Source organism: Engystomops pustulosus, chromosome 1, assembly GCF_040894005.1.
Source record: "Engystomops pustulosus chromosome 1, aEngPut4.maternal, whole genome shotgun sequence".
In the NCBI taxonomy this organism is placed as follows: Eukaryota; Metazoa; Chordata; class Amphibia; order Anura; family Leptodactylidae; genus Engystomops; species Engystomops pustulosus.
The window spans coordinates 94,789,953-94,861,156 of record NC_092411.1 but is presented as its reverse complement, the minus strand read 5'-3'; the positions used below and the strand labels follow the sequence as shown (position 1 = coordinate 94,861,156).

At 41.2% G+C, this 71,204-nt stretch overlaps 4 protein-coding genes across 12 annotated transcripts in view; 2 read left to right on the top strand and 2 right to left on the bottom strand.

Annotated features, from left to right (window-relative positions):
• Nucleotides 1–4,637, bottom strand: part of DDX54 (DEAD-box helicase 54) — a 14,888-nt gene extending 10,251 nt beyond the window's left edge. The window contains exons 1-5 of the mRNA XM_072148212.1: nucleotides 4,414–4,637; nucleotides 2,142–2,256; nucleotides 1,139–1,209; nucleotides 863–1,051; nucleotides 706–755 (exon numbers count right to left, since the gene is read on the bottom strand). Coding sequence (XP_072004313.1) covers nucleotides 706–755; nucleotides 863–1,051; nucleotides 1,139–1,209; nucleotides 2,142–2,256; nucleotides 4,414–4,536 — 548 coding nt within the window. The 5' untranslated portion in view covers nucleotides 4,537–4,637. The remainder of the gene's footprint in view (nucleotides 1–705; nucleotides 756–862; nucleotides 1,052–1,138; nucleotides 1,210–2,141; nucleotides 2,257–4,413) is intronic.
• On the top strand, nucleotides 4,247–10,935 carry RITA1 (RBPJ interacting and tubulin associated 1). 3 transcript variants are annotated; one of them, XM_072148305.1, is made up of 3 exons: nucleotides 4,247–4,350; nucleotides 6,894–7,203; nucleotides 9,623–10,935. In XM_072148305.1, the coding sequence occupies exons 2-3, from the start codon at nucleotides 6,926–6,928 to the stop codon at nucleotides 10,047–10,049; spliced, it is 705 nt and encodes a 234-aa protein (XP_072004406.1). In that variant the 5' UTR covers nucleotides 4,247–4,350; nucleotides 6,894–6,925; the 3' UTR covers nucleotides 10,050–10,935. The 3 variants fall into 3 exon arrangements, with proteins under 3 accessions (XP_072004406.1, XP_072004396.1, XP_072004413.1); XM_072148295.1 differs by lacking the exon at nucleotides 4,247–4,350 and adding an exon at nucleotides 4,608–4,868; XM_072148312.1 differs by lacking the exon at nucleotides 4,247–4,350 and adding an exon at nucleotides 4,837–4,895.
• A 6,149-nt stretch (nucleotides 10,936–17,084) lies between these two features.
• Nucleotides 17,085–24,235, bottom strand: IQCD (IQ motif containing D). 4 transcript variants are annotated; one of them, XM_072148173.1, is made up of 5 exons: nucleotides 24,120–24,235; nucleotides 21,383–22,203; nucleotides 20,263–20,496; nucleotides 20,075–20,146; nucleotides 17,085–17,416 (listed from the first exon to the last, which is right to left on the bottom strand). In XM_072148173.1, exons 2-5 carry the CDS (start codon nucleotides 22,115–22,117, stop codon nucleotides 17,123–17,125), a joined length of 1,335 nt encoding a protein of 444 aa, XP_072004274.1. In that variant the 5' UTR covers nucleotides 22,118–22,203; nucleotides 24,120–24,235; the 3' UTR covers nucleotides 17,085–17,122. The 4 variants fall into 4 exon arrangements, with proteins under 4 accessions (XP_072004274.1, XP_072004283.1, XP_072004292.1 ...); XM_072148182.1 differs by having other exon boundaries at nucleotides 24,094–24,216; XM_072148191.1 differs by having other exon boundaries at nucleotides 24,114–24,216.
• A 52-nt stretch (nucleotides 24,236–24,287) lies between these two features.
• TPCN1 (two pore segment channel 1) lies at nucleotides 24,288–70,843 on the top strand. Of its 4 annotated transcripts, none has more exons than XM_072148151.1 (28): nucleotides 24,288–24,396; nucleotides 26,008–26,264; nucleotides 27,199–27,308; nucleotides 29,949–30,125; nucleotides 32,211–32,324; nucleotides 32,740–32,870; nucleotides 33,273–33,361; nucleotides 35,064–35,098; nucleotides 35,228–35,286; nucleotides 35,367–35,466; nucleotides 36,794–36,910; nucleotides 40,600–40,724; nucleotides 44,495–44,543; nucleotides 44,704–44,767; nucleotides 45,421–45,465; nucleotides 47,069–47,125; nucleotides 52,419–52,472; nucleotides 56,772–56,844; nucleotides 58,488–58,595; nucleotides 58,672–58,743; nucleotides 58,824–58,913; nucleotides 60,151–60,266; nucleotides 60,564–60,610; nucleotides 60,714–60,782; nucleotides 60,862–60,946; nucleotides 62,455–62,582; nucleotides 68,330–68,410; nucleotides 70,230–70,843. In XM_072148151.1, exons 2-28 carry the CDS (start codon nucleotides 26,159–26,161, stop codon nucleotides 70,326–70,328), a joined length of 2,400 nt encoding a protein of 799 aa, XP_072004252.1. In that variant the 5' UTR covers nucleotides 24,288–24,396; nucleotides 26,008–26,158; the 3' UTR covers nucleotides 70,329–70,843. The 4 variants fall into 4 exon arrangements, with proteins under 4 accessions (XP_072004252.1, XP_072004241.1, XP_072004232.1 ...); XM_072148140.1 differs by having other exon boundaries at nucleotides 24,344–24,464; XM_072148131.1 differs by having other exon boundaries at nucleotides 24,363–24,521.
• The last annotated feature ends 361 nt before the right edge of the window (nucleotides 70,844–71,204 follow it).

Sequence of the window (71,204 nt, the reverse complement as noted above, 5' to 3'; positions counted from 1 at the left end):
ATTGCTCGTAGACAGTAAAAGATCACATGACTCTTCATCTGTAGCCATTTTATGGTCATGAATGTCTGATGAGGTAAAAGACAGGAGGCTTCATTTATCCAGAAACTGTAAACATTTGTAAATTACCTAATATCCTGCCCACCACACATTACAAAACCATGATGTAAAGTTGCCAAGCACTTTAAGGCAAATATATGTGAAACCAATTAGTCATTTTCTTTCAATTATTCTATTAAAAAATGTGGAATTAAAAAAAATAAATAAATTAGATCGCAGTAGTCATTCAATAGCTGTCAAACTTCACTTCTTCTGCAGACAGCTATTTCTCCTGACCTTCTTTATGTATACAATCTCTGTTCAGATAAGTGTTCTGCATGGGGAGAAAGGAGTAAAATACTACCAAATGCTTCTGGTGATTGTCTAATCTCATCCTTGATCAAAAAGATTGGGCATGTAAAATTCAATAACCCTCCTTAACATCATGGACCAGCCATATTATGGCACTCACCCCAGTTCTTTAGTAGTGTGTTCCTAGTTTGTACCACATTTATTACTGTGCCTCGACACAATTGTGTCGCAAGAACATGAAGCGCAAGAAAGCAGATCGGATCCACTAAGAGCGCGCGCCACTATTGAATTATCTGGCACAATGTGCACAAAGGCAGTTTCACCATTTGTCTTTTATTGATGCAAATGCTAACTTACCTGTCTCCTCCCAAGATAAGGGCAGTCTTTAAGCCAGTAAATTTCCCAAGCTAGAAGAAGAGAAAGGGACTATTATATCATAAATCAAGAAGCATCATAATATGCCACAAACAGAAATAAAGGCAGGATAGAAGTAAGTTCTGCCAAAGTGATGTACCTCCTTAGTAAATTTAAGAGTCTGCAGGGCAAGCTCTCTGGTAGGTGACAAGATGAGCCCACGAACTCCAGTTTGCGCACTGTGAGCCTTGAGCTTTTCGAACATTGGAATCAGGAAACAGGCAGTCTTCCCACTGCCCGTCCTAGCCATAGCAACCACATCTTTGTTATCCAGAATGACTGGAATTACCTAAAAACAGAATAAAGCAACTTATTAAACTTAGGCACTGTAGGATTTTAGTGGTAAAATATTATAGAAATAGATGGTTTCACTCACTTTCCTCTGAATAGGCGTTGGCACCTTGTATCCTTTCTTCATCACTCCTTTAAAGACAGGATAACTAAGACCTGTACAATGTGAGAATGGAAGTAAGGATAAAGGCTATTACAATCATGATGTTGTAGAGGTTTATGCACAGTCGTAATAGCCAGTGAATTGGATGAAGGGATATGTGGTTAGGTACACTTTCTGTACATGTCCTGTCAATATACTGTACATGATCTAGACAAGAATACCTATTTAACCATGGTGTCTATACAACATTCAAAGCCTGATGCAGGTGTTATCTTATCTCTTGTGTTTTCCTATTCTCTTTTTACACTTTTATATAGCTTTAGAAACATTCCTTGGACATGCTGCAGTTTTGCAGTGCTTTTCCCCTTTACTACCTCTGTAAGGTATTGCCAGGCACATGGCTCTCAGGATATGCTGGTTTTTAGTTTCTGTAATTTGCAGCTTGTCTTTTTGTTTGTTTTGAAGAATCAGGTTCTTAAAGTACCACTACTATCACAAATGTGAACCCCACAACTGTGAACATTTTATCTACGTTTACACAGGAAGATTGATAGTATAAAGGTGATCATGGTCACCTCTATACTATCAATCTACTTATCAATCTAATTTATACTTATATGAATAATGGCCCAACTCACAGATTACAACAGAATGTGTATGGAGACTGCCTGAATTACTACTGAAAGTGGATGCTTGAGAGAGACCGGAACAATGGACTTCAACAGGTCTTATTGTTTTGTTCTTAGGATAGATTTTGTGATGCCATAAGTGTCTCTCTCCTTCCTCTAAACACATGCACTAAGTGACAAGTATGCATCTATATGGGGGATTACAGAAAGCACCTAATGGTATATGACCACTCTAAATCTTTTAATAGGACAGCAGCCTTACCCAGCATGCTTATGGGCTGCAGAGCCACTGGCCCTGGCTACAGATACTTATTGTTAAGATTTTAAAGCAAATTCTATCACTTCTTAAAACGTACCCATAGACTGAAAGCCTCCTGACTTCTTTTTCTTCTTGTTTTGTGCTCGGACCAGCTGCCTAGTATCCAGCTCTGTGTCTGAGCCAACATCTGCAGTTGGGAATGATGGGAGATGCTGCAAAAGTAGAAATAGTTGTACATTTTATAACCGTCTAATGCAACATCATTTTAACACATACAATCCCCTTTCAATTGCAGAACCCCCTGCAATGAATGGTGCTCTATTCATAAATAATGATAATAATAATGGGGATCAGAGCTCATGGACACAGACCAGTGCTGGGGCATTCCTAGAAATACAAGAAGCCTTCATGTATCTGTCCAACATAAGATAAAATTATGGCATCCACCATCACATGCCATATTTTACTTATTATCTCCTACAAGTATGGATCAGCAATGCACAGGGTTCCTGCACATACAGTAGCTCTGTAGTGTATATGAGATATTCCTCTAAATGCTCTACAGTCACACAGTATAGACTGAGGTGTATCACATGCATTTATCCGATTCATAGTGGTGGCAAAATATCCCTAAACTTGGTCACTAGCTATCTTGGCAAAGCATCTCCTAGTTGCAGGAACAATGAATGTCCTCCAGGATATCAAACTAATAATATCTATAGCAAGTAGAAAGCCCCTTATCAATTCAGTTTATTTTATGTTTCCACTCAAAGAATGTGGCTTCTAGCAACTAATATCTAATATAGTTTGCACAAGCCTTGTGGTTGCAACTAGACCTTAGTGTAAAAATCAGATGAAATTCAGTACATTTAGCAATGTGTGAATGCAGCCATAAAGAGAAGAAAGGTGTCTAATGTCTGTATAAAGCATCAGGGTTTACAACTTTATTTGAAAGGGCTTTTCTGGATTAAGTACAATTAGCAAGTTAAAGGGGTTTTTCCAAAAAACAAGTTAGGAACTTGTTGATCAGAAGGGGTCTCATGACATATCGTGAAAATTGGGGGGTCAGTTGTACCTCCGATGGACCCCTCGTTCCCAGAGATGAGCAGAGAAGTGGCCATGCTGCTCCATTCGTCTCTATGGAGCTGCAGATATTGTCTAGCACCGTACTCAGCTCATCTCTCCTGTGGAGAAGGCCTAACTTGTTTTATGGGAAAACCCCTATAAAGGAAATCTACCATTTGTTTTTATGCATTGCGAACCAAACATACATTTAAAAAGCTATAGCGACACTGATGCAGAAACATATCTTGTATAATCGCTGAACTGGTTTTGCTCAAAAATTTAATTATGTAATTCAGGACCTTGGGAAAGCTGGCTGCTGTACATAAACTCATTACTTCCATATTTACTGGAGCTTCCTGAACTTTCCAGACAGGACTAATCAACCTGAACTGGATGACCCATACACAACAACTGGGGGATAGTATAGTGATTGATTACTTCTGCCTGTCATAGACAACACAGGGATGGCGTATTCTCAGCTTATGCTGGTCAGGACAAGGCTGGAGCAGTGCATAATTAGGGGGAAAGAGAGCGCCGGGCCACACGCACCGCTTTGTCTGCGTTTGAAAATGCAAACGCAGACAAGGCCACACCAACCGGGGCGGGCCGCGACCTGATTGCATCATAGAAAAGCCGATGCGAGCGGGCTGCGGCCCGCCCCGGTAGGCACGGCTTTGTTTGCGTTCTCAAACGCAGACAAAGCGGTGCGTGTGGCACCGTCCTCAGGAGCAACAGAGCCTCATTATCAAAACTTTCAAAATTGTTTTTTCAGCAAAACCACTCAGTTCAGTGATTAAACAAGATATATTTCTGCATCAATGTAGCTACAGCATTCTGAAGGTAAGTTTGGTTCATTATGCATAAAAGCAAATGGTAGATTTCCTTTAAAGTTTCAGGTCGGTAAAGATTTCCCATATGTCCACCAACAATATAACACACCAACATGGCTGCTTTCTTCCACAAACCAGCCCCACAGCTGATCATGTTACCTGCCAGTATTGCAGATGAGTTGTATAATGTATCATATTTAGTTGAAATATCATACACTGCCAATGGTCAGGAGAGGGGATGTTTTGGGAAGAAAGCAGCCCTGTTTTTCTACCTCTACCTACATAGGAAATATTTCCCAAACTTCCAGGTGTCCCCTCTGACAAGTTGTCAGCATGTAATGGCACTGACCATCTGGCTGGAATATCTTCCTACTCTGCTGTGATTAGATGCAGCCCGCACTCCTAACAGAGGTCAGGGATATGTTGACATATTACTGAGAGATGTGATCAGACATGTGACCCCCGGTCTCTCACCACTTCATCCTCCTCGGGCACTCCAGCGCCGACATCAAACTCGCCCGTGTCGCTACCGTCTGCCCCTCCGTCCTGGTGCTGCTGCTTACGGCCCCGGGCTCCCTTACGCTTTTTCTGAGCCATGTTCCCTCAACTCCGGTACAGCAGCCCCTCACACACGTGTCCCCTCGCACCCGGAAGTGTCAGTGCGTCACTTCCTGGATCACACCATTACCAGCACGGGCGTGGGAGGTTGTTGTGCTGTCAATGTTAATTCTGCCATAAGCGAAACTTTCTGTTTCCGAAACGGCCGCCGCATGTAGAATAGAGTATGGACCCGGAGCTCGGGTGACGTAGAAGCCGGTTCTGTGGTCCAAAGACTGGGGTCAGGAGGCAGGAAGCGTTTTCTGGCACATGGGACAGTCTGACTGCTGTAGTTGTTGTAGTATTGCCATGGGAGCTGGGCTGTAGTGAAGGTGAGTGCTGTCTGTCAGGGGGAGCAGGTAAGGAGGCATTAGTACATGGAGGGAGGGATAGTCCCTAATATACATAGGGAGCAGCCATTCATACCACACAGATCACTGTGACTGCAGTCTGCATACAGTCTGCATACAGAGAACATGGCAGCGGTGCCAGATATGGGGTACAGTGACTGGCCAGCCATGCCTACAGACCTGCATCAGGACCAGGCTTTCTTTCTTCAGGGAAGCTAACTATTTACTAGCAATTAATAACCTGCAAACATAAATATATTCAAAAATGAATATACTGCAAGAATAAATATATCAGCAGTAAATCACCACACATAAATATATACCAGCAGTAAAGGCACTGCACACCTGGGCTGCCTTCAGACAGGCACAGATGTTACTTACTGTTGACTTTGGGTTGCAGCTGTTTACTTCTATGTCTGTGTTGGCCTGCTCCATCCTTCCTTCCTGGTACTCTTCTCATTGTTGACAGATTTCAGTCAATATAATGTCCACTAGATAGCAGCTAAGTGCTTCTCAGAATGACCATATTTTACACTGTGACCCCTGAATATATTATAATATATACTTCTGTACAGTTTCCCTGTCATTTATTCATATTTAAAAGGACTTTCACCACCTCACACATGTGGAGATCAGCATACTGTTATGTAGAGGTAGCTACAGATTCAGGAGCACTTTCTTTTTAGCCCCCACGGCTGTAGAATAACAGTAAATAATTATTGAACCCGCATGATAAACGCCATTAAAAAAAAATGTTATAAACCCTCCAAAAATTATGATTTTTACCTATTCAATCCCACAAAAAATGCAATAAAAAGTGATAAAAAAAACATGTACTCCAGAATGATACATGTCCCGCAAAAAAACAAGCCATCAACCAGCTCCATAGCCAAAAAAGGAAAAATATCATGTCACTTGGAAGACGGCAATGCAGAAATTATAGATTTTTCCCACATTAGGGCTAAATGAACGTATAGGGGAACAATATGACCATTCTAAATTTCACCTCCATTTTGATTCAATTACTATGAAGATCTCAAGGTTAACAATCTTCCTAAAAGCTGTTTCTGATAGTTTGAGGGGTGCAGATTTGAAAATGGGTTGGTTATATAGGGGGCTTTGATAATAAATTTGTAAAATTTCATTCAAAACTGTATTTGTAAGCCGCGTGACGTCAAAATAAATTATCCAGACATTTTAAAAATTATGAAAATGTAGACATATGGGAAATGTTATTCAGCAACTTATTAAAAACAATTTCCGAATCGCTTTGATAAGTAACATTTGATAATGTGTGTGCTTTTTAGACACACATAGCATTGATTGCTGTTAAGGGCCAGGAGTCCGGACAGCTTCCCTAGGGTGGCACCCTAGGCGAGCACCTACCCCTTGTCCTGGCCCTGACCTATACAGAAACCTGATAATTTGCTATGGCTATATTCTGTCTATAGGGTGCGTCCATCATCCAAAATTCATTTGGAGTACAACAGCCCCTCGTTCTTAAATCTGTGAGGGTCCAGATGTGTAGTGACTGGACATCCCTTTTAGATATCGATGGTTACGCACTTCTGCAATGTGAATGGGAGCACAACTGCAGTGACTTGGGTCAGCCACTACACAAGGAGTGGAGCTGTTCCATTATATGTTAATTAGCTGCAGTGCTGATCTATTTAGTACTGGGAACCCAAAGCCTTTGGTTAACAAGTGGGCTTTGCCAGTCCATTCTGCTTCAGAGGGTGCATTTGCATTGTGTTTAGAACCCTATTGCAAACACATTGCATCCCGAAACATGTTACCAGGCGCTTATGTTTCTGTTTTCTCATTATGATCATTGACTAAAAACGCAAAAAACATACTTGTTTATAACATGCATGTGTTTTAGCACACGTTTGCTTCCCAATGTGTTTCCAAATGTAATGTCATTATGGTAATGGGGAGATGTACATAATATGTATGTTTTTAATTAAAGTTATTTTGCTAATAAAAACTCATTCTATATATTTGTAGATTCCAGGGCTCATGTTGTTATTGATGCAGTCATGTCACTGGACCTCTCCATTACTGGGCAACGTACATCATTGCCACCAAGAAAAAGTAGAAGTGCCTACAGATTTAAAGCCTCTAAGTCCTATGTTGATGAGACCCTTTTTGATACTGCGGGGGGTAAAGTAGACCCGGCTTTGCAGTGGACTGTAGGAACACCCATCCAAGGGTCATGTTCAGCGTCTCCAAGAGAGAACAATTTTACAGCAAGAAGTGCCCCCGCTAGGACTGCCTGCTCTCCGGCAGGGACTCCTCGGAAGAAAACACAGTATAAGTAAGTAATACTTCTGACTAGCTTTTATTATACACTAAATAATTCAGATTGTGCTTGTATTTAATGGGAGTTGTCTTTGTATGAAAGCAAATTTCATATACTTTTTTGGGTTTAACAGGGGATATATCTGGCTGCAATGGCACACAATTGCATAAAACCTCTCTTGCTCTGGAGACCCTAGCCCAGTGGTGGCAAACCTATGGCACGGGTGCCAAGGGTGGCACTCGAAGCCATTTTTGTTAGCACCTGGCACAGGAATGGAGGCCTCCTTCTGCCATCTGTGGTAGTTAAGGACATGCCACACTCACTGTTATTTTAACTTTTACTTTAGGAGTACTGGCAAGCTGTGGAAAGAGCTGGATTATCATTGGAGCTCTTGCTCTGGCCCGATAATTATTCCAATTCAGAGGACCATGGAGGGGAAGGTACAACAATATTCAGAATTTCTCCTTTATACTGTATTGGTGTCCTCAGGACACTCATACTTTACTTCTTAAATAGCCGTGTTGGCACTTATGTGTTGGCTATAAGTAAGTGGGCTTTTGTTGTAGTTTGTACACTCGCCTCTAGAAAGTTTGCCATAACTGCACTAGCCTCTATAAGGGCACTTCTAGACAACTGTGGTCTGTCTGTAAATCATGGACTGTACAGTGCCATGTTTCACAGACTGACCTTACTGTCATGTATGCTGAAGAGAGTCCCTTCTTCCCCTTGGCACAACAGTGCCAGACTGTAATCATGCATACAGTTCCACACTGCTGTTTTGCAGGGAAGAAGGAGGTCTGTGCAAATATGACTGATGCAAGGAAGGTATTTTCGTTAGTTATGGACCAACAACGGTTTTGTGCGTCTGTCCTTAATCACAGGTTTTCAGAGAAGAGCTGATCACTCATGGTTCCAGCAAAATGCAAAGCTAAGCATATGGTTTTGTCTTCACTAGGAATTTCCCTTAGTTTTCATTTTATTTATACCGTATTTTTCGGACTATAAGGTGCACCATCAATAAATGCCTGCTAAAACATCTAGGTTCATATATAAGGTGCACCTGATTGTAAGGATGAATGACCAGCAGGTGGCAGACCTGTGCACTGTTCAAGGCAGCTTTTGTCTGTAAGTACAGTTCATAAAATAAGGCGCACTAGACAATAAGGCGCACCTTTGATTTCTGAGAAAATCAAATCCTTTTTTTGTGCGTCTTATAGTCCGAAATAAAAAGGTTTGTATTTTTCTGCAGAAAATACATGAACAAATGACATTGCATTAATATAGTGAATTTGCTATGCTTTTTAATTTAGTAGGCCTGGCTATTTCAGCTACACTAATTGGCTGCCCTGGACTTTTGTAATTACTGTTATTATGAAATAGTAACATTTATGTCCAGAAGTAGCTTAGCCGGATAGTTTCAGGCCCCTTCCACACTAACTTTGCAGAATTTCATCAGAGTCTTATCAGGGTGAGATCAGTGTTTGGTCAGTGAAAAACAGACATTTTTCATCAAAGTTCAATCCGTTTTCTGTGGCAGTGTGTTCAGTGTCTTAGTTTATCACACGCGTTTTATCAGTTTCACGTGAGAATGCATGTGAGAAAAAGACTGATGACTGTCTTTTCTGTGGCAGTTGACCAGTGAAAAACTCATTGCATTTTCATATGTGCAATGTGTTTTTAATGCGTCTCCATAGACCTGCATGGGACAATGTGTGCATGAAAAAGAAAAAGGTGACTTCAATGCAATTTCTACATCAAAAACGTGCTTTAAAGGCTCGTTTGAAAGGAGCCTCAGACTTCATGTTTTGTATTGGTTTAGTGTAACACACATAAAAATTGTCTAACCTTGCTTACAGCACTCCCTGGGAATCATAGAATTCAGACTAGAAAAATATTTGAGCACAGCAATAGGTCATTAAAGGGTTTGCCAGTTTAGCATTTCAGGTGCTCAAAATGAAGCAGGTTTTATGATGCAAGGATTCCCTGACTGCTAGCTGAACTACAGCACTGTTACAGTTGTTACAGTGTTGGCGCTGCTGTTGGCCAGCAGTCATAAATTCCGGGTATCTGGCCAGCACACGGATCCGTTTCTAAAGTCTGGGTGCGCTTCTGTGTAGCCGATGGCTATGATTTGTTAACAGCGGGGATAGAGGAAAAATCCCAACTGCATCAGAAGAAGAGCAGCCTTCCTGTAAAGTATTATACATAGGTGAAAATCTGTCATAATCTTTAATGGTTTATGTAAACTCCAAGTGCACTTTTGCATGCAGCAGACATCTATATGTTTGTCTTATTTGAAAATGCCCACAGGGAGTTTATAGTCTACAAACAGTGATAAATATTAGCCCCACTATATTGCTTATTAGGCATAAATTCAGAAGGATTTTCTTTTTATAATATTTAAATATTGATGCCTATTTTTTCTTCTGTCCAGGGTGAAAAGCCGCTCTCCTTCTTATTGTGATGAGTCCCTTTTTGGACCCAAAATAGAAGATTGCAGTTGGGAAGCACCATGGGTAAAGAAAGAAGATACAATCCGTATTCGCCCCCTTCTATGGAGCCCACCACCAATATTGCGGCCTCAAAGCTCCAAAACAGACAAAAACCAGGTTCCAATACGAGCTGTTCACCCCCCTGATGACAGAAATGGTGCTGTAGGGTTGTATAAGGGGAAAGGTAGCTTTTGGAAGCCTCCAGAAAGTGACTCTGATTCTGGCGGATGCCCTTCTGTGCGTGATTCACCAGCCAGTACCAGAACTCTCTTGAACTCCACAAGAAAGGACACGGCTCGATCATCAAGCTGCTCAGGAAGGCTGACTCCAAGGAGAAGCATCTTAACGGACAAGCCACCATGGAAATAATTTGTAGCCAGTCATTGAAAGGCTTGTATGCTCACAACAAGAAATTACATTCATGATGTTAATTATAAAAAATCAGGACAAGTTACGTTTTTCCTTCTGCCAAAAGGACAGGACCTGATGGTCTCTATTTGAGGTCAGCAGGAGTCTGTTATTCACTGTTTGGATCTATGTTACACTGGATCCCACACAGTGCCAGGATTTCTGTGTTTAAGGCCCCTTGTACATTAACATTTTTAAACGGTCGTGTATGAACCATTCTAATACGGGTAGAAAACAGCAGCATTCACTTCACTGGCCAATATGGTCATTCATTTGAATAATATGTGTTGCGTCTGGGTGAGCACATGGCCATGTGCAAGGTGTAAGGCTGTCTTTACATTTTGTGACACATTCAGCTTGTACACCAATAAACATTATTGTATACACAATAAACATGTCCATAGATATATACTGGCAGACGGAGGCTTCCTTTTTGCTGTCTGCTCAGTATATTTCACATTCAGCAGGAAGCTCTAGATTAAAAAGCGCATCAGTCTGTGCTGTTTCATCCTGCTCCCTCCTGGATAAAGCAACAATGTGGAGGACAAAAGAGTCAATGGGGGACAGATGTCACTGTATTGCATCCACCCCTGGCCTCTGCTGATCATACGCTGTGGATAAATGGGCAATTACATCTCTAGGGAGACACCCTGAACATCGGCAATAGTGAATCACTGTCTTTTGACAATTTTTACTCCTCCCCTGCTTTAAATAAGAAGGAGCTGTGAATGCAGCCTTACAGAAGACTTGACATCCCCTTTTATAAAAAAAAAAAAAAAAAAAAAGCTCAAGTCATGTAAATATGAGCAGAGAAGAGTCATATTTTGCCTGAGGTTAGTCAAGTTGAAAGGTTGCGGGGCGGGGGGGGGGGGGCTGGGTGCTCACCTTGCCATATTCTTGGTTCCATAGTATCTATGCGGGTAGACCTGAGGGGTCTAGTAGTTGATAGGGGCAACATTTTCTGACACCGGTAAAATAACATCCCCCTCAGGTAAGGTATGAAATATATTTTTTACATTTATGCTTATGTTAAAACTTGCCTATGATTTGTTACGCTGGAAAAACTGGAGGTTCAACTTTGTTCCAGATGTCCCTTTTTTGGGCTTCTGTCAAAATGTGATTTTTAGTTCAGTGTTGTAATGGAATACAGTAAAAGCCAGTGGCAGGTTCTCTTCAAAGTTAAAACATTTTTCATTTTTATTAATATTTATTAAATGCGCCCTTGTCCTAATTTTGTCCTAACTAATTTCGTCTGCAGTGTGACCAGTGACTCCGAAAGCAGTTCTAATGTCCATACACAGCAGATAGATAAGGAGAGGAGCCTACAGCTTAATTCCTTGCCTAATTGGAGAATATATAGCTGATAATTCAGTTCTGTAAGGAGTTCAATCGAAAAAGTTTCTGCTGCCTATGTCAGTAGAAATGAAAGTTTATTTAGACACAGTAATAAGTACATGAGAAAGAGAAATACACAGGACTGTGGTGGCGAAGCTATAGCACGGGTGCCAGAGGGGGCATTTAGAGCCCCCTCTATTTGGGCACCCAGACCATTGCCAAACACAGTTTGCCAGACAGGACTCAAGACATCCTTCTGCAGTCCCAGGCAGCTCAGTGAATGCCTCATTTATCACTGTTTTAGTGTCACTTCTTTGTGGGTCTAAGACTGCATGAGGAGGTGTGGACAGGGCTGGGTTCACTTTGGAGCTCCTGTCCCAGGCAAGGGACTTTTCCTGTTCAGGCAGAGCCTAGAAGGGTTAATAAAATGATAAAATGAATTTCCTTTCCTTATTTCAATGCATTGGTGTCCTCAGGACGCTTATACGATTTTAAAGCTGCGGCAGAATGGTTAGTAATAAGGTACTGCTTGAATTGCTGTGTTGGCTTTTTTGTGAGAAATCAGTGGGTTTTGGTTGGAGCTCGGACACTCGGTCTCTCAAACATTCATCATTACTGACATAGGGCAACTAAGCATTATATTCCTTAATAAATCTATAAAAACATTTGGTATTCTGTAATTAGAAAATGGTTTTTAATGTTTATTACTTAAAATACCTTCCCAATACCTTTAGATAGTGAATAGTGAATTTCACAGTTCCCGCATATAACACGACACAGACAGGTTCAAAATTACCTTCTTGACACAGAAGCAAATAAAATGGTCAATGTTGTTAAATTATGCATTTATTCATACCTAATGGATATATACGGTAAATAATTGCTTTTATGGAATTGTCAATGATTGCCGCAATCAGCAGGAGGACCTCTATGTACAAGGTTTGTCATTTTGGCTTTACAAGTGTAAGGGCCAGTAATTTTATTTGGAAATGTGCAGAAGCTTAAGTTACAATTCTGTGTTTTTGATAAATGATAGTGCAGGTCTGGCAGACCATTTGAATGTATTCCATGTGACACTACATGTCTCCTATAAAGGACATGCCTTGCCAGATGTGGTTTCCCTGGATGTTTTTTTTTTTTAGGGAAAAGAGGCTAAACTCAGTTCAAAAATGGATTCTTATGTGGAGACAACCCTTTTACCAAACTGTGGGCAGTGCCTTATGCCGTTGCTGTGAGTGTTTTTTTTTCAGCCAATATGGTAGACTGCTGTGTGTATTCTGCTATTAATTGTATCCTGCTGCATCTGCCTTTATTACATTTCTTTGCCAATTGGGTTTTTGGGTGACATAAATGTCTGCATTTCCTTTTCTGTAATTATGTTTGCATTATATGGTTATGTTTTATGATAAGTTTTAATAAATTATCAGTAAATCACAAATGATTGTGACTCATTTTTTTTACCCGCAATATATAGGTAATGGTAAACTACACCCTGTGACCCGTTCCCATGAATTGTATAGCTTTTTCTATCTTAATTTAAGGTTAAACTACCAGCACTATTAGTCCTTTCTAGAATTCCCTCTCTTTTTTGTGAAATCTCAACCATTTACCATAAATAAAACTTTCTCCCTCAATAGAGGCTGCAGGGGTAGTCTCACTTCAAACGCCCCCATTTTCAGTTACCATATATAGTACATAGAAACCACACCAATTCTAGGCTTTTTGTTGCCACACACTGATCCCATGTATAAAACTTCCACTTGATTATCCTGTACTGAATATATAGGGGGGATGTATGAAGTGTTGCCACATCATCTTCCCCTGCAGGTCGTGCCAGATATACCAAGAGGCTCTATTTCCGACCCACTTGACATGAAGTTACTTGTTAAATCCCCCACCAAGTCCCCTGGAATTAATTATAGTAGATACTGAAACCCCTAATTAATTGTAGGGCTCCCTACCCTATCATACGTGGTGTTTACATTGCGTTTTGAAACACAATACAACAGCTGAGGTAGCAGAGCCGCCATCTCTCAAAGGGGTAGCCCAGGTAGCCAACTCTCATAGGGGAAGCCTACTAGCCATCTCCCACAGGGGTAGCCATCGCTCCACAGGGGTATTGCAGGTAGTCATCTCTCACAGGGGTTGCCATCTCTCACAGGGTAGTCATCTCTCAAAGGGTTAGCCTTTTACCCATCTCTCACAGTGCTAGCTATCTCTCACAGGGGTAGCCATTTCTCACAGGGGCATTCCAGGGAGCCATCTCTCACAGTGGTAGCCAAGTAGTCATCTCTCACAGGGGTTGCCATCTCTCACAGGGTAGTCATCTCTCAAAGGGATAGCCCAGGTAGCCATCTCTCACAGGGATATCCTAGGTAGCCATCTCTCACGGGGGTATCTCTGGTAGCCATCTTTTTCAGGGGTAGCCCAGGTAGCCATCTCTCACAAGGGTAGGCCAGTATCCATCTTTCACAGAGGTAGCCATCTGTCACAGTGGTAGCCATCTCTCACAAGGGTAGTTCCGGAGGCCATCTTTTACAGGGGTATCCATTTCTCACAGGGGTAGCCCAGGTATCCATCTTTTGCAGGGGTAGCCATCTCTCACAGGGGTAGCCCAGTAACCATCTCTCACAGAGGTAGCTATCTCTCACAGGGGTAGCCATCTCTCACAGGGGTAGCCCAGTAACCATCTCTCACAGGGGTAGCCATATCTCACAGTGAAAGCCCAGGTAGCCATCTTTTACAGGGGTAGCCCAGGTAGTCATCTCTCACAGGGGTAGACATTTCTCACAGGGGTATTCCAGGGAGCCATCTCTCACAGGGGTAGCCCAGTAACCATCTCTAACAGAGGTAGCTATCTCTCACAGGGTTAGCCCAGGTATCCATCTTTTGCAGGGGTAGCCATCTCTAACAGGGGTAGCCCAGGTAGCCATCTTTTACAGGGGTAGACATCTCTCACAGAGGTAGCCCAGTAACCATCTCTCACAGGGGTAGCCATCTCTCACAGAGGTAGCTATCACTCACACGGGTAGACAAGGTAGCCATCTCTCACAGGGGTAGCCATCTCTCACAGGGGTAGCCCAGGTAGCCATCTTTTACAGGGGTAGCCATCTCCCACAGGAGTAGCACAGGTAGTCATCTCTCACAGGGGTAGACATTTCTCACAGGGGTATTTCAGGGAGCCATCTCTCACAGGGGTAGCCCAGGTAGCCATCTCTCACAAGGGTAGCCCAGTATTCAACTCTCACAGGGGTAGCCCAGGTTGCCATCTTTTACAGTGGTAGTCATCTCTCACATGGGAATCCCAGGTTGCCATCTTTTACAGGGGTAGCCCCGTACCTATCTCTCACAGGGGTAGCCCAGGTTGCCATTTTTTACAGGGGTAGTCATCTCTCACACTGGAATCCCAGGTTGCCATCTTTTACATGGGTAGCCCCGTACCCATCTCTCACAGGGGTAGCCATCTCTCACAGGGTAGTCATCTCTCACAGGGGTATCCCTGGTACCCATCTTATACAGGGGTAGCCATCTCTCTCAGGGGTATCCCAGATAGCCATCTCTCTCAGGGGTAGCCCAGGAAGCCATCTCTCACAGGGGTAGCCTAAGTAGCCATCTCTCACAGGGGTAGTCATCTCTCACAGGGGTATGCCAGGTAGCCATCTGTCATAGAAGGTACAACATCAATCATCTATCATATGGGGTACCCCATCATACAGCATATCTCAGTGCAGCCCAGTGAGATAGGTAATGGGACTGTGAGTGACTGTCATTATGCCACTCTGTGTCTTTCCATGTTGCTGCCACCTGTGGGCTCCTGCTTCTGCTGCCGCCACCTCCACACTCTATCATTGTGCCACTCTGTGGGCTCTTGCTGCTGCTGACGCCACCTCCACACTCTATCATTGTGCCACTCTGTGGGCTCCTGCTGCTGCTGCCGCCGACACCTCCATGCTTTATCATTCTGCCACTCTGTGGCCTACCATCTTTCTGCCACCTACATAATTTGTCATTGTGGCACTCTGCGGCCTACTCATGCTGCTGCCAATTCACCGCTGTCTCCATGGAACACCCTGTGATTTCCATAATGCTGTTTTCATCCTTCACTGCTCTATGACGTTGCCACTGTGTTTGGTTTTCCCCTTCATTTCATCTGTCAGAAGGAATGAAAAGCCTCAGGATTGATAGCCAAAAGCAGGAGTGGACACAGAACACAGATTACATGCAAATATCCCATTTACTGGTCATCTCTGTTTTGGATCCACTCCTGTTTGTTTTTGGCTTTAGCAATACTGATGATGGATTATTGACTGATTGAAAGCGGACACTGACAGATAAAATGAAGGGCAAAATGATCAGTGACGTCCGTGCAGAATTACTGCCAACACCCTCTGCACTCTTTTGGGGGGGTTCTACATGTATCCGCGTTTAACAGAACAGGTTCTGTCATCATCTATGGAATCATCTGATGTAAGTGTGAAAAGAGTGCACTCATTGATGTTATAGTGGAATCTTGGCCCTCAGCTCAGTCCTTTCGAGCTGGCACAGACGTTACCTTGTCAGGCTGCGTTCCCGCTTCGCTTGTTTGAGGAAGTTGGCCTATGTAAGTGCACATGAAATTGAAGAGTGAAGCGATTCTAAGAGCGGCGGCTGTCATGTGCATGTCATACTAAAACACATTGGGGGTCATTTACTAAGGGGCCGATTCGCATTTTCCCGACGTGTTACCCGAATATTTCTGATTTGCGCCGATTTCCCCTGATTTGCCCCAGGATTTTGGCGCACGCGACCAGATTGTGCCGCATCGCCGCTGGCATGCACGCAACGGAAATCAGGGGGCGTGGCCGAACGAAAACCCGATGGATTCGGAAAAACTGCCGCATTTTTAAAAAAAATGTGTCGCGAAAATTGCACTTACCTTCACTCAGCCCGGCTCGGTGTATTCCAGTGTGTTCCGATGCTCTTCAGCGCAGCAGCGCCACCTGGTGGACGGCGGAGGAACTACCTTAGTGAAGTAAGGGTAAGTAAATCTGCCCCATTGTTTGAAGACCAAACCACGCTCCCTATGCATATTTAAGCATGACACAACATTCTACAACACCCTACAGGCTCTCTGCAGCCAGGAAATACCTGTTTTTTAACGTGATTCGTCATGATTCGATCCGGGTCGAATTACATTTTTTTAAAAAATTTGTCGAATCGTGTCAAACCGAATTTCAACAAATTTGCCTATCTCTACTTATGAGGTAGTTAGTGGACCCGGTAGTACTTGGAACATGGCCATTCTTGTCTGACACACTCCTCCCAGCACCAGCTTCTTACAAGCCAAATTTGTGGCTCATTGGAGAGGAGATTGGCTCAGACACGAACGGCAGTGGTCCAAGTACCAAAGGCATGTCCTGGGCGCACCAAATGCCTCAATATAATACAGTTTAAAATGGGAATTCCCTTGAAATGGCTTAATGGACAACAATTATAAAGAGATGTTGCAAAAGGGAGTGCATTTCTCTACAACATGCTGCCAGCAGATTATAACCCCAGGCAAAGGTGGTAAGTGATGTATATATAATAATAAAGGCATTATAAAAGTAGAACTGTAATTGAGTAAGGTTATATAAAAGGACATTATAAATTGAAAACTTTTATTGCAAGCAAAAATAAATTTGGTGCAGTGAATATGCTTCCATTTATTTTTGTACATCTTATTTTTTGCTCTTTTTGCCTTTCCCACCTGCTCCCTTTCCCTTCTTCTTCTTTTTCTTCTTGGACTTCATTGACTGACGAACTCGATAGCCTTTCCAGTGGGCCTGGATAATTGTTGCTGCACGGTTCATGTTGGCTAGCTCTTTTTCTTCCTCTTCCTTCCTCAACTGGGCCTGTCGTCTTTCCTCCATGATCTGAACATATTCCACCTCTAGGACTGCCAACTTCTCTTGCAGCTCTGCCAGCTGAGCCTTCTCTTCTACATACATCCCGTCAAGTTCCTCCAGCTCTGCCTATAGTTTAGACAGGTACAACTTTATTTATATGCAGTTCTGTTGTAGATAATGTAGCTACTAGGTTAATTATTTCTTTATGACAAAGCAATAGTTAATTTTTAGGAAATCTACCATCAACTCAGGCATGATAAACCAGGGAAACTTACTTATAGATCCAGACAGTGTGCCCTGTAATTTTTTTTATATTTATTAACCATGGCCTTTCATTTAAAATCGACTTTTTAAATTATGCTAATGAACCTGGGGGGCTATGGGTGTGTTACAGATGCCCTCTGTGCTCTGCATTCATAAGCCGTTGTTACACTACAGCATGCCAGCAGCCAGCACACTTTGGGAGGGGGAAGTGCTCCTTCAGAATGTAACAGCTGTGAATCTGCAGTACAGAGGGGCTCTAGCCTTTCAGGCTCATTAGCATAATTTTAAAAGTTGATTGTATAAGGAATGAGGCCATACAATTATAAGAAGGTTACCACATTCACAGTCCTTGGATCTATGAGTAAGTGCCTCTGTCTTCTCATGCTTGATTTTGATGTTAGACTTTCTTTAAAGGGATTAGCCACTGGAGTGTTATATGTGGTTAAAGAGCAGAAATCAGTTAATATGCCTCTCAGTAATTTCATATAACAGGTTACTGATAAAAAAAAAAAAAATTTGTACGTTTTATAGACATGTCTCCAAAAGTAAAAGATCTCAATATGATTCCGTAATACCTATAAAGTGCATTTATACAAATCAGGGTGCATGGGGTAACAAACAATGAAATTGTGTCTTTGCTTTCAGCTATCCCTATATTCCTCTCATGTCCCTTTACAAGTCAGTAGAGGGAAGTACAGTACACAGCAATAAGTGTTAGTCTATCTATCCTTTCTAAAATGAATTTTTAGATGATTCCTCAAGACGCCGATAGAGTTTTATACAGATACAGAAAGTCCGCAACATACAAGATTCTCTGCCGTGTCTATGTACAGCAGGGCCGGGCAGGCGTGTTGACATCATCACAACACGCCTGCCGGCTACTGCTGCACGCAGACAAAGACGCAGAAGAGGAGGTAGGACTGCTGCGGGGGAACAAGGAAAGGTGAGTAACTACAGGGAAATGATAAGAGGGGGGCACAATAAGAGGGGAAGCAGAGAAGAGGGGGCACAATACGAGGGCACAATAAGAAAAGGAGCAAAAAAGGAGGGCACAATGAGAGAGGAGGTGGAGCAAGAGGGATGTCCAGAATGAGAGGGGAGCAATGGATGCACAATGAGAAAAGAAGGGGGAATGAGGCATTGTACATCATGGAAACACTTATAGACCAAATATAGACTGGAACATATACAGTATATGGTCCAAAATAGTGTAGTACAACATACCATACAATCAAATAATAGTTGTATTGGCGTGTGTAACATAGAATAACATAGAGATCTACACCCTGTAATGGAAACATAGTTCTTGAAAGAACATTATTCAATAAATGGCACAAAAGAAATGGAGTTATCTAGACCCTTTGGTTTCATGCAAATCAGGAATAGAGTCTTATCAGGGTTGATCTTTGAGGTCCTATGTCTCAGTCTCAGTCCTATGGTATTATAACTGTTCAAATGCTGCTATTGATATATCATCATATTATCAATATGTCCATTGCTCTCTCTAGCCCAGGAAGAGATTTGTGTATGTGGGGGCTACGGATCTCCCCTGAGGTGGCAGAAGAAACACCCATCAAACAGGAAATAAATATGGTCCAGATAAAATCCAGCAGATCCATATCAATTGGTTATTATTCAAGAGATGGTTGCCTTTTGTAGATAAGAAATACTGAATCCCAAATTGGGCCTTGTCATGTAGAATGGAACAATATAAAAACTCCACATCAAGACTTGATACAAACGTGTCTGGTATAAATAAAAGTACATGTCTTTATGGGTAACATGAGGAACAGGGGCTTTTGATGTACTTAGCTGAACCAGATGCACTGAAGTGTCAGGTTGCAAAAGCAACTGATGCCTGAAGATTACATTCTTTATTTAATGAAAATCATCCTGCTTGCTGACATTCTACAGGAAGATTCATTGCTTGCTTACTCTTAATAAAACATGGTCCCTGATCATGTGATCATGTCCAGTTTTCACAAATTAATCTTATTGTTTGCATGATGAAAAGTTATACAATTTTCCAATATACTCCCTGTATCAATTCCTCGTAGTATTCTAAATCTCTGCTTCCTGACATTCAACAAGAGGTCTCATTGTTTACTTCCTATGGATAAAAACCAGTCCTTAATCAAGTGACAAGGAAACTTCCTACTGAATGACAGTAATATCTAAAAAACCATGATGAATTAATGCAGGAAGGATATTGGAAAATTGGACAACTTTTCATCATACAAACAGTAACATTTATTTGTGAAAACTGGACAATCCCTTTAACGGAATAGGAGACAAAAGTGTATTGGCTCTTCTGTTTCTGGCTCCGTCCAGAGAGACTGATCAGTGCAAGATTCAGGTGTCAGACAACCACCAATCACATACAGATGAATTCTGCTGAAGAAACCGTAATTCATCACTATGAAAAATGCATAAGTGGCCAGACACAGCTTTCAAGCGTGAAAAACAGTGTATCTCTTTGATTCTGCACTTGACTGTAACTGAGGAGTTAAAACTGCATACCTGTTTTTCTCCCATGTCACTGTCATATTTCTGTATCCAGTTCTCAATCTCAGTTTCAACTTTATATTTCTTCTGTAAAATTGTAGATGGAAATAAAATGTTAATTTGTACTAAACATAAAAGGACACATACTATACACTGTAAGTTTGTGTAATGAATTGTAATTGTAATGTATCTTGGACATGCACCTTTCTAAGACTTAGTTCTATCTCCCGGTTCTCTGCAATCGTTGCATTGAGTTGTGATCTCAGTTGCTGTAGCTCCTGTTGAAGTTTCGCAATTTTCCCTTCACTGGCTCGGCAGTCTGACTTCTGCTGGTTTTCAGTCTCCTGCACTGTACGTTTCACCTGGTTTTCTGAAAATGTTTCCAACTGATGCAGGTTTATCTTAAGCTGACGGATAATCTCATTTTTCTTGGCGATCTAGAGACATCAGAACACCTTTTGTTAAACATCACATTGCTTATTATAGAGTTACAGTTTGTATATGAGGTTCTCCATGTGTGTTTCACTATAGAATTTACATAAAGACACATAGATGGAAATAGATACACTGTAATGAATTGTATGGCTATAACCATAGGGGTTTTTCCATTAATGACCCTTCTCAATTGGCAGAATGGGGGACTGTAACTCCCCCTTATGTGCCCTGTACGGCATAATGTCATCATCGGCTGTAAATTGTAAGTCAGCCATACAAGACAGCTATGTGAGTTGTTGGACCCTCCACGATCGGACACTGATCTTTTTCCACTCATGTTCTTTTGTTTCCAAGGTCCAGTGCTGGTCTCAAAACACAGGAAACCACCATGTTTCCAATCAATGGCCACAGCAGTGGCCTGACTTCCTCTCTGTAACCCATGAGTGACTGTTTTATTGTTTCCTGTGTGGCAGGAAGGACCAAAATGTTAAGATCCAAGGGACCCGAGATCTTTATGTGGATTTGCAGGAAACATAACCACTTAGGCATGTTAAATGTCTACAGCAGCTACTCATAGTGTTATGAATTAAAGGGAGATGACCAGCTATTCTGACCATATAAATCAGCGGAATTCCTTTTTTTAATTACTACCTAAACAATGGCAACTGTGAAACGAAAATTCAGTTTTATTAACTTTGTAATTAATAGAAAATATAGTCTAGGTTTGGTATCTCCGATATACTAAATGGAATATCAATATAAGGAATCTCAAATAAGAATTTATTGTACTTATTGTTTACACATTATCTTATTCCAGCCTTTTTGTACAAGGAAGTACCATAGCAAATATCCTACAGGTTAACTTTATAGTAAAAGGCAATGTCGTACCTCATTGTCCCGATCCAAAACAGCTGCATTAAGTTCTTCTTCCAAAGCCAACAAAACACCTCTGTTTTTGTGGTCTCGTAATGTAATCTCCTGTAGATATCGCATCCTCTCGTTCTTCTCTAATGGACTTGTGAGAAGCATCTCAAAAAGAAATGCTCTCAACTCTGACAGAAAGTGGATCAATGTCTGCGAGGCCTGATCCCGTACATTTCCTTCAGATCGTAATGCTTGACAGGCTGTTGGATTGGTCAAAAATAACCTCAAAGTATTCCTAACAGAGCTTTCTACACCCTGACGAAGGGCCTCCAAGTGTACCTGAGCTCTTGCTGCCATATTTAGTGTTTCCTGTTGGAAGCTGGATTCATCCTCTCCACTTTTCACACGCTGAAGGTGTCTTTGCATGTTATCCTGAAGCCTCATGTGCTCCCTTAGTGCTCCTGTCAGTACAGAACCAAATACCACACTGTATCTATCTAAATTTTCAATGGCATGTTGAAATAGACTGACCAGCTCTAGCTTTTTGATGGTCTCGTCCAGCACTGCCACTACTCTTTGTGTTTCTATGGAGGTGAGCTTCTTGCGGCCTGGTTCCAGCATCTTCATACTGTCAATACTTGGAAGCATCTTCATAGGACTGAGCTTCAAGGGTCTGCCAACACTTCCTGGTGGAGACTGCAAGGGTTGAGGCGAGGCCAGCATGGCTGGTGGTGTCCTGGAGAGGACATCTGAGGCCATGTTTCAAGCTGTTCAGCAAACTTCTGTCTTTTCCACCTGGATGAATTACTCATGCATATACAGTATATTTGCCTAATAGTGGCAACCTGGAATCAATACAAACATTGGAAAATGATTAGGAAACAAAGTAAGTCCATTACAATACACATTTGTACTATTATACATATAAGAACATTTATACTCCATCTCTGCTAACTATATCAACCTCTCCTCTAAAATGTTACAACAAATGTTGGAGGTGAGGTTTGTTGGGTATAGAGTGTTACACTTGAACAGTTTGCCAAAACAAATGTCCCTTAAAAGGGATTGTCTGGTATAACTTTTATGAATTTACCTTTGGGGATTTGCGCCACTGTGACAGCTATTTAGAAGTCGGATCTGACTGATTTGGACTGAGCGCTTGATTTAATATTCAAATTGTGTTGCATGCAATGCACTTACATACACCGGGAAGAAGATGGTGAACTCCGGCGGACCTGAGTGGGGAAGCGACAAATGCGATCTTTGTGAATAGCGGAACACTGCATTGTCGTCGGACAATGCACTTCAGATGAACTCCGTCGGCCGGATAAGTAAATGTGCCCCAATGTTGTAAAACACAGTGAATCTATCTTATTTGGGCATGACCAGGGTCAGTCTGCAGCCTCTGGATGTGAAAAGGAATGTTTTGATTCACCAATAAGCAGATATTGTCAACACATAGTTATTAGGGATCCATCTAAAATGAGCTGATTAGAAAGGGTCTTGAGTGGAAAGGATATCAATATCCCAAACCTCGATATTTCCTAAAGCAGGGATGTCAAAATCTTTTAGATGGAGGGCCACGTCAGCCCAATGGTTGCATGTTAAAGGAAATCAAGCAAATCAAGTATCAAAATCAAGTGTGATAAACCAGGTACACTTATTCATAGATCCAGACACTGAAACTGTGGTAATCTTCTTATATTTGTTAAATCATGGCCTCCTTCTTTCTAAAAGCAACTTTAAAATTATGCTAATGAACCTAAAGGGTCGTTCCCAGAGCCCCACCAAGCTATAAATTCACAAGCTGTGGGAGGGGGAAGTACAGAGGGAGCATAGGGGAGGCTAAAACAGTCTAACAGCTTGTGAAACTAAAGCTCTGGTAGCCAATCCATAGCCCTTCTGGAGCATTAGCATAATTTTCAACACTTGAAGATCTCTGTTTGCTACCAGTGAAATGAAACATTCCTTTTCACATCCAAAGTCTGCAGACTGACCCTAGTCAAGCCGAATGGTAGAGGTGTACAGTGTGTTACAAATGTGCCCCACCTTTAAAAAAGCATTTGCGCCAGTTTACTGCCTGACTTTGCACTGAAAATAATGTGCAAACTGCTTGCACATGTATTTATGAAGTGTCTGCGCCAGTTTTGTGTCTCCGCTGCACAATGTCCGTCATGGCACAAGATTCTGCACATAAAGGGGCGTTCTGGTGCAGAGTCAAACCGTGTGCCACAGTTATTACTACGACTCGAGAGAATTGTGTCACACGCTCTATGTTAAAGGTGCACCTAAAAAAGTTGGTGCCCCATATTGGAGCAGTGCAGGAGGTCTAAGATTCATGAAGACCATGCGCCAGTGCTCAATAATCTGGTGCCCCCTGCACATTACTGAGGCAAACTGCTCACAGCGTAATTTTGGCCAATGTCTAGAGAACATGATCATGGAATAAAAAGAATAAAAAGCACATAGGCTTTCTTTTCATAAAGGTGAATATTATCAATATATTATATTTCATAGTGAATATTAGCGATATGTAATATAACTGTAAGGTCTGTAATGTTCACCTGGAGATCAGTCCTATCATTACATTTTTCCTACAAATACCAATTATTCCAGCACATGGCAGTCCAGGCCTATGGACACCGCTGCTAGCCCCCTCCCCCATTCTAGGATTTGTATAATTATTCCATTATTCCAGGACTATGGACACCCCCCATGCTAGGTTTCCCGATCACCCGTATATAGAAAGTATAACCTGCACCTTCCGGGGGCCGCTGCACTGCTTTCCTTTCAGCACTGACTACCTGTGTACCTTTTCTGTGTACAATTTCTATGGAAACAAACCATGTGACTTCGCAATGTTCCCGACCAATGGCTCGCTGCTCTTTAGTGCGCAAGCGCAGAAGCTCAGCTTTCATTAGAAACAACATATGGCCGTGACTCGTAAAAAAATAGGCAGGGCTGCAAAGGAATGCTGCGCATGCGTATATGACTACACATAACTTGTAGTGTGTAGCGCGCATGTGCGGAAGGATCCGGTAAGCCAGTGGGTGCTGAAGTGATGGTGTGTTAATCCGATGTCTGTTTGCAGTAGGAGAAGCGCGCGGTACGAGCTCCCCGCGTCACGTGATGCTAACGTGAAGCGGAGAAGTAGAGGGGTGAGGTAGGAAGCTAATGTGTGATAGTACCCCATGCCGGAGGAGAGCTGTATACGCCAGGGGAGGCTCTGGCTGCTGCTTATGTCTCCATGGACGACTGGAACATTTGAAATTTGAACTTCCCATCTCATAAATGTTGGATAAGTTTGTATAGAGGAGGCTTCCCTGTTCTGTGCATCTCTTCGGACTTGGCTGCAGTGTATAAGGTAGTCAGAGACACGCCCCCTGCCTCATCATAGGGCCAGGCTGCTGTTAAACCATCCCTGACACCAAATATTTGCTGAGAGGAACCAGCCTTAATAGAGCGGATCCTAGAGGATTGTTTTTATCCAAGAAGCTGAGGTCATAGCGGTAGTTAAGATTTGTAACCCCGACTGTCCTGTAAGTTATAAGCTAAGGGGAAAGCTCAATGTAGGGTGAATATAGATGAAAGGGTAATGCCAGGAGCACAAGACTGTAGTGGGTCCATGAAATCTGGTTAGCACACGGTCTGTTATTCTTGGTCTGACCACAGTGCAGAGGATGGGACTCCATGCATCATAGTGTTATATGATACAAGGGGTCCCTGCTTCTCAGTTGTAATCATGATTATAGTTTGGTGCTCAATACATTATATATCACTCTGGACTGTGGTCGCTTCGTGATTTACAGTCTGTTGTACCGTGCGCCTTAAAGGGAACCAGGAGACCAATTTTTAGCACCTCCCAGTCCTGACAGAACATACACCGCCAAAGAGTTTTTGTAAAAAAAAAAAAAATAGATTTTACAGATGTAACAGGTACGTTATATAGAAACTTTCAATGCTATGTGCTCTGTGACTAGGCACTTGTCCCCTGGGAGTGGCCATAGAGGAGCAGGGGTTATCGCTAGAAGAATAGAAATGACATGTTTATCTAAGGAGATGTAGATCTGGTGAAGAAGACCTGGTGGACCTGGATCATTTGTCACATAATCTCAGATTTGACATTATGGGGCACATTTACTTACCTGTTCCTGTCGCGATCCCCGAGGTGCGTTGTCCGACAAAGATGAAGCCTGACGCGATTCACCAACAATTGTGTGCCCGAGATCCTGCATCTGTTCAGCTTCTTCTTCCCGGTGTATGTGAATGCATATCTGGCGACATAATTTGCAATGTTAAATCCTGTGCATGGTCCGAATCCGTCAGATTGTCTGACGGCCCGTCCCTCGATTTGTGTCGCTTGAAAGCCGGCACTGATGTGGTAAAATCCGATCGCGTGCCCCAAAAACCCCTGTTAAATGCGGCGCAACACGGAAATCATCGGGAAACCCGACAAATATGCGGTCCGCAGACCCTTAGAAAATGAGCCCCAATGTGTAAGAAACCATTTATAAAAAGTCGGTGACCTCTTTCCAGGGCCCCAGTGCTGACCAGAAGTGATATTCTAAAATTGACCTGAAGCACCACTATAATACAAGGGAATGATTGGCTGTTATTGATACATCTTCAACTTTTTCTGTTATCTGCAGAGCCTGTGTTACTAGCGCTGTGGCCGAAAGATCTGGCGCTCCTCTTCTCTAGGCTCCTTCCATCATGTGAGACTGATTCTGCGTCTGGTTCTCCATTGTATTCCTGTCAGATTAATGAGATTAGTCTGCAGATGAAAGACGCCTAGTAACCATGTCTGTAAAGCAGGAGGATGATGAACCGCTCCTATTCACTTTAGAAGAAAATGGAGGGTGCCCTAATCCTCCAGAGGTGGATAACAACAGTGATGTGGCATTAGGTAAGGTATTTTTTTGTGGATCATTACTGCTGTGTAAATTGATTGTATTGTTCACACGAGCACCAGTGACACCAGTTATCCTAGAGAAGGGAAAAAAAATCCTTCCCAAACCAAAATAAGGCAGTCAGAAAAGCTCATCTGGTCCTGTACAAATCTCCTACAGATTACATTTAAAGCATGTAATAATGAAGCCTATATTACTGATGCTTTTTGGCAGAGCCCAATGATAGGCTATAGGCAAAAATTTTTCTGATCCTGGACAACCCCTTTAGGCCTCTTGATCAAGAACATAATGGGGACCGTAATCCGTTACACAATTTGTGGCCGGATTGTGGTCCCCATTGACATCTATAGCACCCGGTCACGGTATGGTGAGAACACGTTACCGCACTGTGACCGAGCATGGAAAAATATACATGTCATATATTTTTCTGTATTACGGCAGTGCTCACTCCTCCTCTCTCCAGCCCCCTGCTGGTTGTTCGCCTGGGCGAACATCCGTTCATGTGCATGAGGCCTTAAAGGGGTTTTCCAGGGTCCCAGAAAAGGCACTCGGTGACTGGTAAAGGAGTAAAACAAGAAAAATAAAATATACTTGCCCTGTGACCCCTTTTGCTCCTGTGACCCCAGGACACTGGTGCTTGGCATTCCCAATTCTTTTGGTAAATGCATAGAGCAAGGGCAGCAATTCTGGAACAAGCAGGCTGAGTATATTTTAATTTTTTCATATTCCTCCTAGGAGTGTCGTTGTGCACTTGTAAAACATCTTGAAATTTTGTAAGAGTAAATGGTAAATAATATTCTTCACTTCATGAGCAGAAAGGTTTTATTTTTAGAGCGTTCTGTTAATGTGTAACCAAACTGTTGGCGATCATTTGTAAACTGCAAGACTTCTTTCCTTTTTAATGAGTGTGTAAAATCTTGTTAACTTTAGCCACAGATGAGTATGAACTTCAGCCAGAAAGCATGGAGCAGGTTCATGTACCCGAGGATGTGGACCTCAGCTGGGAAACTCGCTTTCAGGAAGCTGCCATCTACCTCCAGGTCAGACCATTATGACATGAAGTTTTATTTCACATGCTGGGACAATGACACTTAAAGAAAGGAATCTAAAGTAATTCTCCTCCATTAGGTGATTAGCCATTAGATCCCTTCCCTTGTACACTGTCAGTGATAACTTCTAAATTGATAAACCACTAAGATTAGTGTTTACATTGACTTCAGCCATTGAAGCAACAAATTCTGTGTCTGCGAGATCACCAGGCGTAACTGTAGTCCAAATGCGGCAACTCATTTCCACTTCGGACATAGTTAGGTCTATTTGCGGTTAGGTGTTAAATCTATTGAATTATTTATGGAAAACAGGAGAGTGTGCGGTGAAAATGATAAAAAATTTTTTCCATGCAGCATTCGTCTTTTAGATGTATCCTAAACAGGCCCTCACTTGTTATTCTAAAATCTTGCAGGGATTAATGCTGAGGAGCAAAGGGCAATAATAACACAAATAATTAACTGTGCTGACGTTTTTCCTGCCCTATTACAGCTAGCTATCTTTTATATGTTTGTCTTGCTTTAGTTTGGTATAAAAATCTTGTTCAGACTGTTAAAATACTTTAAAGGGGTTTTCCCACGAAGGAAAGTTAGGCCCTATCCACGGGATAGGGCCTAACTTAGTGATCATTTGGGGTCTCAGTGCTGAGACCCCCGCAGATTGCAAAAATGAGGGGTCCGTCAGACTCCTCCTCACAGAATTTCTGCTCCATTAATCTCTATGGCACTGACGGAAATTGCCGAGCGCGGCGTGGATAGGGCCTGACTTTCCTTTGTGGGAAAACCCCTTTAATGTAAAGTGCTCCCATTTGCATTAAAACAATAACAATACATAACAAAATTTGGGTGGGCATGGTCTAGGTGTGACACCAAACACGTGTCAACATTTTGGTACGCATTTCTATTTTATCCCTATTCCACCCTCCCTTCCTCAGAGACAAACTCCCTCCCCCCTACCCACAACAGTCCGGACCGGGTGCAGAGTACCACAAGCATTATAGGATCCTGATGTTACATGGATGTATAGCTGGACCAGTTTACACAAATGGCAGCAGGAAATACAGTATTTACAATCATTCCAAATTAAGTGCATTTCATAAAGGCGAGTCTAGCCATATCCCCCATATCCGTTCAAATTTAGCCTTTGCTCTTTGTTTGCAATAAACACTTTTCTAACTGTATATTGTTATTTAGTTTATTAACATACGCCTCTAGCCCTGGCACGACAGGGCAAAGCCAATACACAGCACTGAGTTTCCTAGCTTGGTATAACATTCTACTAACTCCAATAGTTACCCCATCTTCCAATTATCCTGGCCTAGCAGACATAAGAGATGGACCACCGGGGTTGCCGTCCGCGTCACTCCATACACTTTAGTGATTAGATTTTTCCAGAACCTGCCCAGCTTTCAGCATTCCCAGAGCATATGTAATAGATGGGCACCTTCCATACCACATCTTGGGCATGAGTCTTCCTCACGTAAACGGACTCTATGTAGTCAGTGAGGAGTGCACTCTACACTCTATGTAGTAAGTGTAATACACAAATACAGTGAGGGGACTAGAGACAATGCCTCAGACTATTGTTCGTCTGTCAGGGGTGTTTCTCCTACTAAGTCATGTAGGGAGAGTCCTATTTTTATTTTTTATTTTTTTTTTAGATGAGATGGGTGCAGGGGTAGTGTCACTTTAGAAGCCTCTATCTTCTGTTGTATAGTTTTTGAAGCCAAATGATGAATTCAACAACACTAAAAGCTGGACATAACACAGTGTATGAATAAGCCTTTGAGTGACAATTTTGGGATATGAGATTTTCCAAATCTCATATAAATAATGCATTTTTTAACAGCTCAGAAATTAATATGTGACCTCTTTTTCATCATTATACGCTTGTCAATTTCTGCAGTGGAATTGATCAAGTTTTTCATTAAAGGGGTTTGACAAGAATCCAGGAAACCCTCATGGGAGCCAGAGCAGTGGATCCTGCTGAGGTCACTGGCCACAGCTGATCCCATAACCCTGACACGCCTGAGTCAGCTGGGAACCATAGCCTGGATTACTCCTGCATAGCACCCATGAGGTTTTTGAGGATTGTGACAGAGAAAAAATACATCCAAAGCGCCAAAAGGCTCTCATGCACTGTTGATTATCTACAATCAAATTTGCCCAATACCTGATATGTATGGGTCTCTCTAATGGAGTAAAGGATCAGGGAACCTGTCAGCAGAAAGTGATCTAATAAACCACTAACAGTATGTTGTCAAGAAGACTAAACATTTTAGATCATGTTCATGTCATTATCTTGAAAATCAATTTCGAAGTGAAATGTAAACTGGTTGTATAAGGTCACAGAAGCGAAGAGTTCAGCAATGCAGTGAAGCTCTCCTCGCCCCAGAAGGCCCTATTCATTGTAACTAATGGTCCTGCTTCCAGGGACATCATACCCGTCTCTCCTGAAGCCTGCTGACTGATATCAGTCATGACAGAGGGGATGTTCTGAGCTGGGGAGAGATTGACTTTATATTTTTCAGTATGATCTGTCTGATTAACCCAAGTTGGAAATGGTTCTAATCTTAATGTGCGTACACTAACCTAGTTCAGTAATGCATCTAATATTTGTCTTATGTTTTTCAGGAGGGAAAGAATAATGACAAGTTTTACACACATCCACGAGACGCAAAGGCGCTTGCTGCTTATCTCTTTGCTCACAATCATTTATTCTACATGCTGGAACTAAGTACTGGGCTTCTACTGCTGCTGCTTTCCCTGTGTGAAGCACCGGCTGTCCCCTTTCTTCGCCTCGACATCTATGTATGTATTAAGTGCTTGAATTCTTGCATCTGAGTTTCTACTTGGAGGCAAAGTTTCTTGAAACAGCACATCTTATCTGTCTTGTAAACGTGCCAAAGCTTGATGAAGGGGTTATCCCATGACAAGATTTATCTAGAAAATAGGGATATAAATTCGGGATGATCATTTGGGATCCAGCCTTGAGTCTCCTGTATTTAAAGGACATCAAGCATTAAAAACCATTATATTTGTCATCTATGGCCTCTTTCATTCTAAAATCAACTTTTAAAATTATGGTTATGAGCCTAGAAGGGCTTCGGGGGTCGTGCTTTCGCATCACAGGCGTTCGCATCACAGGGGCGTTTGGGAACTCCCCACAGAGCCCCTCTGGCTCATTATCATAATTTTGAAAGGAAGGAGGCCATGTTTAACAAATCTTAAGAAGGTCACCACAGTCACGGTGCGTGGATCTATGAATAAGTGTCACTGGTTTTGATGGCAAAGTTACTTTGAGGTATTTCCGTGGAATTATGGTCACTTATGTGCCTGATGCTCTATGGGAACCTTTTGAGCTTCGTGTATCAAAATTCATTAAAAAACCTGACATAAATAGGGTGGTGTGTCGTTTCTAGAATAATCCATCATTTTGTGATATTTGTAGCTTTAATAATAAAAAATTAATTTAAGTATCTCTTATTCTACATTCACAGAGAACGTGTGCCCGCCGTACCGTAGCACAGCGTGCACACATTGGCGCCGATGAGAGGAGGAGGGGTTAGCACTGCTCACCCCCACCCCTCTCCATAGAGTAACATGGGGCATGGCGCCGCATTCCTCGGCTACGGAACGGTACAGTGCCGCACGTGTGATGCACCGTACCGCTCCATAGGGCGCCGCATGCCCATTTCCAGCCTATGGGGGACGCATATATGTCGCCGTGTATACGTCCCCCAACGGCCATGTCAATGATGTGATAGTTGGTGTTCTCTTACCCCAGTATTACTAAACAGTCACTGTGAGGGATACACTGGCAGCAGGGTGCGATCTTGTAGTTCCCCTCTGCAGTTCTAGTGTTCCCAGATGTGTGGATGCAAGTCCACAACAAGTCAGTGCAGGATTTCTTACCTCACTGCCCTACTTCCTTCACAGAGATGGCTGCCATTTGCTCTGCCGCTGGATGCTGTCAGTTTGCTGTGTGTCACCAAAAATCTCTTGCATGTCACCATGCATTTCATGCCATTATTGCATGGGAGACTGGCATAGAATAATGTACACTTGGAGCAGAGAGATCTTCTGATTTCTGAATGACCACAGCAAAATTTCACCTTTTGGTGGGACACGTTGCAAGCTTAATATGTTTTTTGTATTATATTTTAACCTACCCACCAATTAAATTTTTCTGTTTTTGCAGCTCAAGTGAGCCTTCAATTTGGTATTCAAAGAAAGCTAGTATATTTTGATTTTTTTTTTAGTTTTTTATGAGAGGAAACTTCAGAAAAATAGGAAAAAACTGTAAATTTTTATAAGTTTTCATCTTATAATTTCAAATGATTACCGTTAAACAAAAAAAAATGAATACGCCTGACCGCTGCAAGATATGGCCAGCGATCGGATATGGCCGGCGAAGTGCAACAGTGTGGCGGAGCTTATTGGTATGTTCTGCTACAACAATGATTTTGACAGTGGCATTAATGGAAGAGGGCTAGGGACAGTTTTTCATTAGTATGTAAAGCTAGTCCCGTTTTTTTTTTTTTTTTAGCTATCAGGTGTCCTTTAAAGAGAGGACTGTTGCATGCGGCATAGTTAATTATGACGTAAATGTACAGATTAGAGGTGTGAGAGGGTTAAAGCGACATGGTTATAACTTAGGGGCCTCAGAAACAAAATGCTGTGAAAAAGTATAAAAATAAATAAATAGATTTGACAAAAATCATCCTGAAGTCTCTAGAAACAGAACTAGGGTATCACACTTGGTTACTTTTTATGAAGACTAATATTTTTGGTGAAAACCGAAACGGGAACATAAAGTGGAAAAAATATTTGTGTGAAATGATATGTATATTCCTCCACGTTTTATCCTTTCTTTAAATATTTTTTTTATTAAAGGTGCATGCCACACTAGAATTGCTTACCTTAGCATTGGTGGTTTTTGAACTCTACATGAAGATGAGATGGCTTGGGTGGCGGACATTTCTGAGACATCGCAGGACTATGTTGAAGGTACATTTTTGAGCAGTCAGCAATCATTCTTTACACTTTTTTTATATGATCTCAGAAGGTGGCATCAATGTATTTTGCTTAGCTTGCACAGCCTGATTTTTTAAAAAATGTTTTAGTAACTGCAACGTGTTTTAGGAAAGTAAGTATTGATGGCCTAAATTGGTTGGTCTCTCTTTGGGTAGTCAATGGATTGGACTGCCAAGACCCAACCATTAACAGACCATATGGGTTGTGCACCAATAGAAAGCACAGTTTCATGTAGGGACAAGCTGCTGTGCCAGGGTATTCATTGGAGGAGTAATATTTACTGAACTCCTTGTCATTAAGAAGATTTTTGTGGTTTATGATATTTATTTTTGTGTTGTATTTTATATAAAAGATGACAAGAACAGATTTTCTGTTTCCTTCTCTGCAGAGCTTTGTACTGTTTGTCCAGTTTGTGGAAGCTATTGTGGTGCTGATCAGGCAGACGTCCCATGTGCGTGTTACAAGAGCTCTGCGGCCTATTTTTTTAGTAGACTGCAGATACTGCGGAGCTGTCCGAAGGTAACAACGTTTTGTTTAGTTTTTTTTGTACTTGTTTTGCTATTACAAATAATTATAAAATGCTCAACAACAAAATCACTCAACAACAAAAGGTAACTAAGGGAATTATTATAATTTTTTTTAAGAATGTTGCTGTTAAAGGGGCAGAGCATCTCAGCCTTTAGAAGGGTAACTACCTTACTTTGGTAAGGTTTTGGGATAGTGGCCAACCCCTTTAAGGGCATCTTTTTGCAAATATTGTATTTTTTTTAATTATACAATTTGCCATAGTTTACATGGATATTTAAAAGTTAATCCCAATATAATAGAGAGGGATACATTTAGAACATTGTAGTGACAATATGCTGTGGGTTAGCAAGAATCTCATATAAAGAATATGTTCTTTGTCTATTTGTTTTACAGAAATCTGCGTCAAATTTTCCAGTCTCTACCACCTTTTATAGATATTCTACTACTACTCTTATTCTTCATGGTTATTTTTGCTATCCTGGGTATGTTTTTTGTTTTGTTTTTTGTTTTTTTTTTAAATTTAATTTGAATTTTATTTGTTGCTGTTTACCATAGGCACCATGATGAACCAGAGGCACTATGACTGTGGTAATCTTCTCCTTCAATCTAAAATGAACTTTTTAAATTCTGCTAATGAGCCTGCGCGCCATGTGCAGCTTTATTAGAATCCTCCATGCTCTGGTTTCACAGGCTGTGACACACAAGATTAGGTCTCCCCGCTGCTCACTTGGCGCCACCTTCTCCCTCTGTTTGCAGTAATCTAAAGGCAGCAGCCCCCAGAGGGATGGGGGAAGGGCACAGGATAATAGCCTTTGAACCCAGAGGGGCTTTGGGAACACCCCCATAGCACTTGTGACTCATTAGCATAATGTTTAATTTAGTGTTTAAAGGAAGGAGGCCATGGATAAGAGATATAAGAAGATTACCACAGTCACAGTAGCTGAATCTGCAAGGAAGTGTCCCTGGTTTATCATGCTTGATTTTGATGGTAGATTTTCTTTAAAGGGATCTTGTCATCAGGTTTTGACATTTCAACTAGTTCAACAGGTTCTTGTAGCATCTTGACCACACACACACACACACACACACACACACACACACACACACACACACACACACACACACACACACACACACTTTCTTTTATCATATTTATCTCTAGAGCCCACAGTTTAAAGGGAACCTGTCACAATTCTTTTCACACATACAGCTAAAAATTGTCTCCCTCAGATCCCTATAACAATCAACTTTATAACCTTGCCTGGCATATAGCCACATCTAGACCAAGTGAGAGGGGACATAGCTTCCTCGGGCTGAATCCAGCAGCTCTTCCTATGCCTTCTAAGCATTCAGCAAGTAATGTCATGTGACCAGGGTGTTATCATCTAAGGTCCTTTAACCCCCCTAACATTAGCAAACTATATCCCATGCATATATCTGATCACATGAAATCAGCCTGCATGGACTTCTACTCCTATCCTCCATATATGTGTGTTGTTCAAGTCCATGTTTCAAGTTCACGTTTTTTTTTTTTCTTGGTCCTTGCCTAATTCATTGTCCGTAACGTTTCTGTATGTCAAATGTTTGTGTTTGACATGTTTTGTTTCTCAAAATTGGCGCATTTCACTTTAAAAAAAAAAAAAAATAGCCCCCTGTGCCTTTTCCTACGCATTCTGCTAGATGGAGTGGCTTACTCAAAAACTAAGTGATAAATGTCCCCCATTGTGTCCGTGCCATATGAGGACTATAACAGTCTTAAAACTGGAGTCAGCTCTATATGCATTCACCAACACTGGCTTGTAATCTACGCTAATCGCCATCACCACCTTAAGGTTGCCCATATGCAACGATCGATCGAGCGATCTTGACAAAATAAGTCAGGAGATGTGTTGGCTGTCACCCAACTGCATACTTGTCAACTATTCCGAATTCAGGCTCCACTATAAAGTGGATTTTCTTATGGAGTTTGTGGTGGCCCTTAATCTTGCTATATGTAATGTTGCAACTATTCATCAGATGAGGAATGCAGCATTGAATTCCAGTATTCCTGATCCTTTGTCTTCATTGAACCGGATGTTCCATAGTGGCTTACTCCCCTTTTCCCTTTCGGAGCATAGTAAATCAGATCAGCCAATCTGAGTGTGCATGTGTTTGAAATGCTTTTTTCATTTTGTTTCTTGTTAGGATTCTACTTGTTTTCTCCTAATCCATCTGATCCGGTAAGATATAAATTCCGGTACAGTTTTTGTTTTGTCTCTTTGGTGTACTATTTTACATAGTTGTAGACTGCATTAGATAGACACAGTTATATCTGATATTATTCCTTAAATTACTTTATTTTTTGACAGTATTTCAGTACTCTTGAGAACAGCCTGGTTAGTCTGTTTGTACTTTTGACAACTGCCAAGTAAGTGATTGTCTTTCTTATGCTCTAGCTGTACAAATTTCTAGATGCTTCTTGATAACACTAAGTTTTCTGTGTTGTAGTTTTCCTGATGTTATGATGCCAGCATATTCACGCAATCGATGGTCCTGCATCTTTTTCATTGTTTACTTGTCTATTGAGCTGTATTTCATCATGAACCTGGTGAGCCAACTACAAAGCATGTCCTATATAGGGGTTGATTATAAGGTAACAAAATTCCTAATTTCAGGATAGATTGACATTGGTGCCCATGTTATGCGGTCATATGTAATCACAAACCACACACACAAAAAAAGAAAAAAAAATATTTTACCATAATTTGCCCCCCGCCTCCAACATAGACTGAAAGTAAATGCCACCCTGTAGGCGTGTGGAGTCTTATAGCCCTGGATTTTCCACTAGGGGGATTCTGGCACCACACCTCTTTTAGCTCTTGTGTAAGGCAGAACCCGCAAGGGAGCTAAAAGAGGTGTGGTTTTTCCTTATCCCAACCTGGAAAACTTTGCATATTTTGCCAGAATCCCCCTAGCGGAGCATCCATGGCTATAAGACTCCACACACCTACACGGTGGCCTAGTCACAAGCCTCTCACCCAGCCAAACCAGTTCCCTACACGGTACTGAGGAGACCCAACCAGGTCCAAACATTGCTGTCTACAGTTGGGAGTCTGTTCCTTCTGCATAAATATACTGGTTTGGTTTTAATCCCGCATCATGTCATAGCTCCCTTGACATAGGTCATGCTTGATGTCAAGGGAGCTGCCTTACAAGGTAGCTCAAAGAGGCATCGTTTTCCTTATCCCATCCTGGAAAACTTTGCATAGATTCGTATAGACACTGAGCTGTCAATCAAAAGAAGGAGCCATGTTGTTCACTGGCAGCCTTAATTTAAAGTTAGCGCTTCTTTAACCTTTAACCCTAAAGTAAGCCAATAAAGTGAATCGTTTCACTTGATAATGGTATGTTGTGATCACACAGAAATTATGCAGCAAAAATACTTGCTGGGACATATGCCAACGAATGAGTAACCTTTTCAAACAGATTCTCTGCAAATTATCATTTATAGCCTATCCAATCAGACATTGATGACCTTCCCTGCTGAAATCCTGATAGAAACTATTGATTTTATTGGCTTACTTTAGGGTTGAAGGTTATAGAAAGTTTTAAATTTAAGGAAACCTACTATCACGGATCTACCTAAAATAGATCCAATAGATCCTTTAGTCTGGTCGAGCCCTATGGTATTTTTGATTAAACTTTTAGTACAGCAGAAGTTTGATATATGCAAATTTTATCTGGAGGCTACTGGGGCATGATTAAATTTTTACAAGCTTCTGCTTGTAATACCATGATGCTATCGGAACTACCTTATTAGGGTTATTACTATTCCCTTAATTGTAACACGCAAGTGTTAACAGCCTCCAAGCCGATTGGGTTTTTTTGCAAAGTTAAAAATCTGCCTTTTCTTTCCTTTGTTTTCCATTCTTTAGCTTCTAGCAGTCGTGTTTGATACTTTCAATGACATAGAGAAAAAGAAGTTCAAATCTCTGCTTCTACACAAACGCACAGCTACACAGCACAGCTACCAGCTGCTACTCAACCCACAGGTAAACAAATGGACAATTAATAATTATTAATTTGCTGGTGATTTATTTCTGTAATAACATGATCAAGTGAGAACACAATCTCACAAATATATCTTGAATATCTAGTCAGTTCATATCCAAAACATCCCGAGAATCTCTTTGTCTTATGCGCTCAACTGTCAGAAGCAGAATAAATGTATTTTGGTAAGGCTTCAAAAAGTAGAAGAGGACAAACATAAGCAGGTATACATGTAGTTACATAATTTTGGGACTATAATATGCAACTGGCTATAAATAGTTTGTTGCATATCTTTTCAACAAAAAAAATCGATAGTACAAGTGAATGCCAGAACCTCGTCATATATCTTATCAGAGCAAAACTCTCAGGAGATCAATAAGGTATTAGGGTACATCACAATCAATGTGGAGAGAAATGGAGAGCAGTGAGTCATAGCAGCTAGACCTCTACCAGCTAAAACGTGAGAAGAAATACGTAGACGGGGAAGTAAGAAAAAAATCTACACTGCAAGTAAAATATCGCCCCAATTCTCTGTAATGCCCTAACTTGCACCCATCAGACTAATACCAACTTCCAGAGTTTCAAATGTGCCCTAAATCCTATCTCTTCTGGTACATGAACTTCAGCACACATACATCTCAACTAAAAGCCTAGAAGAGGGGTGCACAACCTACACCGATGGCCCACATGCAGCCGTTTTAGCCATGAGTTGAGTCCAGTGAGTGAGAGTCTCCATAACTGTTGGATGTGTTCATGGGTGCAGGTGGCTGATTGGCGCTCGGCTCTGGGTCCTACTCTCAGGTCTTTTCCTGCTGGTTGTATGCATCAAAGTCAGAACACAGAGTAGAGTGGCCCCAAGAGTGTTAAGTACTTGTCAGTGTACTACTCTCAGACCCTCCAACCAGTGTAGTACACAGAGCAGAGCAGCACATGGAGAAGAGAAGAACAGCTAGGAAAGGGGAGGATTTTTTTCTTGTGTTCCCAAGGGGAGGGGGTCGTCCATATTTGCCTGCTTTGGGGGTTTCCAGTATTAGTAGTTTCATGCTCTGGGGGTCTCCAGTGTTGTTATTATTGTCTTCTCTGGGAGTCTCTCCAGTATTATTATTATTGTCTTCTCTGGGGGTCTCTCCAATATTATTGTTGTCTGCACTGGGGTCTCCAGTACTATTATTATCTGCAGAGCACACTATTATTGTGTGCTCTGAAAGCAGTGTTTGGTTGCTGGGTGGTATTTATTGCTGTATTGTGGTATTTATAATCTCTGGGTTGGCATTTTGTGCTGTACTGTGGTTTTTGGTGCATCTAGGTTACTAGTTACTGATGCGGCCCCTTAAAGTTGAGCATTATGACAGTGTGGCCCTTGGAAAAATAAATGTCCACACCTAGTATCAATCATTAGTTCAGGAATAGGACAGACATTATAAAATAAAATAAATTTAATATGTTTTATAATATATTTGTGGAGTTAGAGTCGGTCCATTTTTATCTCAAATCCGACTCCACAGCCCTGGTTCTTTGTGGACCCTTGTGTTGGTTTGGTTTTGTGTGAGTCATGATTTTGGTGGTAGGTCTTGGTTTTGATGTTTGAGTTTGGCATGACTGTCGTAGGGAAACTTCATAATTATTAGAGGTAGGAGCCCCTTCCCTTGAAATTATTCTACTTGTCCCTAAACCAGGCCAGGATTCTTGGGCCATAAATCCAGTATCCACAGGAACCAGATCCTATGATAAACCTAGTGGTCTGAGTGGGGGTTCTATCAACATCCAAAACAGAGGTTGCCAAAATGTTATGCACATTTAGAAACCCCCTTTAAAGGGTGCAATTAAATATTTCCCAAATTGTTACTATTGTTAGCATCGTGTTTAGCATGTATGTGTGCAGAACATTATATGGAGAAAATATGCGTGTAGGGAGCCCGCATGGCAAGGTATCATATTAAGATTTTGAGGCATTGGTATCGTAACATACTTGGTTGTAAAAGAACATCGTCATATGTCCATGTCCTCACAGGCGGGGGGGGGGGGGGGAGCTTGGGGGGATGTTGGAATCTTACTTAGGTGTTAAGTGTCACCATAGCAAATTGGCATCCCTAGCGGATAGATTGATCGCTTATTTCTGCTTCCACAGGTACCAGACTTATAACATCACATAATGTATTCGCCTCTGATTTTTATTCTCTTTTGTTTTACCAAGCTGTTTATTTTTGCACTTTATGTATACTGTATGTCTGTTTTTTTAATGTTTTGTATGGTAACCCCTTTGTGCAAACTGTCCCTTTTTGATATATAAACTTCAATTTAATGAGTCTTCTCGTGTTCTAACAATTCCATAACTCAGAAGAGAAGTTACCTAAATGTATTGCTTAACTAGTAAGTGTTATAATGTATTTGGTCATTTTTTAACGCAAAGGGGGATTTACTAATTGTGGCGCAAGCACGACTGTCGGCTTCAGAGATCAGTCTCCGGAAAGCACAGCTCAATGTGTTAAAGTGGTGCACGGCTGTAAGTTACTAATGGGTAGATGAAACAAATCAGTCATGCGCCAAATAAATTCTGACATCAATGAGATGTGCGCCATAATTTTACATGGACTGCGCCTTAATTTTGCACTCTGACTATTTTATTCCTGGTCTGTTGTGCGCCAAAAATTGCACCTAAAAATGGCGACAAAAACCACATAAATGTGACGGAAAATGTGGAAAAGTTAGGCCACGCCCACTTGCGGCAAAAAAAGACGGATGAGTCGGGATAGTCGGAAACATCTGTTCTTTCTGGTGCAAACTCATTATAAATGATCAGCAACCCTTTTGCGCCTAAAAAAAACGTGAGTTCCCGGCAATTTTTTTGCCGCAAGTACGATAATACATCTGCCCCAAAGTGTCTCATCAGCCTTATAGGACAAGTGGTGGCTGCGTAAAGGAAAGCTACCATTTGCTTCTATGCACTATGAACCAAACATACTTTGAGAATGCTGTAGCTACAGTGATGCAGAAATATATCTTGTTTAATCCCTGATCCAAGTGGTTTTGCTAAAAATAAATTATAAAATTCTGATAGTGAGGCTCTTTCTCGCTCCTACGGCTGGCTCAGCATTTCTCCTCATCCTAATTATACACTGCTTCAGCCTTGTCCTGCCCAGCATAAGCTGTGAATAGTAATCACTGTGTTGGCCCTGGCAGGGAGAAGTAATCATTCGCTGCACCATCCCCCAGCTGCTGTGCATGAGTCATCCAGCTGAGGTTAATTTTCCCTGTCTGGACAGTTCAAGAAGGTCTGTGTGCAATCTATTTATGTAGACACCCAGCTTTCCCAAGGTGCTGAATTTTATAATTCTTTTCTGAGCAGAACCACTCGGCTCAGGGATTAAACAAGATATCAGTGTAGATACAGCATTCTCAAGATATGTTTGGTTAACAATGCATAAAAACAAATGGTATATTTAATTTAAATAGCTTGGCTTTTGGAAGGTGGAGAGTTGTCATTGATTGATCAGTGTGACCCAGCAGGCTATTTTCCTGAACTTAAGTCTGTGATACTGCAATGACCTAGCAAGTTTAGGTTTTATGCAGGGTCAGATTCTCATAGAAGTTTATATTATGGAGGGTAAAAGGGACCGGTTAGATCTGATTTGTGACTTTAAATGGATGCAAGTTCTATGTTTTATGTTTATCGAAAATCTACCTTTTCCAGGGCCCCACAGGAATTTCTTTCCGACAGTTTGATGGAATGATGAGATTCTACAAGCCCCGGATGTCCACTCAAGATCGATACCTATGTTTTAGGGCTTTGAAACTCAACAGGACAGATAACCTCAGGTAAATGTCCACCTGGCCAATCACAGTCATGTCTAGTTGCTAGGGGAGTAAAGCTTTCTATTGGCTGCTCTACAGTCCATTATGTCCCGGTTATACAAAGCTGCCGAACGGAGGCGCCAAACCTTGTGTCTGCTCATGTCTATTGGGAACCAATAATCCACATCACCTTTGAGTTGACCCATCATTGAGTTGGCCACCAGTCAGCAGAAAAGGAAAGGGATGATCAGAAAATTAAGACCTATATAGTTTCTTCAAGTTTTGTTTCAGGAATGTCAAAAAAGGCTGACAAATAGCGGAGAAAATGTATGTTCTAGTACAGTGGTGGCGAACCTATGGCACGGGTGCCAGAGGTGGCACTCAGAGCCCTTTCTGTGGGCACCCTGGCCATCACCCCAACACAAAGTTTGCCAGATACGACACAAGGCTTTCTCCTGTGGTCCAGGACGTTTTTAAAAATGAAATCCTTGGCTGTCAAGACTACAGGAGGAGCCAGAAGGTGTGGATAGAGATGGATTGCCATTCCAGCTACTGCTCTGCATCCCTTGATTCTGGGGATCCTGAGGGGAAAGCTACAATCCAAATTTCTCCATCTTTATATTGTATTGGTGAACTCAAGACACTGATACGTATAAAACCTGTGATACAGCTGGGATCAATAAGTTACTGCTTTAATTGTCATGTTGGCACTTTGATGGGTTACAGGTGGGTTTTGGTTGAAGCTTGGGCACTCTGTCCCCAAAACTTTCGCCATCACTGCTCTAAACTGTCTACTCTATATATACACATTTATATAGACATATAGGGGCAGATTTACTTACCCGGTCCATTTGCGATCCAGCGGCGCATTCTCTGCGCTGTATTCGGGTCCGGCCGGGATTTAATAAGGCAGTTCCTCCGCCATCCACCAGGTGGCGCTGCTGCGCTGAAAAGCATCTGAACGCGCCAGAGTTCACCGGCTCGGGCTGAGTGAAGGTAAGCGCGTCCCAAGCGACACATTTTCCGTTCTTAAATGTGGCGTTTTTTCCGAATACGTCGGGTTTTCGTTAGGCCACGCCCCCCGATTTCCATTGCGCGCATGCCGGCGCCGATGCACCACAATCCGATCCCGTGCGCCAAAATCCCGGGGCAATTCAGGTACAATCGGCGAAAATCGGAAAAATATTCGGGTAACACGTCGGGAAAACACGAATCGGGACCTTAGTAAATGACCCCCATACTGTATGTTCTGTAGAGAGATATTACTTTGGGGTAAAGTTAATATGTGGAATGTTCCTGCTGCGATCATTAATTCCATGAGTGTGGGATTGAGAGCTGGCAGTTACCTTCCCTTTCTGACAATCGCCTCCATGCACGTGGGAAAGACTTTTTTTTAATGCCGGAATAAAGTGTAAAAAAATATAAACAAGTTTATGCATCTCGTCTTATAATTTATGCATTTCTTCCTCGCAATGTGTTACCAATCAGTGTGAACAATAACAGGCTGCAGATTTCAGATCTGCCGTAATCTTGTCCAATTGCCTGGGGCCCCGGAATCCTGGGGACCCCACAAAATGTTGGGATCCAAGTTCACTGGATGGATTGTCCCAATGACACCATCCAACCCCTCCATGCTTCCCTGCTTTGAAGACTCACAACCAGTCCTTGGTGTAACATGGAGGTGCTGCCGGGTGCCGCTTTCCTCCTCCACTTCTTGGGTCCGTTTCTTCCCCTCTGGTTTAGACCCCCAGGAAGAGTCTGAGAACAATGGTCAGCAGAGCTGTGCCGCAGCAAGGGGAGCAGATCAGCGTTAGGTGTTATGTCTGTCTTCTGCCTCTTTATATACCAGTGGTGGCAAACCTATGGCACGGGGGCCGGAGGTGCCAGTCAGAGCCCTTTCTGTGGGCACTCAGGCCATCACCCCAGGACAGAGTTCACCAAACAGGACCAAACCCATTAAAACTTCCTGTTGTCCAAGGCAACTTGGAGAGAACCTATAATGAAAGTCTGAATTTGCCCTTCTTCTTTCAACTGTATTGGTGGCCTCAGGCGGCCGATACAATTGAAAGAAGTGGAAGAACAGGTAGCAGTAAGTTACCGCTTAAAGTGCCACGTTGGCACTTAACGGTAAATAAGTGGATTTTGGTTGTAGTTTGGGCACTTTGTCTCTAAAAGGTTCGCCATCACTGTTCTAGTATGTCCACGCTCTAAACATTTGGTCACAAAATTTAGTCCTTGGTTTATTACATCTGCACCCATGTGAAGATCACATATTCAGTAGGGCAGATTTACTAATACTAACAGGCCCCATGCACGCAAACCTTGTGGGGGTGAATATAGCTTGTCGCCTTATATACATCCCCATAGACAGCAATAGTTGCTGTGCGCATTACGTTGTGCATAATGAATGCTCACCGTAACGTGCCTTGGCCACAAAAGAGGTGGAGCAAGCTCTAACTTTATCTGCAAGAATGGGCATGCAGCATTATTTTCTATGGAGAGAGGAGGGGTGAGCTCAACGCGCCTGCCGTATGGCCGCCCTGTTTTGGCCCGGGCGATGGTACATTTATGTGCATATAGTCATAAATTGCAGCAAAACCTCTAGTATCAGTCACTGTGATAAATGGTGCAGTTTGAGACTAAGTAATCTAATTTCATTTTACCTAAAGGGTGGCTTATTATGTGACAAAAAGGAGTTCACAATGTCATGTATATACAAGTCCCTCCTCTCATTTGAACCCATTTTTAATGAAGCCACATCCTCCTATTATAAAAAGTGTTATAAACCAGTGGTCCTTAACCTTTTTTTGCTCAGGGACTGGCTGTGAGCATACATTTTTTTCAGAGACCGGAGGGCGTGGGTCGGTGGTCTGGTGTGTAGCCAAAAATGTATAGCTTATATTGTCCCATTTCCTGAAGAAGTGCCCCCCCCACACTTATTTTATCCCCTTTCCTGCCCCTCTCCTCTCATGTCCCCTTTCCTGTAGCTGCCTCCCTCCTCTCATGTCCCCTTTCCTGTACTTGCCCCCTCCTCCCATCTTCCATTTCCTATAGCTGGCCCCCTCCTCTCATGCCCCTCTTCCTGTAGCTGCCTCCTCCCATGTCCCCTTAACTGTAGCATGTCCACCCCTCCCATGTCCCCTTAACTGTAGCATGTCCACCCCTCCCATGTCCCCTTTCCTTTAGCTGCCCCCTCCTCCCATGTCCACTTTTCTAAAGCTGCTTCCCTCCTCTCATGCCCCCTTCCTCCCACGCCCCTTTCTTGTAGCTGCCCCCTTCCTCCCACGCCCCTTTCTTGTAGCTGCCCCCTCCTCCCATGTCCCCCTTTCCTGTACTTGCCCCCTCCTCCCATGTTCCCTTTCCTATTGCTGCCCCCTCCTCTCATGTCCCTTTTCCTGTAGCTGCCCCTTCCCATGTCCCCTTAATTGTAGCATGTCCACACCTCCCATGTCTTCTTTTCTATATGTAGAAGAAAATAGATTGTACTCCGGCACCGAGGGATCTTTTAAAATCTTCAAAACTTTATTTTTCTTAAGAAGTCAAAAAATATTGCAGAGTTACAAACTTCACTTCTCTTCCGCGTTGCATGACTCTGTTGCTGGCGGACACTATTTGTTGACATCATCACACGCAGCGGCAATGGAGCCATGCATTAACGCGGAAGAGAAGTGAAGAAGAGAAGACAGCTGTGGGGGAACCATATGGAATTAAAATCCTCTGGGTATAAAGGATTTAACTTTTCCATGCTGGTTTATTCTGTAAATCCTAGTTTTATGTAATTTGTATTTTTGCAGGTTGAAAGAATTTTACCATTTTTACGAAGTGGTGGACTTTAAGTGGAAGGTAAGGGGACAGCTACATTCTCCTATTCATGTAATGTAGTCAACTTTATAGTCAATAGGACTCGCTGTTGATCATAGCTTCTAGCTAGGTCTTAGTTGAATTTGATTCTTCTGAAAAATTTTGTGATTAGAGATGTAAGATTACCTTTTATATTTAACAGGTACAACGCATCAGAGAGCACTGGTTTGATGACTTGCCCCCTACAGCACTCCTTATTTTCAAAGGTGAGAGTTTTTTCTAGATACACCATCTGCTCCATTTTATCATTTATCATGTGGAAAAGTGCCTATACATCATTTAATGAATCTATGTACCTTTAAAATGTAAGGCTAGGTTCACACCTGTGGTTCTGTTACACTATTTATAAAGCAAAGTGTATCTTATTATGAAATCACAGTGCCTTGGTGTGTTGTGACCCGTAAAGCCCCTTTTTGACTTTATAATATCCCTTTATGACCATTCAATGCCCATTCTGACATCATAATGTTTTTATGAAATCTCAATGCCACCTAGGGACTGCACAGTGTTACAAAGATCAAATTGCCCCTTTGTGACATCACAATGCTTAATATGAAATCACAATGGCCTACGGAGACGTCACAATGTTTATTATAACATCACAGTGTCCCTTTTGTGAAATCACATTATGTCATTACGCTGCCCAATTGTGACAGCACAACGTTTATTATGAAATCACAATGCACCGTTTTGACATTGAAATCTTTATTATTAAATGGCAAGATCGACTTCACAATACCCCAAAGAATTATAAATTTCTTCTATGAAGACATATTACAGTATCGGTGTCCTCTTCATTCTCACAATTATGCCTCAGATTTTGTACTGACTATTGGTGTTATGTACTTTTTTTCCTTAGGTATTAACGTTTTGGCGAATTCCAAAGCATTTCAGTATGCTGTATGTGAGTACTTAAAACTGGTGTTTCTTTCCGTTTTATGTTATGTTGCTTGGGAGAGCATCTGGGAGCTTGGGTTAAAAGGGTTGTCCAGGAAATCTACATTGATGGGCTATTCCTACTGATCAGCTTTTCACTTTTATTAGAGTTGCAACTATAGTTATAGATTACAGTCACTACACAGTGCTCGGTGCCAGCTGCTACAGGAAATGTTCTTTAGAGGCATTTATCAAAGATCCCATCCCCACCGCCACCACTGGGAACGTACACTCATGACAGTTTGCTGGCTGCATCACTGGCCATGCTCCCTTCCCATCCCTCCATGAGATTCTTTCAGGACTTGATATTAATATAGTGTTTAGTGTTTATTCTGGGCCAAACAGCAGAGCAGTGCAGGGGACGTAACGTACTTTGTGAGGGGTTAAGCATATATGGAGTAGGTCCTGTACGTTCCCTGATCCGGAGTGTCCCATGAGAATGCACTGTGCCGCGATTCACTTACTTCGTGCGCCCTATATCCTGCATGTGTCGCTCCCGTCGGAGTACACCTTCTTTTCCCCAGTGCATGTAAGTGCATGGCTTGCGACACAATTTTAAAGTTAAATCCTGCACTCTGTCCGAATGAGTCGGATTGTCCGATGACCCACCCCTCGCTTTGTGTCGCATGAAAGATGGTACCCATGCGCCAAAATCCCCTTCTAAATCCCTGTCCCAGTAGCACAATCCCTGAAAACGATGGAAATGCGGCCACGTGACCCTTAGTAAAAAGGCCCCAATTACTGCAATTAACTTTTTAGGTACCAGAATCAAACCTGATTATGTTAACTTAACACCATAGTGTTTGTGCACTGCTATAATGGTGCCATAATTATGTAACTGGTGAGTGGTGATCGTCTGCCATGACAGCCAAGAACCTCTCAGAGTAACAGATGAGCAGCATATTCACATTAAACTTCAAAGTAGTTTTTATTGCGGTAAATTGGGCACGCAATTAGACACCCTATGGCTCAGTTTTTTGAAAACTAAATTGTAAAACAAAATAAACTAAAAAAAGTTTGTCTATCCCTAGAATTCATATATAAATAAATAAAATCATAAACATGTAAAATAAACTGTGTCCCAAGTATAAATGTGGTGAATAAAACATTCACTTGTCCATAAAAGAGAGAATGCTACAAAGGACATTACTTACCATACCTGGGAGGGTTAGTAATTTAGTGGGTTAAAATCTGGTGACAGGTTCCCTTTAATGCTATAAATGTTACAAATAGTTCTTATATTTACAGATCCGCACATTCTCTAGAGGTTCCAACTACTAACCATTTCTCGTGCATTGAAGTGGTTAGTCTGATGTTATTATTTGGATGTTATGGAGACCATTTGGTTGCTATAGATACTGTTTGAATTTTACTATTCTCGTTTTCTTAGAAAAGCAATGTTAGGGCTGAATATATGTAATGAGCCCTTTACGTGTAATAGAAAACAATATCCATTTAATGTGTATACTCTGCTTGGCTGAATTTCATATTATGTGTACAGTGAGGCAGTATGTAAGGTAGTTGTTCCCAATTATTATCAAGATCCCCCCTGTCCATTCTTATCTCTCCAGATGCTGTAGTTGCCGTCAATGGATTCTGGATTTTAATTGAAACCTTTATGGTAAAAGGTGAGCTAAAATGTTATGTTGTGATTAAATGTATTCTGTTGTCTGTCTATGTCTCTGTCTATACATGCAGCGGGTTTCAAAGCTTTCATGCCCCTTTTCCTCATGTTTAAATGTTAGACAAAAACTCAAGTGTATTTTATTAATATGTGAAAGAGCAAAACAGTGGTACTTTTAAGTATTTGTGGATTGAATGGAAAATGAAATGTGCCTTTGCAAATATTTGCACACAATAAAAGGGGAAAGTATGTCTCTTCCAGTTTTGCATATGAAGAGGATGACATTTTTGCCCACCCCTCTTTGCAGTAGCTTTGGATGTCCGTTTGAGGCCTTAGTCCTGCTGGAAGGTGAACCTATGCCCCAATCTCAAGTCTTTTGCAGACTCGAACAGGTTTTTCTTCAGGATTGCCCTGTATTCAGCTCTCTCCATCTTCCCATCAACTCTGAGCAGCTTCCCAGTCACCACTGACACAATGCCTCCTCACACCATGATGCTGCCACCTCAATGCTTCACATTGGGGATGGTGTGTCCAGGGTGATGTGCAGTGTAGATTTTCCTTCACACACAGCGTTTGGCATTTAGGTCAAGTGTCTAATTTTGGTCTCATGTGACCAGAGCACTTTCTTCCATGTACTTGCTCTGTCTCCTATATAGCTTTTACAAACGGTACTACTTATAGCTTGCATTGAAGAATGTCTTTCTTCCTGCTACTCTTTCTTACTCCTGTGGATCTCTGCAGCTCCTTCAGAGTGACCCTGGTCCTCTTGGCTACTTCTCCTTGTCTGGGCTGTCAGTTTAGGTAGATGACTATGGGCCATGGCCTTGGTTGGTTAGCAGTTCCCTACTTCTACCATTTATAGATGATGGATGGAACATTGCTCAGCTAGATTTTCAGGGCTTGGGTATTTTAAATGTATAAAACCGAAACCTGCAATATACCTGGTCAGAATTTTTAACCTTGAGCTGTCTTGTATGTATGTTGGTTTGCTTGAAGCAGTTTGTTCACTAATATACTCTTAACAAACCTCCTAAGGTTTTGAGAAAACATATATACTGAGAATATATTGCATACAGATGTACTTGATTTGTAAAGGCAATTGTACATGACAAGGAAAACTTTATATGGGTTTTTACACCAGTTTTCTGCACAGGATCAAGCACATGGTGAGGGATTGCAACTACCCACATGGCACCCTTGTGCCAAGATAAATTTATTCTAATCTGCTGCAGACAGGTAAAGGTTACAGTGCAGTTCTATGGCAGGAAGAACCTGGCATAAAATACACTACAGTGTACGAGATTGTAGCCTCTTAATATTGATGGTGGAATTCATTATGGCTGGTGCAACATGCATCAGTACAACTGTGAAATATAAAAACTTTTGCCTAAGTCTGCAGTAAGGTAATATAAACAAATATCTAATTTACTCTCATTAGCTATCTGGAACCGTTTCCCTGCTAGCAGGGGTTTTACCTTGTCCCTCTGGCTGCCTTTGTTTGGATTAGTTGCCATGGGACACTGGAGAGGAGGAGAGTGTGGAAGGATCTTGTTGGGAGGGGCACTAGGAGAGATGCATAGAAAAGCATAGAAAAGCTCTAGGACCTTGAGTGATGTAACAAGCATGTTTGATTGTAGCAGAAATAAAGACAGAGTTCAGGCTTCCCATCAATTCTAATGACTGGCTATGAGATCCTGCATATACCGCACAGTATATATACTGTGGTCTGCAGATAGCGGGCAGTTTCTATAGACTATAATGGCAAAGAACTGTCTTATTGGAAGGTGGTCCTCTCAGAGAGTTGGTCTTACACATACACAGACTGTAATGTTACCATGTGTTCATCTTTTTATTCCTATGTAGGTTTTTTATGGTGTAGTTTTAATATATCTTTTTCTTTATGGTGTAGTAGACTACTTGATCATTTCTTACTATGATGCAATTGCTCTGTGCAATCCGCTTTGAGTCTTCCCTGCCTTGGTATTCACTACATCTTTGTACAAGCAGTAACACTGATCCTGTGTCCTGATTGGCAAGCTGTTTGTGCACATTTATGTGAATGCCCTCAGTGCTCTGGCCTCACTGCCCTTAGCTGATGTCATAACCAGGACCCCCCACTTCAGGAAAAGCTGAGAGGATTTTACAGATAGGGCTTATAGATATGAGTCTATATCTCAGGATATAAAGAAGGCAGAAGCATGATATAGGTATTGTTGGAGTTGTTGTCAAAGGCTCTCTCCAGCTGTGCTAAAACTATTTTTTGTCAAGTAACTTTACAGATATGCTTTAATATTCACCCAGTGGCACATGACAAGCCAGATATAGTAAGAGGTCCTTGCGCCTAAAAGGATGTACAAGCTACACTGAAAGAGCTGTACCCCTTTCAATGGGCTGCAGAAAAGATACCTTACTTAGGAGTTAAGCTGACGTGCCCTTCAAATAAGTTATTCTCAGCCAACTATACTCTGTTGATACCAAAGTTATCACAGTAACTTCAGGGTCTAATCTACCTGTTTCTTGGTTGGTCAGTTTCCACTATAAAAATGAGGGTGCTACCAAAGATTTTGTATCGCTTCAGGAATGTCCCTACGGCTTCCTCAACATTATCCTCTTCAGATACAAAGAATCCTAACATTTTTTTATGTGGAAAGGGCAGAAGGCAAGGGTAAAACTGTCGCAATTATTACCGCCTATCTCAGAAGGGGGGCTGGGGTGCCCTAGCATAGAAAGATATTATGAGACGGTTATTGCAGACCAGCTTCAAGCTTGGTGGCACAATGATATGGATAAATTATGGGTGGAAATTGAACGACATATTGCAGGAGTTTCATCCTGTAACACAGTATTGTGGGCATGACGCTTCTCCTACAAAACCTTCCCATACCTGTCTCCCATGTGCTATCAGCGGTTCACCTAGAACCACCGAGATTTAAGGATATGTCGCTGACTCAAATTATACCAAACAATTTCTCCCAAACAAACGTGACAAGAGGATCTCCAAGGCATCAAACCAGCATAAATCTTCCCATTGCGTGTAAACCACTAAGGCTACATTCACACTGCCGCATGGAGGACGTATATACGGCCGATATACGTTCTCCATAGACGGCAATGGGCGCACGGCGCCCTACGGGAGCGGTACGGTGCACACGTGCGGCACCGTACCGCTCCGTACCCGGGAAAAAAATAGGACCTGTCCTATCTTTTCCCGTAATACGGCGCCGTGCGCCATAAGTTCCTATGGAGAGGGGCAGGGGTGAGCTGCGCTCACCTCCTCCTCCTCTCCCCGTGTACTGCCGTTGCCCGCTACGGTACGGTACGGGCGGGCAACGGCAGTGTGAATATAGCCTAAGAATGATTTAGGAAATACAATATAGATGGTATTTTACGCCTTATAGGACTCCGAAGATATTCCCCAAATGCCTCAGACAAGTGTTGGAGGTGTCACATAGAAATAGGTTCTCTCATGCACATATGGTGGTCCTGCAGAGTACTAACATAATTTTGGCAGGATATATTTTCTTTAATCTCTAAAGTTCCCCCATTTCCTCCCCCATGGGGTGCACACATGGCATTATTATTATCGCTTGGACTTGAATCGTTAGGAAAGAAAACTATAGGGCCTGAGTATTTCACATTCTCATAACTTCTAGAATTACCCTGACTAGACTATGGAAATCATCTGATTGCCCGAGCTTAGCGTCTATTATTCAGGAGGTCCAATACAACTGCACCCTAGAGCACTTGATTCTTAAAAGGATTGGATCAGTGGAATTATACAATAAAAGAGGGCACAAGTGGCTTGCATTTAAGGGCCTAGAAATCCCAGCCTAATCTCTAACTGGTTTAGACTTTCCTGTACTGTTTTATACAGGCGGTCCCCTACTTAAGAACACCCGACTTACAGACAACCCCTAGTTACAAAAGGACCTCTGGATATTGGTAATTTACTGTACTTTAGTCCTAGGCTACAATAAACAACTGTAACCGTTATCAGATGTGTCTGTAATGAAGCTTTATTGTTAATCCTGATTCTTATGACAACCCAACATTTTTAAAATACAAAAAATTCTGGCTGGGGTTACAATTATAAAATATACAGTTCCGACTTGCATACAAATTCAACTTAAGAACAAACCTACAGACCTTATCTTGTAGGTAACCCGGGGACTGCCTGTATATACATTGAATAAGATTCTTTTACGCCAGTATTGCAATATTTGTACTCCTAGTGATGATCCATCATTATATTCCTAGTTTGTTTGTACCTTGTTCCCCTATTTTTGTTCATGTGGAATGTTTATTTAAGGGAGTGATTGCTGTTTGGGAGTCTTATCCCGCTGTAAATCTCTGTATGCTCCAGAAAATTCAATAAAATATTTGTTTAAAGGGTGCTATGCCGGGCCTGTCATAGGCTATAATAAATGCAGGCCAGGAAATCCCTGTTTGCTCCCCGTCCTCCAGGTACATTTTTCAAAATAGTGGAATGGAGGAGGTAGAAGCGGTGAAAAGTGGCACTATCCTGGCTGTGCACCAAGAATTGCCACTTTTACAAAAACTGGCGTTCAAAGTATTAGAAATCTCTTGAAATGTATTTTATTAAGGGGCATCAGAATATTGGGGGCAGAATACATAACACTGAGAGGTGCAGCACTGGATTGCCTGGAGGGAAATAAGTTTTTGAGCCCTTGAAAAGATACCATGGAGATGCAGATACCAGCAATGAACATGTACAGTGACCGGCTAGAAGCCCTGGTTGCGACTGTGGCATCAACTGAAAGCCTACTGAAGCCCCTCTGAATTAATCTCATAAGGTGTTGATGATGGATTGTCATGGTGGCGGCCTACTTTTGAAAATAAAATATAGAGTTCTCACAAAATCCTATATACATTAGTATAAGAACTAGAGTCTATCCTGCAAGAAAAACAAGTCCTCACACAAATTCAAGGCTAATGGCTCCATGAATATGGTTATATAAAAACGACGACAACATTCTCTTTTTGTTAAATCATAACTTCAGGTACTTGACAATGAATACTTTTAGCACAGCTGGAGATGGCCTTTGACAACAATTCCAACAATACCTGTATCATGCTTCTAGCTTCTTGCTATCCTGAGATATAGGACTAATAGATATATAGATCTATATAACAGCAGCTTTTCCCGAAGTGGGCGGGACTTCCTGGTTGTGACATCCAGTTTGGGCAGTGATGCCAATAGCACTCAGGGCATTTAAGTGAACTTGCATGTGCACAAACTGTTATTAATTATTTTAAAATAATTTTTGTCTTTTTAGGTGGAAACTTCTTTCCTCAAGGTGTTCCCTGGAGCTACATTGTCTTTCTCACAAGTAAGTCCTGGTTGACTTCTGTTCTGGAGGTGAAATCATTCAAAGTGCAGAATAACCTTTATTATATAAAACAAAATCTACTCCATTTTCATTGTAGAGGACATTTTAGACCAGAATATAGCTAAAAAGGAAACTATAAATCAGCAACTCAGTAGCCCTGCACTTATTCTGTATCAGAGCGATCAGATTAATGAGAGAAAGGGTCAGCCGGGCAAAGACAAATTGTTGTGCATTAGGTTTTAGGTACTTTTAATCTCTACCCTTCCTGATTGAGGCAAGGAGGGGTTGGTACTTTTAAATCCTGTCATGTCTCGTAAACCATCCAGTAACAAGACCTCTTGCAGGGTAGCGATATATTACAAAAGTAACAGGATTTGTCCTCTGCAGTAGTGGCTTTTTTCGCCCTCCTATACTAGACATGTACCGACTAAAACCATTGATTGACTGCAGCAGTCACATAAATGATACACAGTATGTGACCGCTACAGGACCAGAGCACAGACCAGTAGGGACCTCCGAGTCCTGGAGTAGCTAAGGATTAATAAGGGCAGTTTACATTTTTGTCCTTCTTGGGTACATTTTTAAAAAATCTTAAAAAAAACTCACACAGAAATCCAAGATGGCGGCCACCCGCCCCTAAGTCTGAAGTTACAGGGTCGTATCTAGGGGCAACTGAAATTGTGAACAGCCGGACTGATAGAGACTGGTTGGAATTATATCTGTGAAATGCTGGATTTTTGTTAATAACAGTGCATTAGAGAATGTGTTATTTTGTAAGAAACTTGTCTTCTTGGGAATACCCCTTTGATCAAACATTTCAACAAAGTGTTTTTAAAGGTTTTCCATCAACCAGTCATCTACAAGTTACTATAGCTCAGGAAAGTGGAAATTTCATATTCCATTTTATTCTGTTCCCTCCACTAGTTAGGGCTCTTTCACATTGTTGTTGTTATTCACGTCCGTGGTTCAGTGATTTCCACCGATGCTTCTCAAAGCCTTTGTTTTAAATGGCTGTTTTCACGTTGGCTTGTATTTTCACTGATCCATCATGGAAGGCATTAGAGGTCTATGGGTCGGCATAAAAACTGATGAAACATATGTTTTTGTTTCACTGATGAGGCTGGAAAACCAGGTGTGATGTTTTCAAAGCACTGTGAGACCTTCCGATTTTATTTTTTTTTTGATACGGAGAAAAAACTGATGCATCACAGAGACAAAATGGAAGAAAACGGAAACACAACGGAGACAAAACGCAACGGATTCACAGCTGAACACCAACGCCCATGTGAAAGAATAATTGACAGAATAATTATATTTGTTCATTAGACAGTGCACAGAGAGAATATGGCTTTGGTTCTCTGTATGGGGAAAAAAGAGGTCTGACCCATATAACTTGATTCAAAGACATTTTTTTGACATTTATCATGGCAACATTCGCCCGCATTCACTAATGAGGCAAACTGCACAATGTGTAGAGTGCTCTGGATTAATGAACACTGGCAACAGTCTTTAATAATCTGCCGCACCTTGCACATGCAAAACGCACATTAACTGAGCGCACCTGGTTTTTTTACTGCTGTACACAGTTTAACCCCTAGGCGCACCAGGACGTTATAGTACGTCCCGGTGGCTAGATACTTAGCGCACCAGGACGCACTATGACGTCCTGCTTCTGGCACCGGCTCACGAACGGAGCCGGTACCAGAAGCAGCGGCTGTCAGCTGTCTAGTACAGCTGACAGCCTGCGCTAACACCCGCGATCGGAGCCGACTCCGATCGCGGGTGTTAACCCCTTACACGCCGCGGTCAAGCATGACCGCGGCGTGTAAGGGTCTTCCCCCTATGGATCGGATCCCCCGTGCCGCTTACCGGGGGATCCGATCCTCTCCTGGGCAGCTCCGAGGACTGGCATGTGCCCCGGAGCTGCCCGGTTTCCATGGCAGCCAGAACCCTTCCGGGTCTGACTGCAAACTGTCTGAGCATGCGCAAGCATGCTTAGACAGTTTACACTGCTCTACAATAAAATAGTATTGTAGAGCAGTGTATTGAACTTAAACCAGTGATCAGAGTATCACTGGTTTAAGTTCAAGTATGTAGAAGTAAAATTATGCAAAAACACTTAACACTACACATTATAATAAATAAAAAATAAATACATAAAAATATAAGCCCCTAAAATGTCACTTTCCCATAAAAACACTTAATAAAGTATAAAAAACATAAAAACACAAAAAAACCCCGCATGTTTGGTATTGCCGCGTCCGTAACAATCTGCATAATAAAACAGAATCATTACTGGACCCGCACGGTAAACGCCGGAGGAAAAAAACGCAAAAAAGTTCCGAAAAAAAGATAATTTTTAATTAATACCCTATAAAAAATGCTCTAAAAAGTGATTTAAAAAATTTTATGCACTCTAAAATAAGCCCACTAAAAAGAACAACTGTTCTCGCAAAAAATAAGCCCCTAACCAGATTTGTCAGCCAAAAAATAAAAAAGTTATGCATATGAATAGATGGTGATGCTAAAATGAATAAGATTTTCTCCAAATTAGTTTTTATTCAGTACAATTGAATAAAATACACAAAACCCCCACATATTTGGTATCCCTGCGTCCGTAACAATCTGCATAATAAAACAGAATCGTTATTAGATCCGCAAAGTGAACCCCGTAAAAAACAACCTCAAAAAACTCTCTCTGAAAAAAAGATGATTTTTTATTAATGCCCTTTAAAAATGCTCTAAAAAGTGATTTAAAAAAGTTACGCAATCTAAAATATAACCACTAAAAAGAACAATCCTTTTCGCAAAAAATAAGCCCTTAAACAGATTTGTGAGGTGAAAAATAAAAAAGTTATGCATATGAAAGACGGTGATGCTAAAATTAACAACAATTTTGCCAAATTACTTTTTATTCAGTAAAAATGGGAAAAAATAAAAAATATATATAAATGAAGTATTTTTGTAATCGTGGCGACCCATAGAATAAAAATAATATACTATTTTTATGGTATGGTTAACGGCCAAAAAAAAAACACATAAAAATGTTCCTAAAAATTGACGATTTTCATTTCCTCCACCAACAAAGCTTTAATTAAATCTCACCAATTAGCTATAGATGCCCCAAAATTATGTACCAGAAAAGTGCATCTCATGTGGCAAAAGAAATAAGCCCCTATAGGTCCTCAATAAAAAAAGAAAAAAATTATAGCCTGTACAATGTGACATAGCAAATCGGATCTGGATGGCGCCTCCTTCCCTCTTATGCCCAGCCGTGCGCCCATACAGCAGGTTACCACCACATATAGGGTATCGGTGTACTCGGGAGAAATTGGGTATCAAACTTTGTGGAGCCTTTTTTCATTTAATCCATTGTAAATGTTTAATTTTCCACCCAAAATGAGTGTATTGTGAAAAAATATTACAATTTTCAGACTGCACCTCCGTTTTGTTTTAACCCCTATAAAACACCTAAAGGGTTAACAAACTTCTTAAAAGTGGTTTTTCATACGTTGAGGGGTGTAGTTTCCACAATGGGGTAATTTATGAGTCTAGCTATTATTTAGGCCTCTCAGTGTCAATTACAAGTTGAGCAGGTCCATCTAAATACAGGTTTTGGTGATTTTACAAAAAATGTGAAAAATGATACCTAAATTCTGAGCCTCATAACATTCTAGTAAAATATGTGGAATCTTAAAAAAACCATGCCAACATAAAGCAGACATTTGGGAAATGTAAGTTATGAATTTATTTGGGTGCTATGACTATCTGCATCAAAAGTAGAGAATTTAGAACGTTGAAAATATAGAATTTTTCCAATTTTTTGCCAAATTTTGTTTTTTTTCATAACTAAACGCAAAAGATTTCATCCAAATTTTTAAACTAATTTGAAGTACAATGTGTCACGAGAAAACAATCTCAAAATCCCCTGGATTTCTCATAGCGTTCCCACGCTATAACCACTTATAGTGACACAGGGCAGATTTGAAAAATGGGTCCGCGTCCTTTAGGCCAAAAGATGCTGTGTCCCGTAGGGGTTAATGGTATGTGCCACAATTCTGTCGGATTTGCCGACATAAATATGGTGGCAGAGGAATGCCCCTTTAGATGCATGATACTGGTACAGCAGATGCAGTGTAACAGTGACACAATACTGGCGCACACGCATCATAAATACATGTACAAGCAGTTTGCACACTACACAGGAATACTGGCGCAAAAATATTAATAAATGTGGACCAATATGTTGGCTTATGTACTCTTTTGAGAACATTTGATGACAGTGTTTTTCCTTTCTAGTATATGGTGCTGAAGTTCTCCTGAAGGTGACTGGTCTCGGTCCACTGGAATACTTCACTTCAGGATGGAATCTGTGAGTTACAGGATAAAAAATAATTACTTCTATATTCAAATTTACTATATTGTATTACAGATATTAAAGACATGTAGATTCTGACCTTTGTGTGGCAACAAATCTTTGCCTGTGTCTTGGATTTATCTTGAAATGATCACGGAGATGATATAGGTTTTATTATAATTTAATAGATTTGGCAAAAAAGTACAGTACAGTAAGTGACCCAATAACTTTTTCATACTTCGGGCATTTTGGGATGCTGTGTTTATGAATTTATTTTATGTCAGTGCTAGGGCGACATGAACTTTTTTTTTTTTACTTTAAACTTTATTTATTTTTTTGCCACTGATCACCTTCCTTTTCAGGCCTAGTTTGGTGTAATCATTCAGAATTGATAAATAAAATTAGTTTAAATAAGTTGTATGACGTCAGACGCAAAAAGCTCAGCGCTGAAGTCAAGCTCTTTCTGCCTCAGGACACCCCCCTCCACTTTGATTGAGGTCTTTGTATCCAGAAATGTTACCACTCTTTCAAGGGAGCCAACAAAAGGATGTCGAACACAGTGGATAGGGTACTCTAAAGCCAGGAGAGCTTTTAAGCGCTAAACTCTCTGCAAAAACTAATATTCATTTCACTGGAAACATTTTTCTGGAAGATGCCAGCACACTGGGCAGTAAAAGATACATGTTTATTAAGTTAAAGAGAATCTGTCAGGCAAAATAACCCCCTAAAGTAAATATATTTTCGTAAACTACCATTAGAAAGCATTGCCTCTATCCCTTCATTGTCCCTCTACATGCCTGTAAACTTAAGCAATTCGGTCCTAAAGCTGTATGCAAATGACCTGAATGAGATGAGATGTCCAATGAGTCATTATCATATTCAAGCTGTCCAGCTTATTCATGAGTGGGAGGCACAGCCACACCCCCGTGCTTGACTGACAGCCTGTATAATGGTGTGAGGTATAATGGTGTAATGGCTCCTCCATGTGCTTCCTGGTGCTGGCGGCCCCTGTAGTCTGTGTGTATGAGATCCTCCTATACACATGACTGACAGTCTGTATAATGGTGTGAGGTATAATGGTGTAATGGCTCCTCCATGTGCTTCCTGGTGCTGGCACCCCTGCAGCCTGTGTGTGTATAGGAGAGATACAACCGCTCCAGGCAGCCATGTTATAGAAGAACATGTCAGGTACTTGTGTAGCTGATGTCTGTGTCTCTCACATGTGTAGAGGAGGGAGTGCATGTCAGCAGATAAAGCACAGACACTAGCAATGCTTTACACACAGACATGAGCAGGGGGAGGAGAGGGGTTAAAGGGGTGACATCACTGCCTCTGACCAAGTGACCAGCATCATTTACATAATAAAGAAAAGATGATTTTATAATGATTAATGTATGAATTGACTAGATAAAGGCTGGGATGGATCCTTGTCAGCTGCTCCAACAGGTAGAGGTGATAGGACAAGTGACGGAGACCTGATGACAGGTATCCTTTAAGTTAAAGAAAAGAAATGTTGTAAAATTTGTCACATAGAGAGTACATTGATATAATGCAGACCTTCTATTGCTATCTCTATCTGGTTTGAAGGTACTTTGGCCACACTGCAGGTATTTGATTTCCTGCGCTTATGCCTTCATTTTGTTTGCTTTGTGCTTTAGGTTTGATTTTTCTGTGACAATGCTGGCACTGCTGGGACTTTTAGCTTTGGCCTTCGACATGAAACCTTTCTACTTCATTGTAGTGCTGAGGCCTCTTCAGCTGCTCAGGTCTGTTTTCCTATTATTATTATCACTAACCAAATTTGTTTTGTAGAAATTGTTTGATATACTGAATACTCCACAGGCTTTTTAAATTGAAGAAGCGTTACAGGACGGTCCTAGACACCATGCTTGAGTTACTGCCAAGAATGGCTAGGTAATCCAGTATTCTCCATGTTCATGTCACCATCGCCTTTGTCCTCCAAAATACTCATCCATGTTCTCCTCTCTCCGCAGCCTGGGACTTACACTGCTTATATTCTACTATTCCTTTTCCATTGTTGGTATGGAATTTTTCTCCGGTGTGCTTCGCCCCAACTGCTGCAAGTGAGTAGTGTAGGTAGAGTAGTTCTTTTGAACCAAAATTGTGGATCGCTGTAGGGCAAGGCATGGTACAGTTTGCTAGAGATTCCTATATATCATCATACAATGTCAGAATTAAAAATGTTAAATTATTTTTTTGTCTCCTGAGCCCAAAATGAGCAGATTTCTCCATGATCTCAATTTTTTTTGCTGATACTCCTACCCAACTTCACCTCGATAGCCTGCTTCACAATTTGAGCAGAGATGAAGTACATTATGGAAGGAGACAATATAGTTTAAATTCTGTCACTAAGTAAAGTTGCAATGGTTGAACAGTTGCCAATAGACTACTATGATGTAATTAAGGTGAAACATCTCTTATTATAAACCCTCAATAATATTATGTGTTTATCAGTTATTAAAGCTAAAGTTATGGCATGGTCCATTTGATTAATGAGGTCTTTAAAGGGGTTTCTAAGAATAGGCCATGAATATCAGATTGTGGGAGCTGACACCTGTGACCCCCAGTCCAGAACTTATGGAACCACGATCACAGGGTTATTGCAGATCAACTCCCATTCACTCAAGTAGGAGCCTAGCTGCAGTAACCTATTGATATTGAAGATCTATCCTGAATATGCCTTTAAAGGAAACCTACCACTTGAAGTGGCAGGTTTCAGGGTGAGCTGGTGCCGGAGCTTATTTTCGTTAGTGTTTTAAACCGCGGTATCGCGGTTTAAAACACTTTTTAAACTTTATAGCCGGTGCAGGCAAGTACGCGCTCGCCGCTTACCGTGCGCGCGGCTACATAGGAAGTGAATGAGAGCCGCGCGCATGGTAAGCGCCGAGCGCGTACCTGCCTGCGCCGGCTATAAAGTTTAAAAAGTGTTTTAAACCGCGATACCGCGGTTTAAAACACTAACGAAAATAAGCTCCGGCACCAGCTCACCCTGAGCTGGTGCCCGGTATTTCCATCAGAAACCTGCCACTACAAGTGGTAGGTTTCCTTTAAGGCCCAGTTCACATCTTGTTAGCTCTTCAGTTATTTGCATTAGTTATTGTGAGCCAGGACCAGCAGTGGTTGAACACAAAGAACAGGTACAGGGCTTTCCATTATACCTACCTCTCTGTAGTCACTGGAAAGACTTAAAAACTGAAGACCTAACAGAGATGTGAACTGGGACTATGGTTATCTTGACTAAGCCATGCAGGGATACTTTTTCATGGTCAGTGAGGTATAACTATATATTCTTCTCTTTAGTACTAGTACTGTGGCAGATTCGTATCGTATGCTGAACCACACTGTGGGCAACCAAACGCATATAGAAGAAGGCTACTATTACCTTAACAACTTTGACAATATCCTTATCAGCTTTGGTGAGCAAAATTACAACACTTTTTTAAAAAATGTTTTATTAACCCAAAAGTATGATAAAATTTTTTCCCACATAAGCTCGTCATGTGAAGCTCTATAGTTGAAGCAGCTTCCATAAGAACATCCTTTCAGTTTTCAGGTGATTGTTGTGATCCAGCTTCTGGGATTCTGTCATTACCCATCAGAGCTGCCAGTGCCTGTTCAAGTGTATCTTGCTCGAGGTCCCTCTCATGGTTTTCTTATTCTACATTTAGTAATATATAGTGGAAACAAACCATAATCGTGTCCTTCATTTTCAGTGACGTTATTTGAGCTGACTGTGGTGAACAATTGGTATATCATCATGGTAAGTGTTGCATCCACATAAGCAGCATGTTGCTTATATTTGTGCCTATTTTTGTGTCTGTATTTTTTAGGGAACAATCATTTTTATGTATGCATTTTTATAGGAAGGAGTCACTTCTCAAACATCACACTGGGCACGACTTTACTTCATGGTATTTTATATAGTCACTATGGTAAGGATTGTAGACAAAATTTCTAATTGTAAATTATCTTTATTGTGAATGGTTAATAGCTCAGTCCTTATGTTCCTAGGTTGTATTAACCATTATTGTCGCCTGCATTTTGGATGCTTTTGTTTTCCGAATGAATTACTGCAGGAAAAACAAAGACGTGGAAGGTGAGTGATTAGGTGGCCAACAACCATTCCTTTGCCAATTTTTCTTTGCAATAACATCAGTATCAGATGTTAAGATGCCAATCACATTGCAGCTTTCATTTATTAACTTTTCTGGTATATTGAAAGCTGCTCAATGATTGATTGGTTTCCATGTGCATCAACCTCAATTTTCCTGTAAGATACTTTTGATCAATAAAAGGCCCAGATTCTCTATTGTTTCATGTATTTTTCTAGACTACGATTCTCGGCTTCCCTACAGATGGCCATACACATAATTTTAAGGCTTTGTCCGGGTTTTAAAAATTACTTACGGCCGGGCTGGGCTATTTAAAAATAATAAAGATGTACTTGCCTCCTCCGGCGCTGCTGATGTCCCGCGCTGCAGTCCGCGCCGCGCACAGGGAGCTTCCGGTCCGCGATTTGGCCGGCTCCTCCCAGCCGTCCCTATCTCTCAGCGTTGTAAGCGCTAGGAGATGATGTCGGATGGGAGGTTCCGCCCAGCCGGAAGCTCCCTGTGCGCCCTTGTAATAAAAAAGCGTGCGCATAGAGGAGACGGACTGGCGCCGGACGAGGTAAGTACATGTTTATTATGTTTAAATAGCCCACCCCAACCCGGCCCTCAGTAATTTTTAAGACCTGGATAACCCCTTTAAATGTTTGAAACCAACAATTTTGGTGGGTCTTAAAAGTATGTAGCTTTACATCCCAGTTTCCTCACTTCCCAGGTCCGGCTTCTAGGATGCCGAGACTAGGTAGAAAAAAAGGTGTTTTTTTACTGTCCTCTGTCCCAGCGCTGCATCAAGCGCTAGGAAATGGTAACATGCCTCAGCGCAACTTCAGGGAGGGACAATGGAGGTAAATACATGTTTATATTTTTTTTTATGCAGCCCCTCCTTCCCCACAAGCCACATCACTGGTTTTTATAACCCTTGGACAACCCCTGCTATGGGACCTCCCATGGTGCTGTGTCCCCAAATGTTAGAATGAGAAATAAGGATTTTTGAACTTAAGGTAAAATCGGTTTCTCATTGCTATATCGGGGGACACACTTTTCCACCCTCTGCTTTATGTTATGTCCTTGCTTTGTTTTTTCACAGTTTCAGGACATGTTATTTCTTTTTTTATTTTTGAGTTTATTTTATGTTTATTGCTACTACTGTTGCACAAATTGATCAGCAAAGGGTCTGTGCTGATGGTATAGCCTATCAAGGCAGAGCTAGCACCTTTTTTTTTACCTAGTATCAACCTTCTATAGGAGAGGCCTTTACCCATGGTGCTGTGTCCCCCAATGTAGCAACGTGAAACAGATTTTACAGTAAGTACAAATATCCCATTATTCCCAGTATGAATCTTCTAGATGAACCTAACCATTGTAAAGAATTTGTAAAAGTAGATTGAAAACAGCAGCAGTTCCGACTATACAGACATAAGTATGTAAATGAAACGAATTATAAAAGGGGATTTGTGATACTTCTGGACTTGTATTTTACATTTGTTTATTATTACAGATGACAAAGGAATCACTTTGGAGATGGAGGTCGGTAGAGAAGAGCTGACCATGATTCTCAGACATGCTCAAAATGGGGAGGAGAAAAGCCAAGTGAGAAAACTGCTCGCTCACCTACAATCCAACCAGGTAGGTCCGATGAATGTCGTCTTTTGCTTTAGATGAGACGCGACTGAAAACTTGTGTTTTTACTTAAGTTCTCTCTTTAGCAAAGAGAAAACATATCATTGTAATCGGATGAATATATTTTGTTTGAGAAGTTCTGGAGGTTTCTATAGATGGCTTTCAGTGATAAGTGTACATAATTTTTATGGGCTGGTAAACTAATGGCCACTGAAAAAACTCCATTATAGCCAAAGGGACCTTTTTTGGCGCATTTATGTCCATTATTTCACATTTTTGTTTTACTTTATTTTCTTTGTTTTGTTCTTTTATAATTCATAAAATTGTTCAAATTTTGTTTACATATCCTGTTAACCATTCTTTTGCTTACTCCATTCCTGGGCGACCAGCACAGTAAGCAATTTTTACAAGACAAAGTTGTAGACACTGTTCGGTAGCAGCAGTGGAAAGCTGTGTAATCATATGTTTGTGTTAGTAACATTATGACTGTATATAATGCATTCATATTCCAGGATTGTAGCTGTATTCAAAGCACTCTGATGCACTAGTTTATGAGAGCTCTTCATTTCTCACAGCACAAACACTCTGCTCACTGCTGAAGTAGGCCTCTGTTTGATTGCTGCCACATTTACCCTGGTAAAGGGGCACTCTGCAATGAAGAGATCTCATACACCAGTGCTTGAAGCCCAGCTACAATCCTGAAATAAAAATGTATTTCTATTCAATCCTGCTGCTACTAACTTCACTAACAAAGGTTTGATTATAAAGATCTTTATGTCTGCTACCAAACACTACTGATAGATTCCCTAGGGGTTGATCACTTTATTTCAGTATGGAGCATGTATGTAATGTGGGGTGGGGGAGCAGAATATTGGGGTCTTTACCATTACAGGCGGTCCCGTACTTAAAAACACCCAACTTACAGACGACCCCTAGTTACAAACGGACCTCTGGATTTTGTAAATTTGCTGTACTTTAGTCACAGGATACAATAAAGAGCTGTAACAGTTAGCAAAGGTGTCTGTAATGAAGCTTTATTGTTACTCCGCGTTCTTATGACAACCCAACATTTTTAAATCCAATATTCATAGAGACCAAAAGAAAATTTGCCTGGGGCTACAATAATAAAGTATATAGTTGCGACTTGCATACACATTCAACCTTGCATACACATTCAACTTAAGAACAAACCTACAGAACCTATCTTGTACGTAACCCGGGTACTGCCTGTATACATATTAGGGTTGTAACGATCCCAGAATTTTGAGTGCAATACGATATCCAGAAAAGTATTGCCATACTAAATACCGACACGATACTTTCAAGAAAAGAAAAAAAGTATTATCTGAATGTTTAGGGTGCGGTCACATGGGGTGTTTACATTGTGTTTAGAAATGTAATGAAAAAGTTTGGCGGCGGGGCTAAGTCTGCTCGCATAAGCATTTCCTTTGAAACACATGCGATCAGTAACGGTCACCATTGATTTGCCAGGAGGCTCTAGTGCTTTATGACTGTGTAGTACAGGCGGTTCCCTACTTAATGACATCCGACTTACAGACGAACCATAGTTACAGACAGACCCCTCTGCCCACTGTGACGTCTGGTGAAGCTCTCTGAATGCTTTACTATAGTCCCAGACTGCAATGATTAGCTGTAACGTGTCTGTAATGAAACTTTATTGATAATCCTAAGTCCAATTACAGCAAAAATTTTGAAACTCCAATTGTCACTGGGACAAAAGAAAAAAATTTGTCTAGAACTTCAATTATAAAATATGCAGTTTCGACTTACATACAAATTCAACTTAAGAACAAACCTCCGGACCCTATTTTGTATGTAACCCGGGGACTGCCTGTATATGTATTGTAATGGTTATCCTGGTAATTTTATTATATAGTATAAATAGTATAATTTAGGTCTCATTGTATAGTATAAATAGTATAATTTAGGTCTCATGTAGCGGATGGCAAACAGACCAACTGTTTTCTATGGGTCTGTTCACATGTCCATTTTTTTCACGGATGAGCAGACATTGAGAAAAAAATTGCAGCATGCAGACAATGTACTTCCATAGAAGTCAATGGATCTGCAAAAAATAGACGGCACATGCGTGACATCCGTATGTAGAGTGTTTTTTTCCTTCAAATGTTGCTAGGCAACCAACTGGGCAGGGCATGAAGTAGATTAGTAAATTTTAATTAGAAGATTTAAAAACCTTTTTTTTTTTGTATATGTGAAAAAAACAGATGGCATACGGACTGTAATGCATACAGTATGTTTGAACACAGACATCACGTCCGCATTTTTTGCAGATGAGCAGCGGACTACCCCGTCTGAATGACCCCTTATTTTTTTGTCTTTTTGTCATTTAATTTAACTGTACTATATGCTTAAAATATTATAATTTATATAATAATAATAAATAATAATCTCCTTAACCCCTTAGCGCTCTGCGCCGAAGCTGTACTGTGCTGAGTCCCGCGAATAGCGCTCAGCGCTTTACAGCTACTGCGCAGAGACGATGCTGGTTCAGCTCTGCACAAGAGCTGAACCGGCAACGGGGGTTGCGGGATGTCAGCGGTAATCTACCGCCGACATCCCCGGCTAACACCCACGGTCGGGTCTTTACCCCACGATCGCTTCCCACCCCCGCCATTTTCAGGGGCGCCGATCGCTGCTATGGCACCTCTGGGGTCTGATCGGGACCCCAGAGAAGCCTGAAGGCAGTGTCTTTAAGATGGTGTCTGTGACGTCATCTTAAAGGCACAGTGTCAGCCTATGCATCTGCATAGGCTGACACTTCTAATACCCTGCAATACATCAGTATTGCAGAGTATTATCAAGAACAAGCAATCAGATGATTGCTTGTTCATGTCCCATGGTGGATCAAGTAAAAAATGTAAGAAAAAATGTTTTTCAATAAAAAATTACTTTATAAATCACTAAAAATGCCCATAAGCCCCAAAACATATAAAAAGACATATAACGCTCAAAAAAGTCTAAATCATAGCACAAACCCCACATATATAGTATCACCGCGTCCGTAACAATCCATAGAATAAAACTAAATAACTATCGAACCCATATGATGAACGCCGTAAAAATAAACTTTAAAAACCCGTCCAAAATTATGATTTTTACCTATTATATCCCACTAAAAATGCAAAAAAAGGGATCAACAAAACATATGTACTCCAGAATGATACGGGTGCAAAGTACAACATGTCCCGCAAAAAACAAGCCATCAACCAGCTCTGTAGCCAAAAACGTAACAATGTTATGCCACTTGGAAGACGCGATGCAAAAATGATAGATTTTTCCCCACATTAGGGTTTTATTTGGCAAATTTAGTAAATCATAAGAAAAAATATTCATGTCTGGTATCCCCGTAATCATATTGACCCACAGAATTGATGCTTTTCTACTCATGACCTCAAAAAAAGTTCCTAAATTTTCAACAATAGGTGATACCAACCCCAAAATGGTAACACTGGAAAAATCATCTCATCCCGCAAAAAAAATGCCATCACATGGCCCCAATAACGGAAAAGCGAAAATTTTATAGCCTTCCAAAGGGGGCAACGAGAAAACTAAAATCCTGGCAGCTGCGGGGCGCTCCTTCCCTTCTGCGCCTCGCTGTGTCCCCATAACACAAGTAATGTCCACATGTGGGGGTCGCTGCACTCAGGAGAAATTGTAGAACAAATTTTATGTCTAAATGAACGTATAACCGACAAAATTTGACCATTCTAAATTTCACCGCCATTTTGATTCAATTACTATGAAGATCTCAAGGGGTTAAAAATCTTCGTAAATGCTGTTTCTGATATGTTGAGGGGTGCAGATTTGAAAATGGGTATATTATATAAGGGGTTTTAATGCTAAATATGTAAAATTTTATTTCAAACAGTATTTATCCCCAAAATAGTCAATTCTGAAAATACGGAAAATCGCTATTCGATTTGTAAGCCGCATAACGTCAAAATTAATTATCCAAACATTTCAAAAATTATGAAAATGTGAAGTAGACCTATGGGAAATGTTATTTAGGTGGTAAATCTATCTATCTAAGGGGTTAATAATAATCATCTCAATAAAAATAATCTCCGAAAAGATCCCTCTCCATATACCAGTGCATGGAGCCTGTGTCACAGTGTAACTGTGAAGCTCTTAGTTACATGAAATCCTCCAATAGACAACCACTAAGCCCATAGTCTAGTGCAGGGGTGGCGAACGTATGGCACGGGTGCCAGAGGCGGCACTCTGCGCCCTTTCTGTGGGCACCCAGACCATCACCCCAGAATGAAGTTCACCAAACAGGACTCAAAGAATCTGCCTGCAGAATATTCCTACAATGATATGTGAATTTGCCCTCCTCCTTTCAACTGGGTTGGTCTCCTTGGGAGGCTGAAGGATTGAAAACTGTCAATAAACAAAGAGAAATACATTACTGCTTAAATTGCTGCGCTGGCACTTTGCCCAAACATCAACCAAAAGCCACTTATTTATTGCACTGAGTAATAGTGGATAGAGGCTCTGTCTTTGAATGGGAGATGGAGTGCGGAGGTTGTGGGTTCAAATCCTGGGCTGGGCAAAATTTATTTAATTTAATTAAATATAGACCTTGTGTCAGGGGAAGCCCTGGGAGATGTAGAGACTCCATATATGGACAGATGGTGATGTCTCCCTGATGACATCCCTGCTCTGCCGCTAACCCGACACATCTCTCAGAAGGATTCCCTGCCCAATGTCTCCTCTGAAGACCGATACAAGGACTCTGTAGAAGTCATTCAGTACCGTTCTGGCTTTGAAAGTATTGTATAAGTACCGTTATTTTGATGCATCGTGCAATGCATAACTGATAATATAAGTGAAGCCCATGGCTCAGAAATGTCTTTTATCAACCTTCCAGAACCTTATTCATTCAAAAAGTATTAAGGTCCTGAAAGGTACATTGGTTATGATTACATGACCCTCCATTTGCAGCCATTTTATGGACAGGAATGTCTGGCTGATGAGGTAAAGGACACTTCTGAACCAGGGGCTTTACATTACATCTATTAAAAGTTCTGCATTGATTTTTTTTAATATTGTATATTGGTAACTTACCTAATATCCTGCCCCCCACATTTACACACACATTACGATTATACAATGCACTGGTATGGATTCATAGCCTTCATTGCCACCTCAACAATGTGTGCAAATTTAAGGGTCAGTCCACACATTGTATAAATCCACAGTGCTAAAATCCACTTAATTTCAATAGATCTGTCCTATATTCCATGCAGAATCTGCTTTGATTTGGCTAGAAATATAAGGCATGCAGGTTAAAATGTGCTTTGATATGCTTGTATGTCTTCTTTTTTTTTTTTTTTTTTTAAAGCCCACAGTGGTGGACTAGTAGTATGTGTCCGTGTATACTGTACTTTTAGTATGCATGTCAGGTTTTCATTTGCCTTCTATAGGTAGCATTAAGGATATGTAACTATTGATGAGGGCAATCCTAAGGGTGCCTGTCAAGTTACGGATCCCACATAGTGCCATCACAGCAGCCGATGCATACACAATCAATAGATTGTTGACTGATAACTGTAGTCATCACAATGTCCACAATATGGGACCCTGCCCCATACCATTACTATCACATGACCATGATTTCTAAATAATGAATATTCTTCCAGACATATTACGATACTTATTGTGTGTCTTATCATGATAAATGCAATCCGTTCACCATCTTTCTCTTTCAGGCCGCTTCTGTCCTGTTTGTGGGCAGGAGATCTCAGACAAAGAGTGACCTGAGCATGAAGATGTATGAGGAAGAAATCCAGGTGAGACAGGAATCTCTCTTATACAACACTGTCTAGTAGAAATCCATCTTTGTAGCAGTCTTCTGCTAAATATAACCTCAAATACGATATATGTTATATAAAAAGAATTCCAAGATCTTTAATCTTTAAAGGGGTTCTGCTTCTCTTATTTATTCTCACAATGTGTGGATACAAGAATAGTGGGTGGAAAGAAAATCATCCAGACCAAAATATTTTTTGCTATTTCCTGCACATTCCCTTTAATCTAATAGATGATGATTAAATTTGGAGAATATGTTAATATTTTTTGCACAATTGGTACTTTTTGTTACCATTCTCAGTACATATATAAATGTAGTATATAAAATTAGGGGGAGTGTATGGGTTGCGGGGCACTCTTAAAGTCTTATCTCCACTATTCCAGGATGGCTTAAGTTTCAGAAACAGCCAAACTGCATTTTTACCTGGAAGTGAAAAGGAGTTATAAAACTTACCCTTTAGCTGGTTATTTCCTTTTCTTTGAAGGGGGGATTTTTAAACCGTACATAATTAATGAACAAATTACTTATAGGGGTTGCCCAGCCTTTAAAAAAAAAAATCTGTTAATGAAAAAATTCTATATCCATCTGAGGGGGCTGTAAAAACATAAAAACATTATGCTTACCTTCTTCGTCGCTCCCATTGTTCCGTGGCGCTTCCGCACCCGTCCACTGATGGGCACCTGCTACAGCATCGAATCTGAAGGAGGCAAGTGGAGTAGTTGGATGTCAGAGGCTGCCTCTGTAAACAAACAATGGTGCTGATGGGCTGATTGGACAACAGGAGCAACAGAGAGGATACTGTATATACTCGTGTATAAGCCCGAGTATTTCAGCACAAAAATTGTGATGAAAAACCTCACCTCCGGTTACACACGAGTCAATAAAAAAAAATAAACTTACATTCACCTTTCAGCGCCCCCGATGCACGACGGGGCTCAGCGGCTGGTCTTCTCTCTTTTTGTTAGTTTGTTTTTACAACTGCCCCTGTTTGCCTTTTAAAAGCTAGAAGATCCCTTTAATGGACAGATACCTATACACACTAGTTGGCAGAATTTCTTAGGCCCCGGCTGTCTATATTAACTAATAGACTAAATTGAATTTCTTTCTGGGAAACTTTTAGACTCGCAGGGAGAGAAACCCTTCACTATCGCTATGGACTGTTGCATCTAGTAGAATTGGTTATGACCTCATAACCAGCATCCCTTTGATCATGAAAAACCAACCACATCAGGACATGTTTTTATTTTTAAAGGAAATCTACCATTTGCTTTAATGCATTGTGAACCGAATATACCTTAAGAATTCTGTATCTACACGGGACAGTTCAGGAAGCTCCGTTTAATGTGTTTATGTAGGCAGGCTGCATATAGCCCAGCATTCACAAGGACCTGAATTTTATAATTGTTTTTTTTTAGCAAAACCACTAGGGCCAGACATTAAACAAGATATGTTTCTGCATCAGTGTAGCTAAAGCATTCTCAAGGTATGTTTGGTTGACAAAGCATAAAAATGAATGGTAGATTTCCTTTCATGGTTCAGCCCATGAATAAGCCCAGACTGACCAGAATTCAGTCTCTGATCCAAACTGCTACAGTCTATTACATCTATACTCCTGATGTTCACCTGGCCATAGCCCATGTGATTATCCTATTGCAAAAAAATTAAAGGTGACTTTAACATTAAACACGTCTAAAGAATACTGGCACAAGATTTACAATTTGTTTTTATTTACAATGTGTTTTTTTTCAATATTAAACCTTTTCTTTTGTATTTTACTTTTTTTTTCTTTTACAAAACAGGAATGGTACAAGGAGCATGCACAGGCACATGGGAAGAAGGTGTCAGAGCTTCAGACTACACAGGGAGTCCTGCGTCCTCGATCCAGTACTGTTAACTAAACATACCCACCATTTATTATTTGTATGACTATGCAATTGTGTCAGTATTAATATTTACACTGCTCTGAGAGCTAGTAACCAGGAATATCATCTTAGGAGGGTGTGATCATTGAGTTCCTACAACAGAAGCCTTCTCTAGAGTCATATGAAGTCATGTTAACATGTCCAAGGGAAATATTACTGGGACATATTAACACTTTTTTTTGTATAAGCTATTTTTAATGAGATGTAAGCTTCATTTACTGCATTGTTACTGTGAAACAATTTGCAGCCCATAATCCCTTGTGTTGGGTGGGTTTCCTATCACTTCTGTAACACTATATGGTGGATGGACACTGTACATATTATGAAGGATACTCCCACTACAGACAATCAGACCTCACTCAGAGTGTTCCTGTGCTGGCCACTTCTCAACCCCCCTCATTCATTTGTTCTCTCTCCAGCAGCAAAGAAGATGCACAACTATATACAGATGCCTATATTTGTAACATATTAATAAATTTCTTTTTTAATAACTGAGTGTTTTTCTTTACTGTAGGACATTGTCTTGCATTACAGTCAGGACTGCAGGTCTGCGTGTTAATAGTGCGTCATCTACTATAGCATCTCCGCCAAATGTCACATGTCCATAATGACTTGTTACTGCTGCCATTATTAATCATCCATTTATGATTGCACAATGGAAAATAATACTTTTTAAAGGGTACCAATAATTCTGTTTTAGTGTAAAAAATATTGTAGCCACAAATTTTAGTAGATGTGCTTTTTGTCTCTCTGTGACCAGTGCTGGCAGCGTCATCACATATAGATTCACCTAAACTGTAACTACTGATTGTAGCAGCATTTGAAGCCATTTGGAAGATACATTCCAAAGTG

Bases quoted from the DNA above. Each gene is read 5' to 3' on its own strand.
- RITA1 (XM_072148305.1), top strand. From the start codon at position 6,926: ATGTCACTGGACCTCTCCATTACTGGGCAACGTACATCATTGCCACCA. The intron at 7,204-9,622 runs GTAAGTAATACT...TCTTCTGTCCAG, and splicing joins CGGAAGAAAACACAGTATAA to GGTGAAAAGCCGCTCTCCTT.
- IQCD (XM_072148173.1), bottom strand. From the start codon at position 22,117: ATGGCCTCAGATGTCCTCTCCAGGACACCACCAGCCATGCTGGCCTCG. The intron at 20,497-21,382 runs GTACGACATTGC...TGATGTCTCTAG, and splicing joins TTTTGGATCGGGACAATGAG to ATCGCCAAGAAAAATGAGAT. The intron at 17,417-20,074 runs GTATGCAGTTTT...TCTAAACTATAG, and splicing joins GTGACATGGGAGAAAAACAG to GCAGAGCTGGAGGAACTTGA.
- TPCN1 (XM_072148151.1), top strand. From the start codon at position 26,159: ATGTCTGTAAAGCAGGAGGATGATGAACCGCTCCTATTCACTTTAGAA. The intron at 60,611-60,713 runs GTAAGTGTTGCA...GCATTTTTATAG, and splicing joins ACAATTGGTATATCATCATG to GAAGGAGTCACTTCTCAAAC. The intron at 60,783-60,861 runs GTAAGGATTGTA...TTATGTTCCTAG, and splicing joins TATTTTATATAGTCACTATG to GTTGTATTAACCATTATTGT.